The sequence below is a fragment of the Malania oleifera genome, chromosome 13 (genome assembly GCF_029873635.1).
Source record: "Malania oleifera isolate guangnan ecotype guangnan chromosome 13, ASM2987363v1, whole genome shotgun sequence".
Classification (NCBI taxonomy): Eukaryota; Viridiplantae; Streptophyta; class Magnoliopsida; order Santalales; family Ximeniaceae; genus Malania; species Malania oleifera.
Window position 1 is genome coordinate 6706539 of NC_080429.1, and position 72089 is coordinate 6778627.

Sequence of the window (72089 nt, forward strand, 5' to 3'; positions counted from 1 at the left end):
CAACAAATTGTCAAGAAAAATTCCAACAGGCACTCAATTACAAGGTTTCAAGGCTTCTGTATACATGGGGAATCCCCATCTATGTGGGCTTCCACTTCTGAAAAGGTGTGTCGAGGACCAATTAACTTCAAATCAACCACATGTCAATGGTCATGAAGACAATGAAAGTACTCAAGGAGATAAAACTGGACTAATAGTATTCCCATGGTTTTATGAAGGTTTGGGTCTTGGATTTGTTGTAGGATTTTGGGGAGTCTGTGGCACTCTAGTGCTCAATACTTCATGGAGAATTGCCTATTTCCGGTTCTTAAACAATATGAAAGACAAACTCTTTGTGATGGTTGCAATATATTCGACTCGATTTGGAAGGAGGATTCAAGCTTTAAATGGTAAAAAATGTTGTTTACCATTCCATTTTGATTGTGAAATGAAATAGTTTTTGAAATTAATGTCATCTTATGCAGGTCATGCTTGAGATCACTTATCATACTGGACTCATCAAAAGCCTAGAGGTATTAATTCTATTACACTATGCATAATCTCCTATCGATCATGATGTGTATTTAATTCTGCAGTAATATTATAACTTCTTAATCACCATTCTCCACTTTTGCAGACTAGCCATCCACTTGCTTTAGTTTATAATTGTTGAATTGTCTCGACCATATCATGTGTTGTCTTGAGAGCATCCACTTGCTTTTCAAGATAAGGATATGCATTGTGCAATGCAAAGTTTTAGGTATTCTGTAATTTTGGCTTGGGGTATGTGTTGGTCCGTTAACAATTTATGTAAAATAAATCAATGGCCGGTGTGTATAAGGTTGTCTTCTGATTTCTACATTAATGGTTATTGATGTTTTAAAGAAAGTGTGTGACAGTGTCATTTGCACTAAAATAGTCGTTTGTTTGGTAGGTAAGAATGAAATAAAATGGAATTAAATCAATCTTTAGAAAATTTGTGCACTTTTTATCTTACACTAAAATCATGAGTTTCGTATCTTTGATTTAGACAAAACATATAATAAAATTCTATTGATTTTCTTATAAATGCAAATGAATCAAATTCAAGTCTTGAAACCCATGCTCCCAAACACTACTTTGTTTCTTTAGCTCAATCATTTATTTTATTTATTAATAAGTGGAGAGAGGGAGTCATGCCTGATTTTGGATCTTCTCAAGAATTAGGAAAAAGACAGGTTAATATTTTAAAAGATAGAGAAAAACACTAATTTCACCCATGTTACCTTTATAGTACGTTGACACTAACTACATGTGTAGTATATCAAACTAGAATAAAGTTAAATTCATTGCTCAATTTTCATTATATTCTATTCTCGGCCTATTTCATTTTGCAAACCACAAACATGAGTATTTGGAAAAAAAATAGATAATGTTTGAATCAACTCAAAAACAATAACTTAAATTCATATTAATTACTGTGTTCAAGTTTAAAGGTTTTGGTTCTAATCGTAGAAGGATTAGAAAGATATTTGGGTAAAAGATAAGCCATCCGTATGTATATGTAGCTTCACCCCGGGCTTCTTCGCTAACTAAAACTTGAGAAACAAAAAAAAAACCATTATCACCTATGTAGTCATGGAAGTTTGTTTTTATTTTATTTCTAATTTTAAAAAAATTAAGGCCGCGCCTTCTTTTTCAATTTAACACTTATAAAGAGAATTTGAAAACTAATTAAAAAATGAGTAATGAGATAAAAATATATATTTTCAAGCACTTTTTTTCTTTCTTTTTTTCTCCCCGGGTACATTAACACTAACTACATGTTTAGTATATCAAATTTGAATGAAATTAAATTCATCACTCAATTTTTTCATTATATTTTATTCTCACTTTATTTCTTTTGTAAACACAAGTAAGAGTTTGAAAAAAAAAATGGTAATATTTGAATGAACTCAAAAATAATAAATTAAATCCATATTCAAGATAGAATTAAAGAATAGTTGATAAAAATAATTTTTTTTTATTCAGACCTTAAATTTGGATTTAGATAAATTTCAATATAATTTTACACTACATCTTATTTAATTCCAATATAATCCAAATTTAAAGTCTCTCCAAATAAAGGATAAGAATTCAAACAATGACTCCACTATTTGGAGCATGAGTTTCGGACTTTAGATTTGGATTTGGAGAAATTTGAATTCAAACTTGAATTTGGATTTGTGTATAATTAAATAAAATAAGATATAAATTATATAAAGTTTTCTTTGAATCCACATAAATTAAACTTTAAAATTCACACTCCCAAATATAATTACATTATTGAAAAAGGAGTAAATGACTTTATTGAATCTAAAATGTAAAAAAATAAAAAAAGGGACTCTTACTATGCATGTTTAGGGTATGCAGAAACGGATTGTGTGGATTTCTCATCTGATCAACTTCATAGGTCTCATCATTTCATTGTCTTCATGATCCAATATCTGTATTTAAAGAAATACAAAGAAAATAAACAAAGAATTATAAAGTTACAAAATCAAGTAGTTTTAAAAGCATTTATACTTTATCCTTAGGAGAGGTTTTTAAATGCACCTCTCCAATCCATTAAACGTAATGGGAAAATGATATAGAGTATAAGTGAAAAAGATTTAAGGTAAGATGATCTCATATAATTTTTTTCATTTTTCATCCTCATAAATATAAAATTTTCAAAAATAATAAAAAAATAGATGCTCAAATTTTAATTAGGTGTAAAATTAATTTTTAAATTTATTTATTTATTTATTATATATTTTATTATTTTTCATCCTTTTTCAAATTTGGGACTCGCCATAAAATTTTTGAGAGCGAGGATAAAGTAGTAGTTAGTTACTCACATGGCAATGGTAAACGTAGCCCGGCTCCGCGGTCGCATCAAAGGGGTAAGATGCATTCGAATGTATGTTAGCAAATCTCACATAAATCTTAGTCACGAAACCAGGTCTCATCTTGAACACATTCTTCCACCCCTTCTCGTGCGCCGGCACACCTACTCTTTTGCCGCGTGCATACTTATCTACGTGGCACTTGATCGCGTCGTTCATCTTCGTCATGCATTTGTGGAACTTGTTGACGTTCACCAGCTTCGTCTGAGCCAATACAGCAAACAAACCCAGATGAATGTGCAGCGGGTGATTGTCGTCCGTCAGATTGATCACGTTCCACACCTCACTAGTCCCCACCTTGGGCATCTCCGTCACAGGATCCTCATACGATCTCGCATTCAAGTACAAATGCGTGGGCTCATCTATATCGCTCGTGTACTCGTACATAGTAATGTATCGTGTTCGCGAAGCACCGGATAAATTTGGCATCGGATACTTGATGAGACGCTTAGGCACTCGCGATGTGTCGACCTCAGAGCGTCTCCTGATCACAAACTTCATCACCTTGCCATTGGATTCGTTGGTCGGGTCTCCCGTCGGGTAAGGATACGGTGCATCGTTGGCTAGAATAGTTGTGTTCGATTTTGACTCGGAAAAGTCAACAACCACGTCGGCAATCTCAGATGGGGCCAGAAGAATGTGATCTCTTACAACTGGATGCCCGAGATAGGCGGAATCAGATGCCACGTGGATGAATCTGAGACCGTTGGTGAAGAAGAACCTGAAAAATCTAGCGTTGCTGGCGTTGATGATGCGGAACCTGTACCTTCTCCGCCGCACGATCATGCGGGGCCAGGCCTTGCCGTTGACGATGATCGCCTCACCGAAGTACTCCGGCTGCCACTGTGGATGTATGCTGGGGTTGTTTCCTGTGCAGTTCATATACAAAGAGCCATTTGTGCGGAAGCTCCGATCGAAGACCATCAACGGTCTATCGAACTCCTCGCCGTAGGGCAGCCCGAGCGGGGCCTCGACATCAGGATGGCGGAGGATGTAGGACCCAATCAGGCCGGCGAGAAGGTTGACTCTGGTCAGCCCCATGGCATGATCGTGGTACCATAGATTTCCCGGGTGCTGGAAGTTGTTGTAATGGTATTTCTTCTTGGTCCAGGTGGGTCCCACTTGTTTGAAACCGGCGGTGAACCATGACTGCGCGTGGCCGTCGCTCTGGGGCTCGTGGATGCCGCCGTGGAGATGCACCACCGTGGGGACGCCCTGGCCGGAGGCGGGTGCGGCGGTGGGGATGGTTGGGTCCCAGGGGAGAATGTGGCGTGGAGGGAGGTGATTGCGCCACGTCACGTTTGTTGGGACGCCGTGGAGAGCCTCGATGGTGGGTCCGGGGATGGTTGCGGCATGTTTGGATTCACCGTAGGCGAAGACGGGTGTTGCGGGGATGTCTCTGTGGAATTTCTGAAAAAGAAGAGGAAGTGAGTGACGACCGTTGATTTTAAGTTAAGGATGACTTTTGCTTACAAGTTTTAAAAAGTTTCTTTGAAAAGACTTCTGAGGAGGAAGTAACTTTTAATTAATAAACTTTAAAAATATATATATATATATATATATATATTTATTTATTTTTTTTAAATGTGGAAAGTAAAGATAAAATACTATTATTAATTTACTAGCAAAGTCATGGATTTCCATCTTTTCTCTCATTCCCTGTTCTTTCCTACAAATCAAGTTTACCAAATTTAGTCATACTAAAGCAGAAGAAAAAGGAAAACCAATTACTTACAATTTCTAACATAAATCAATATAAAACAAAATAAATAAATAAATAAAATGTGAAACTTTATACCTTTGATTATTGCTCAATAGTTAGGAGTAGACCCATATATGAAGTGTACATAAATGTAGGATTCACTTTGACGAGATAAAAAGCTCCATACGAAGTAGTTAATTTATCAAAAATTGATATTTAAAAAGTTTTTCAGACACACATAGTTAAGTCAAACTTACTTACAAATTATTCAAACTCGACTTGATTTTACTCGAATTTGAGTTGAGTTCCAACGACTTGACTATTTTAACAAATCAAACTCGATTTTAGTAATAAAACTCAAGTCGAGTTTTGAGTCTAATCGAGTTTTTATTTATTTATTTTTATGTTATATCTATTATATAATATCTATTTTATAAATATATTTAATACTACATGTACATTATATAGACCTAATACTATTTTAAAATTGATTCGTGCTAAAGTTTTATGAACTTGTAATCGAGTCGAGTTTTAGTTTAATAATTTTAAAATTGATCGAATATAAGTCAAATTCGAGTATTTTAACTCGACTCTAAGATAATCCTATATATACATAGGGTTGGAGTGAACCTCACTCGATTAATGGGGTCCACTCTAACCCTATTGTGCTTTTGAGATACTTAAAAAACACATAATTTCAATAATAACATGTTTGATTTGCGGAATCAAATGAGATAGAAAGTAATTAGATGAAAATTTAAATGGAGGGGCTTGATAAAATCAAGAGAGAAATTCAATCTTATTCCTATAAATGTCTTTCTATTTATACATCATAAAAGTAAATATAATAAAGCCTATGTAACAATACTTTTTTACTTGACAGCTAAATAGATAAAACTGATAATAGATACCTTAAAACTTATATCCTAATTTATATACTTATATAATTATATCATATTTGTTTCCCCCTTTGGTATCTCAAATTAAGAAACAATAATTTGACTCTATGCAAATCATTGGCAAATAATTTCCCCAAAATAAACTAATTATATATTTGAGAGAAGTTTTAAATTTAAACTTTTATGAATTTTAACAAAATGTACTATGAACTTATATTAAATTTCTATTTACCTACAAAAGATGATTTCACAAGTAAACTCAAGATTCTTTTTGATTAAAATATCAAGTTCAAGTTTTCAAGAAAAGGCAGAGAGGCGAACCTATTTACCTTGGTTGATTAATTGAGCATCCAATACACTTCAAAAAAATATTAAATTGTACTAAAATCTATACAAATCTAAATTTATAATTTGAAATTAATATTTCCTAACTGAGTGTAAATTAATTATCTGCGATAATATATTGTTCAATAAACAGATGGGATTTAAAATAAAAAAAAAAAAAGATCAAGGCCTCCCAAGAATTTTTCGCAATTTATCTTTAATTTAATTATGTAATTTATTTTGCTTTTAAAATGAAAAAACACCACAAAAAATTATTAAAATATCTTGCAAAGACTTTTTTTCAATAAAATTCGAAAGTTTATATTATTTTATTTATTATGAAATAAACAAAAATTACTATTACAAAGAATATTTAGAATGATTTAAATAATACTAATTCCCAAACTTTTGTATGACAATTCATTCTAAATGATGGCCTCCTTTTTTCAAAATTAATATATTTTTATATAAATAGAAAATTTATTCTTATTACATTTCAGTCCAAGAGACTTAAATATAATCCGGCAATCTTTTTTTTTAAATAATATTATTTTAAAAATAATTATATGAGATGGCTATGAGAGTGAGGTGTCAAGCTTACTCTTGAAGTGCTCAATTCGATTTGTTCGAATTTTATATTTTTGAGTTGAGTGAAATTGGAGTATTTTATTGAGTCAACTCTAATTGTGAATTAAAGAAAAAAAAATGGATTTTTCTATTGATACGAAATTAATTTCCATGGCTTTCTCAGTGTTTAAAAAAAAAAAAAAAAAAGGGAAATGCTTAATTAGCTTGTTGCCCTAATGAATTCATCACTGCAAAGCAGCAAGTACTTCAATCTGTTCAACAGAGGAGATTAGAGCTGCATGGGTGAAGAAATCAATGAAGCAGAAAGAGACCCCTGCATCTGGGGAACCCTACAAATCTAAGGACACCATGCCCTTTACTCCACCGAACCTACTCTCTCTGTTTCTCAGAGACAGACACACAGGCAAACACACACTTAAAGAGAAGATTAAAACAGAGTGAGAAGAATTAAAGCGTACCCATTTCTTGTGATACATGCCGATCTTGAGAGACTTCGAAACGGGGATGCCATTGACGATCTTGTAAGCTTGAATTCTGGGCATATCCGGAAGATTGTCCACAAACATTTTCAGCTTTGACGGGCTTATTAGCCTATCCTCTGCCCCCGCACAGGCCACCAACGCCACCATCCCCACCATAGCTAAAGCCAGGGGATAACACACAGGAGCCCTCTCCATAGTTCAGATTCAGAGAGAGAGAGAGAGAGAGAGAGAGAGAGAGAGAGAGAGAGAGCTTTGATACAGTGTGAACAACTATGGAGAGGTGAAGTACAGCTCACATGTGAATTTGACTAATGGGGAGAGAGAGAAGGCATCCATTGAATGGTAGAATTTTGTTCTTCTTACCTTGGGCAACAATTTAATGGGTGATTTTAAGGGTTGCTTGTCTTCAATTGAATCCTTTTTGCGTCAGTTTTGTCTGAGTTGATTCTTTTTTTTTTTTTTTTTGAGTGATTTTGGATGCTAGCTTTTCCTTCCAGTCCACCCCTCACCATTCACCACTCCTTTTTGGTTTTTGGTTTTTTGTTTTTTTCCTAATTTAATTATGTTGTGGCTTTTATAATTCAGATATGTGTTTGATTGTAATTATAATTTGTGTGGTTTATAATATGTAAATTGTAATAATGACTTTTGCTTTCAAGTTAATTAAGAATATGATTTAATATGGAGAATATTCATTAAAGGATGATATGGCGAGAGGAGAGAGCAAGGCACACGCAAGTTTGTGCCCTACTTCCTCCTCTCTGTGTTCTTACTTTGTCCATTTGTGACAGTCATGTGGATTATTAATTTATTATCATTATTTTTTTTAATAAAAACTATTGTTATAATGATAAAAACTTTTTGTGTTCGATATTGTGTATAAAAAAATATTAGGCAAATTACCACCATTAATTTAGTGTCACATTTTTTTTTTTTTTTGTAGTGGAATCTATAAAAAGTAAAAAATAAATAAATAAATAAAAATGATGATGATGTGTACAACACATGTGTATAAACCTATTAAATAATTTCTTGATTTATGATCATAAAACTATTCATGTTACTTTTGAGTTTTGTGATATATAAAGGGTCTTCTCATCGTAAATAAATGTTAGAAGATTATGTTCGAATTTGACATCATAATATATGTACAAGAAGTTCAAGTGGTAATGCGGGCTACGGGAGTGCCTCTCACGAGACCAAGTATTCAAACTCTATCGGGTTCGTTTTCGCCCCCAGACTCCTGAAATTTACTTCCCTTTGGAGTTGTGGGTCAGCTTTAAGGGGCGCGAGATTAACCACGTGGACCGTAAAACGGACATGTGGAAATCCGGTGTAATCCAAAAAAAGAAGAAAAAGATTAAAAAGGGAAAAAAAAGATACTGATTTTTATTTTTAAGTTTTGATTGGAACATTTCAATTTATTGGCAACTCAAAACGTGTCTCCATGGATGTTCATTTCCCTCGATGATGGACCCAAGTGGGGGGGCATCCCCCTTTCCCAATGCCTAGCTAAGCTCTCTTTTGTAATGATAAAAATAATAATAAGTTGGTCCTCTAACAAGTTTTGAAACTAGTAAAAAGAATTGGTTTATTTCTTCCTTTTTACTTTTTTTTTTTTTTTTTTATAACCCAAAGACTCCAGCCTCGAGCCAATTCTTCGGACCCTCTTGAGCGACACCAACTCTGGAAGCTAGAGGATACCCCCAATCCTCTTTGTCAGGTAAAGACAGAGTTTAATCTCGCATAACTCAGCAGTAGCCATCCAACACAGACTGGGTCCACCATGTCCTCAGCAGTAGGAACTGCATCCATCTATAGCACTCAAACTCTCAACCTGTCAAGAAAAAGCATACCGTCTTGCCACTTGAGCAACCACTGGGTGATTTATTTCTTTTTTACCCATATTTTCTAGTATCCAGAATTGGTTTAGTCAAACAAGCTAGGTATGTTGATTCTATATATTCTTAACATAAATAGAAACAAACGTCAACATGTGTGTACATATTAATAATATTATTAATATTTTGAATCCTTGTCCACACAAGAGGGCATGATATCTTTGAAATAATACTCATACAATTTTTTTACGTACAAATATTAGACTAAAACAGTTAGGCAGCCTTGACCCTCAATTTCACAGAGTTAAATAAATAAATAATGATGATAATAATAACTTTGGCAAATTTGGATGAGGATGAAGGTGGTGGGAGGCCAGTAGGAGGATGACGTCTATATTAACTCTCTCTCTAAATAAATAGGAAAGCTAATGTAGCGACCACTAAGTGGTTGTTGCACTACTACACATAATTTATTATTATTATTATCGTGAGAAATCCTGTTCATCAACGACCTCCATGGGCCCCCTCTACCGATCCCAAACACACGAATCAATGACCTCACCCACTGATGCACCTCCATCGAAAATCCAGATGCAATCACAACTTATACACTACCGAATCAAACTTTCGGTCAACCTACCTCTTAGGACCCTTCACCCATGACACAGCTTCGCTGCATCAACTAGGAGCATCAACTGAGTGCCTCTACCAGGATTCGATCCCCCAATGCTCCTACTTGATTGCCCAATAGTTCTACCACTGTGCCATGCCCGTGGAGGCACATATAATTTATTCTTAGTCATAATGATGGTGGTTAAGGAAATGGAGGAATTGGGACATTTGCCCTAGCTTGGATAAGTTTAATTATTCAAGTTGCCTGTTTTTGTTTTAAAGTTTTCTTTTCAGATTAGTGGACTACTCAAGAAGTTCTTGAACTAAAATATATACTCAACTTGAGAAGTTAGAAATAATATAAAATAATTAAGTGCCCAATGCATATGCCCTATGTTCTCAACACGTTTTGAAAATATTCTTTTTCCCAAGGGTTGTACGAATCAATTTTTCTCTATCACTGTACTAAAATAAGAACAAAAATTATGAAATAAAAACCATCAAACAGCCCTTCCGCACGCCCATAGTCAAAACAAAGTGGAAGACAGGATGCTAGTGGACTGCAGACCAGCATTTATATAACTGCATTTAAATAGTTATATACTAATGAAGTAGCTCTTCAATCATATTAGAGAAATATACACTTTCCATTTTTGTTTGGAAGCTTGTTCCGGTAATTTTTTTACAAAAACGGCTTCGGAGACAGTGAGGAGTCGAAGTAATAATTTTTTGTGGAATGACTGGTTTTGCCATTCTTTATTGTCTAGAAGAATTTCAATGTGTTTATGGAGAGCCTGATTTAGATGTTTAGCTATAGATGATAGAATTTAGATTAAAGGAATATCGATGGCTTCGGCTTATGATTGCTGCGTTCAGAGAAGTTAGGAAAACATTGATCATATTCTTTCTTTAGGAGAGGTGGCTTCGGAAGTTTGGCGTCAGGCTAGTGTGGCATTGGAGATTCCTTTCCAACGATCTCTTCCTTAGAAAAATAAAATTGCAAATTGGTTCCACTATACAAAAAAATCGCCTATTAAAGGTATTTTAATCGGACCGATTTCATGTTTGATTACGTGGTATCTCTGGAATCGAAGATGTAAAGCGAGAATGGAAGGAGTTTACCAAAATGCAGATTAGATGTGAAGAAGTGTTCGATTCTGGGTTAATTTTATTTCTAAGAGCATCATTTCTTTTCAAAAATTAAAGAAGTCGGACATTAAGATTTTGAATGAGTTTTAAATTAAGCATCAGGGAGTTTGCAATAGGTCCGGAAAAATTATTTCATGGGCTAAACCTCTAGTAGGGAGGATAAAACTTAATTGTAATGGAAGTTGTAGGGGCAATTCGGGTACTTCAGGAGGTGGAAGAATTATTCGGGATTGTCATGGCATGATAAAAGCGGCTTTTTCAAGTTACTTTGGCAATGGTACGAATAATATTGCGGAATTGAAAGCAATCAGGGAAGGAATTCTTTTGTGTAAATGTTTGCATTATGTTAATGTGATTATTGAAAGTGACTCGCGAATTGTAGTTGATTAGCTTCGAAAAAGTAGATGTACTTTGTGGTATCTTTGGAAATTTTTGGAAGAGTTTGTGCTAGAGTTAGAAGGAGTGAATGTCATGGTGATGCATCAGTATAGAGAAGGCAATAGTGTGGCTAATTTTCTTGCTAAAGAAGGAAAAATGGGAAATAATGTAATCTACGAAAAACAATATCTTCTACCATGTTATCTGAAAGGTATCCTTCGAATGGATAGGTAGGGTCTTGTTTGCGTTCATCGTTAGTTTATCTCTAGAGTTTCGTTTGGTGTATTTCGTTTTGTTTTTGGTTGTTTTTATGTTTTTATCTCCTATATTAGTTATGTTTATTTTTGTTTGTCCTAATTTGATTGGTTGGTTTTAACTTGTAACCACGGTATTCCTCCGCCAAAAGTGAGAGTTTATTAATAAATAAATTGAGGTGCCACCCTCTTTTAGCGAATATATATATATATATATATATATATATATATATATATATATATATATATATACCCTTGTAATCCTTGTAATATATGAGAATTAATAGAGAAAAATTAAACTTTTCTCCAAATTTAACATGGTATCAGAGCCTAGGTTTTTTTAACCTATTTTTGCCGTCGCCGCTGTCAGCTCAAGTTATCGTCGTTTCCGGCGATATCTCTAGACTCTCCCAGTTCTTGTTGCAGTTCTCCCATCTCTCTTTGTTTTTTTTTTTTTTTTTCAGTGGTATCTTGTCTTCTCTGGCTTGTTATCGTCGCAGCTCTCGCATGCATGTAGTCCTAGGCTGCATCTCTGTTTTCCGGCATCTCTCTCGGCTCTCCGTATCTCAGTCGCCGGCCGTCGTTCAGCCCTTTGAAGGATTTCCATCTCTCTTAGTTTGCGGCGCCCGTTGTCTCTCAATCGCGACCCTCATATACCCAGCTCATCAGTTCGTCTTCTCCAGCCGTCTCTCTCAGCTCTCTAATTTCTCGTCTTCGGCGCTCGCTATTTTTCAGTCTCTATTTTCCGGTTATCTTTTCCAGCTTCTCTGGCTCATTCCATTCTACCGTCGCTCCCTGCTCTCTCTACTCTCTGTCGTGCTTCATGTTTGCCGCATCTTTCAGCCAGTACATCTCCAGTTGGTTCTCCGGCGGCCTTCTTAATTCACTGACAGTAATTGTCTTAGCCTTTTCATTTTTTCCGACGCCTTACATGCAAGCAGTAGGTTCTTGATTTTTCGACAACGTCTCTCTCTCCCTTTGATTGTCGTCCTGGTAGTGTTGTGGGTATTTATATTTATATACAATGGACCTGAGTTCCAAATTTAGCATTTTTATTATTTCATAATTCCATTATATATTGTAGCATACGTAGCAGATTCAACGTTTTTTTTAGTTCATCTAAACTATGTTTGACATCACATCAGTGGAGGCCTCCTCCTCCAAAGCAACATCCTCATCAATTCTGGATGTGTCTTCTCCATATTTTCTCCATTCTACTGATCACCCAAGTGTCATCCTTGTGTCCACTCTTCTCAATGGTGAGAATTATCCTACCTGGAAGAGGGCTATAAAAATGACCTTGAATGCCAAAAATAAATTTGGTTTTGTTAATGGTACCCTTCCCAAACCAACGTCCTCCCCAGCAGAGACTCAATTGTGGGAACATTGCAATGATATGGTCTTATCATGGATCCTCAACTCCATTGATCTATCCATTGTTAACAGTCTGATCTATCATGAACGTCCCCGTGATATATAGCTGGATCTTGAAAATCGTTTCTCTCAAAGTAACAATCCTCGTATTTTCAAGTTGAAGCATGACATTGCTAATCTTACCCAAGGTTCCATGACCAACTCTGTGTATTTTACAACACTTAAAGGTTATTGGGATGAACTCGCCATGCTTGCCTCCACACCACAATGCACTTGTGGTGTCTTAACCGAATTAATCCAAAATGTAAGATACTGAGCGAGTTTTTCAATTTTTGATGGGGCTACATGACTCATATGCGTCCATTCGTAGCCAAATTTTGGCCATGGATCATTTACCTTTCGTCACCAAAGTCTATTCAACTTTGCATCAAGAAGAAAAGCAGCGCCTTCTTCATATCTCTAGTGTTCCAACAGAATCTGCTGCCATGGCAGTTCCTCATACTTTTTCTCATTCTTCTGATAGCAAGGGGCGAGGGCGTGGTCGTCCAAAATGTGACCACTGTGGTCGTGATGGTCATTAGAAAGCACAATGTTATAAATTGCACGGTTTTCCCAACAACAAGTCTCAGTCTCGTGGAACACCCGACAAAAAAATTGTTTCTTCAATGGCTACAAATAATGTCACGGTTCCTTCAACTTCTTCTGAGATCGTTGTCCCTGGTCTCACCAGCAAACAATATCGTCAACTCTGGGATCTCTTATTGCCCTCAAACACCAACTCTGCCAACTTTGTTGGTAACCTTACATCTTGTCATTCTACTTTTTTTTTCTAATACTAAATGGATTGTTGATTCAGATACCTCAGATCATATGACTTTCAATTTGTCTTCTCTTGACAATATTCAGCTCCTTAATCCATGCCCCATTAAGCTTCCTAATGGTGACATTGTTCCTATAACTCATACCAACACTATGCGTTTTTCTCCTAATCTCTCTCTTTTTAATGTTCTTTATGTACCTTTTTTTAAATTTAATTTATTTTCCATCTGCAAACTCACCACTGATCTCAATTGTGTTGCTATCTTCTTTCCTACTTTTTGTATTTTTCAAGACCTATCAACGAGGAGGTTGATTGGAACGGATGAAGTACAAGATGGACTTTATCACTACAAACCTCTCTCTGCCTTTATTTTCCACTCTCAGCGTGTTTCTGACACTACTCTTTGGCATCAATGACTTGGTCACCCTTCTATTTCATGTATTGCGAAAAGTTTAAATATTTCTTGTTCTCATATGGGTTGTGATGTTTGTGCTAGAGCAAAGCACACTCGTTTTTCCTTTTTCTTTGAATACACATAAGAGCACATTTTGTTTTAATTGGATTTATTGTGATATATAGGATGGTTATCTTACAGTTTCACTTTCTGGTGCACATTATTTTTTAATAATCGTGGATGACTGCTCGCGTACTACATAGGTCTATCTTACGCGCATGAAATCTGATACTTTCACTTACCTTAAGAATTTTTGCGCTATGATTAAAAATTAATTCAATTGCACTGTTAAGCACATGCACACTAATAATGGTAGAGAATTTCTATTTACTCTACTTCAAATCTTTTTTCCATGATCATGACATTTTTCATGAGTGCACATGTGTCGATACACTTCAACAGAATGGTGTTGACGAGCGTAAACATCGTCATCTTCTTAATGTGACTCAATGTTTACATTTTCAAGTTAATCTTCTCATCTCTTTTTGGGGTGAATGCATCCTCACAGCCACTTATTTAATTAACCGCACTCCTTCTCCCAACCTCAATAATAAGTTCCCTTATGAACTTCTTTTTCAGAAACCACCATCATATATACACTTGCAAGTGTTTTGGTGCTTACCGCTCGCCAACATCGCGATAAATTCTCTCCCCGTGCTCTTCGATGTGTTTTCTTGGGTTATCCGGCTCATCGTGTTTACGATCTTGAAAACAAAAAAAAAAATTCCCTATCTCTTGATATCATTTTTGAAGAAAATATATTTCCCCATCATCTCATATCTCCAAACCCTACACCTTCTCCAATCCTTCCTCTTCCTATTCCTAATATACACTCTTCCTACTATTTACCTACCCAACCAACCACACCTAATCCTAGCCCCTCATCTCTCCCTCATTCCCCCTTGGTCTCCTCATCGACACCCTCACCCTCACCCCCTTCCCTACCTCCTCCTCCACCCATCTCTTCACAGTCCAAACGAGCTGTCACACATCCCTCTTACTTGGATGATTATATTTGTCTTATTTTACCAAAGTCCTCCACGCCTTCACAAGTTTTAAGATCTTCCTCAGGTACGGTTCATTGTCTCTCCTCCTTTTTATCTTATCATCGTTTTTCTCATCAACATTTGGTTTTTCTTTCTGCTATGTCCCAACATCCCGAACCCACCTTATATTCTCAGACTGTGCTACACCCACATTGGCGTGATGTCATGACTTTTGAAATCCAAACTTTAGAAACCAATCATACATGGATTGTTCAACACCTTCCACCTGGAAAAAAATCAATTGGCTATAAATGGGTGTTCAAAATAAAAATTCAGGTTGATGGATCCATAGAGCGACACAAAACTCGCTTAGTGGTCAAGAGCTACACCCAAGTAGAAGGTTTGGATTATCATGACATTTTTGCTCTTATTGCTAAACTCGTTACTATTAGGTATGTTCTTGCAGTGGCTGCAACTCGAAATTGGCATCTCTTTCAATTGGACGTCAACAACGTTTTTCTCCATGGTGACCTCGATGAGAAGGTTTATATGACCACTCCACCGGATTATTGCAAACGGGGGGAGACTCGTGTTTGTTGTTTTTAAAAATTACTTTATGGCCTTCAGCGAGCCTCTCGCAATTGGTTCTCTAAATTATTTTCTGTTTTACTTGCTGAGAGTTTCACCCAATCTCAGCCGCTCACTCTTTCTTCACCCACTCTCGGGATCAGTCTTGTACTCTCATACTTGTTTATGTTGATGACATTCTCATGGCAGGCAATGATATCTCCGATATTAGCACTTTCAAGGTCATATTTGCTCAAAAATTCAAACTGAAAGACTTTAGCAAACTGAAATATTTCCTTAGCCTCGAAGTTGCTTATTCTCTCACTGGCATATTTCTTAATCAACAGAAATATGCTCTTGACATCCTTACTGATAGCGGTCATCTTGGCGCTTGTCTTGCACACTTTCCCATGGAACAAAATCTCAAGCTCAATAATACTAATGGTGACCTTCTCTCCGATCCAAACTTGTTTCAATGACTCGTTGTCACGATATTGTATTTTCAGTCAACATTCTCGGTCAATTTATGCACCAGCCCAGACAACCACATTATGATGTTATACATGTTATTCGATACATTAAGGCATCTCAAGGTCAAAGCTTATTTTTTCCTACTACCAATACTCTTCAAGTCTCAGCCTATTCTAATTCGGATTGGACTAGTTGTCCCCTCACTCGCCACTCCACCACTAACTTTTTCATTTAGTTGGACACTAGTCCAATTTCTTGACGCACTAAGAAACAAACTACAATCCCTCACTCCTCCACCGAAGTTGAGTACTAGACACTTGCTTCCACTACCTGTGAACTTATATGATTCAAAACTCTTTTAAATTATCTTGGCGTACCGTATTCCCAGCCTATGCTCTTATATTGTGACAACCAAGCGGCTCTTCCCATTTCCCAAAATCCTATTTTTCACGAACATACCAAACATATAGAATTGATTGTCATATTACTCATGAAAAGTTACTGGTTAACCTCTTCTTCACTAAGCATATTCCTATCCACAGTCAGCTTGTCGATATCTTCACCAAAATTTTGAGCCGTGAATATTTCCAAGACTTATCATGCAAATTGGGCATTACAGATCTCCATACTCCAACTTGAGGGAAAGTATTAGAGAAATATACACTTTTCATTTTTAGAAATATACACTTTATTTTTCTGAATTCTCTCATGTATATATGTATATATACCCTTATAATCCTTGTAATATATGAGAATTAATAGAAAAAAATTAACTTTTTTACAAATTTAACAAATCAAAATACATACAACTTCCACTTTAAAGAGCTATCCATAGTCCCACCCTAAAAAACAAATAGGCATTGGGAAAGGGGGATGCCCACACTACATTTCTTTCTCTTCTGCGGGAATTGCCCTCGACAAGAAATCAACCGCTCAACCCACACACTGCAACAAGATTTGAATTATAATTGCCAACTAACAAATAGAAAAACAGCAAAAAACAGATTCAAAAAAAAAAAAAAAAAAAAGAATTTAGACTGGTCAATCAGGGATTCTAGTTTCTCTTTGCCCCAGGGAAAAAAAAATCTTGATTAGCTGCTGCTGCTTAAGGCGCGATATTCCCAGATAGTTGTCCAGTGTAGCAGGACTGGCCGAAGTCACTCGGCATTTTTGGAATTGGATTTTGCAACCGAAACTGTAGTTAATATTCTGCACTGTGTCGTCACAATCTAACAGGCAGAGGCTGTAGGATGCATCATAGCAAACTTTTCAACAAGTGCTTCCCCTGTTCTCAAAGACTTATACGATGAATCCCTGCAGTGAATTATCCAATCCCATTAAATTCCAAGCATAGATCACAACTGAGCATATACTCAATACTTCCTTTTTTTTCTTTTCTTTTTTCACTCCAGCAAGTACCTCACATGCAATTGCCATAGCTACAGATTTGAGGCAATTACCCAGGTTCAACAACAATCCAGTTGCAAATTTAACCCATACTTGGCGTTACTTATCAACCACAGAGTTGTGCATTCTAATCAAATTTGGCAACATTCAACATGTTTATGATATTAGCATGACATATAAACAATAAACAACAATACGCAAACCATTTGATCTGCTGAAATATTTATCAGACTAAACCTGCATTGCTGTGGAAATAATTCCATGTTTCACTAGCTATTCAATACTTTTATTTTTCAATCACTCTAGAGAAAAAAAAAAATTTGCCCAGCCATCATCTCAATCTACAGTGAGGAGCCTATAACAAATAAGAACCAGCAAGACCCTATGAAGTGCAACTTCAAAAAGCATTGTTCAACATTTAAACAGGCTCATGCCATCTCTACCACTAATGAAACAAAACCATTGATGGTTTTCCATAATCATCCCAAAATGCCAGTATCATCCAATGTGTCACGGTCCGCCTTTTTCACACCGTTGTGAAGGGCCGTGTGGCGCTAGCTAAAGCACTCTTGCTTAACTAGCCAGCCTATCGTTTACCAACATTCATCCACGAAACACTTTCATTAACATTCAATCAGATAGCAGCGGAAATAATAATCAATTCATGAAAGCCGTGGCAACCAAGCAGTAAATATTGAAGCAAACGTAATTCATTAACAAATTCTCCGTTGACATGTTGTACTTAGCGAGGGAGGCAAGTAGGCTAAGCACGTTGACAATTGCTAGTGAGTTTTACAATGACTGATGAACACTCACCCTCCCCTAAAGAGGTTTTTATGTAATTATCATCCTGCCACTAGGAAACATCAAAGTGACCGAGGAGTCATACTGCCTTATTTGGCTTACAAAGACTCTACTAGCAGAAATTAACCCTACACTAGTATTTACATGATAGAAACCCATCCTAAGCACACGAGATAAGCGGTCATAGGCAAGCATAATGCCCTGAACAAGCTTAACCCGTGACATTCTCCCCCACTTATGCGGTCGACGTCCTCGTAGACTTTTGGCGATAGGTACACTTCAACTTTGTCCACGAATGGCTTCAAATCTTCCGTAGAAATCCAGCTGATTTCTTTGTCATCAAGGCACTTCCACTTCACTAGGAACTTCTGCCGCTTCTTCCTTAAGGGTATGAACTTTTTGTCGGCAAGAATCTCTTCAACATCATGTCTGTCAGGTTGCACTGTCTTCAACTCTGCGCTGTTTGACTGACTTCTGCTCAGGTTGTTGGTGTTGGCGTTGAATGGCTTGAGGCAATTGACATGAAATTGCGGTCTTCTCTCCTGATCTGCCCACTTCTTCATCTGCTTAGAAGCTTTCTCCAGATAGGCTTGGACAAACTCTGCATTCAGTCTCCATTCTCTGGTGAAGATGCACACCTTGGGACTCTTTCTTCTGTACGGCTCGCCCACTGTGTGAGGTAACAGCGGCAGCTGGCCTGTAACAAGCTCAAAAGGGCTCTTGTTGGTTGTTGAGCGCCTTTGGGCGTTGCCACAGAATGGAGCCACATGAAGTAGTTGCACGCCATTCTTCTGGTTGTCGTTGACAAAATGGCAGAAGTACTCATCTAGCAGCTCTCTGAATCTCTTCATCTGTCCGTCTGTCTGTTGATGATAACTCGAAGAGATGTCAAGATGTGACCTGAATATCCTGAAAAACTCTGTTAAGAAGTTGTCAGTGAACATTAAATCTTGGTCACAAATAATAACTTGGGGAACACCCCAGTGTTTCACAATAGTCACAAGGAACAATTGTGTCGTCCCCTCTGCCGAGCAGTACTTTGGTGCAGCCATGAAAGTACCATACTTTTTCCGCTCCCCCTTGTCTTGTTGGCAAATGAGACAAGTTTTGGTATAATCAACCACATCATCCCGCGTGTGTGGCCAATAATACCTCCCCAGTAGTCCTGTCATTGGAGTCATTCTCCGCGAATACCCCTTAACGAACTTCCTACAGAATCCAGTAAGGCCAAGAAAGGAACGCAACTCCTTCACTGTCGTGGGGATCTTCCGTTCTTGAATCATCCTTACCTTCTCCATACCCCTCCGGATACGACCTTATTCAACGACTTGACCAAGGAATTTGTTGCTCCGCCGAGCGAAAGAGAAATTCTCCTTCTTCAAATTTAGACTATTTTCCCTCAGCCTGTCGAACACCTTCCGTAGATGCTCTTCATGTTTCCTCTGAAACAACACCGATGCTCCCAACGGCGTTTTGGAAGGACGAACACATCCTGCTTCCAATTCTTCAAGCTGTTTCCCCAACTCTACTATCTCTCGAGGCGCAATCCAACATGGCCCTTTAGCAGGTGGTTTCACTCCTGATAACAACTCGATCTCTTGCTCTACAGTCCATCGTGAAGGCAAATTTTGAGGCAGCTTATCCGGCAACACCTCCTTATCCTCATCCAACACCGCTTGGATGGTCGTAGGCTCTAGCTCTTGGCCTACTTCTTTGTCTACCACCATCGTGGCTAGACGTGTCTGCTCACCCTGACCCAATCCTTCATTGAGTTGTATGGCTGAAAGGGACTTCCCGTCGTCTCCTTTCGTTGCAACGACTTGCACCATGCACGAGTGATCTCCCATCAGACACAGGGAACCAGCCAAAGGCATCAGCACTGCCCTCGTCCCCATTAGGAACTTCATTCCTAGAATGACTGGATAGTCATCCAATGGCACCGCTGTGAAATTCGCATGACCTTCCCACTATCCAAGCTTTATAGCCACTTGCTTGGCTACTCCCAGAGTAGGCTAGGCTACAGAGTTAACTGCTTTCACGCGTCCTGTATCCTTCTCTAAGGATAAGTTGAGTCTCCTTGCTTCCAACTGCGAAACAAAATTATGAGTAGCTCCCGTATCCACCATAGCGCGAGTACTCTTCCCATTTATCCTCAAGTCCACAAACATTAACCCTTTTGCTCGTGTAACTTTCGGTATTTTTGCCTGCTTTTCCAATGCGTTCACCAACCGCACTAAACCCACCCTTGGGGCATCATCCTCTTCCCCATCGTCTTCCACTGCCTGTTCTACAATGGAAGCCTGTAAGGCATTAAGTGATGCTTTGTGAGGGCACTCAAAAACTCTATGAGGACCTCGACACAAGAAACACTCAATTTTACTCTTCCCCTTTCCATTGAGTGTGTTGAACCCTTGAGACGACGAAACTTCCTGTGAGGTTGATGATTTAGGGTCGGCTCCCTCACCCTTGGGTTTGCCATTCTTGAAAGACTTTCCACTGTTTCCCTCTCCGCCAAACCGTTTGGACGAAGCGGTCTCATCACCAGCGTAGTCTGTCAAGCGTTCTGCAGCCACTTGTGCAGTTGACAAGTCTTGAACCCTTTGCCTATGAAGTTCAGTTCTTGCCCATGGTTTCATCCCCTCAAGAAAATAGAACAACTTGTCCTTCTCCGACATATCCCGAATATCCAACATTAAAGCAGAAAATTGTTTCACATATTCGCTGATTGACCCCGTATGCTTGAGATCTCTCAGTTTTCTCCTTGCATTATACTCAACGTTCTCAGGAAAGAATTGGGCCTTGAGCTCTCTCCTCAAGTCTGCCCAACTATCAATTACACAGTTTCCATTTTCAATTTCTCTGTACTTGGTACGCCACCACAGTTTGGCATCACCAACCAAGTACATGGTTGCAGTATCCACCTTTGCCTGTTCTGAGGCCATCCTCACAACGCGAAAGTACTGCTCCACATCAAATAAGAAGTTCTCTAACTCCTTGGCATCTCGGGCACCCCCATACGTCCTGGGTTCTGGCACCTTGGTCTTGCTAACTCCCGGAGTGTTGGAGTTCCCCATAGCAAGAACCATCACATTTACCTTTGCATCCAGATCTGCCATCCGGGCTTGCAAAGTTTCCACAGTGTGGCGAAAGTCCTCTAACATGTCGCCTATCAAACCTGCTTGATGTTTTTGTGATCCCATCACTTCATCAACAAGTTCTCTCATCTGGGCCACCTCCGCGGCCATACTGTTGGTTGTTTCCTCAACCTATGCTTCCAGCACACTGATCCTCTCAGCATTGTTTGGTGCCATGGTCACTTACCAAAGCTTTCCAAACCCAACAACGAAGGCAATCGAATTCACGTAGCAACTCAACCTTTGGCTCTCACCAAGTGTCACCGACTTGGCTCTGATACCAAATGTCACGGTCCGCCTTTTTCACACCGTTGTGAAGGGCCGTGTGGCGCTAACTAAAGCACTCTTGCTTAACTAGCCAGCCTATCGTTTGCCAACATTCATCCACGAAGCACTTTCATTAACATTCAATCAGATAGCAGCGGAAATAATAATCAATTCATGAAAGCCGTGGCAACCAAGCAGTAAATATTGAAGCAAACGTAATTTATTAACAAATCCTCCGTTGACATGTTGTACTTAGCGAGGGAAGCAAGTAGGCTAAGCACGTTGACAATTGCTAGTGAGTTTTACAATGACTGATGAACACTCACCCTCCCCTAAAGAGGTTTTTATGTAATTATCATCCTGCCACTAGGAAACATCAAAGTGACCGAGGAGTCATAATGCCTTATTTGGCTTACAAAGACTCTACTAGCAAAAATTAACCCTGCACTAGTATTTACATGATGGAAACCCATCCTAAACACACGAGATAAGCGGTCATAGGCAAGCATAATGCCCTGAACAAGTTTAGCCCGTGACACAATGCCACTCACTCTCCTAAACATTATGAGAAATTAACCCACCCACCCACCCCCCAAAAAAAAGGATGAGATAAAAGAAACTCAAATCAATTGATAAATGAAATCCAAAACAACTTGAACTCCATGTTCATTATTTTAGCGTACGCCAATGTTCTCTGTTATGTTTTGACGATTTCATCCCTAGCCCATGTTATGGCCAGTATTTATGAGTAAAAGAGCAGACATGCTATGGCTTTTTCCAAGGTTATTAGCTGCAAATTGAATACTGAGTCAGATTCCTGCAAAGATGGGAACTAGCCACAACAAAGAGGAATTTGAATTGATGGTTTAGACAACTTTTCTATTTAAAGGTTATTTCTCTTTGTTACAAGGGTTTAGTACTAACTCTGCATTCATCAGCAGGGATTTCAAGCATTGAGTTTGGAATTGTGTAGATTTGGACAAAAAGGATACAGAATTCATACAAATCTAAATATACTATTCAAACTCCATAGTCCACAACATAGAGAAAGTGACTTCGAGTCCAATTAATTTAGGAGTCTACAATTTGGATTTCGGAATGAATTAAGTGGAGTTCATTTTTCACTCTTGCTTAAAATCCTAATATTTTCCTAGTTAACTTCTCTTCTCCCACCTACTTTCTATCTCCTATAATCATGAATTTACTCATCCTTTTTCAACCTTATCTGTTTATCTCACTGCTTTCCTTTACAAGACGAGCAGACAACCCAAACCAGTTTCAAGGACCACCCTTCCCCTACCAATTCTATTTAAATTTGTCAACTAATAATCATTGTTTTTTTCAATGATTGCACTTGTACTACACAATTTGAACATATCATTTTTATCATAGGCATAGAGTCACTCTAAAGAAGGTTCTCCCCTTGCAGAATGGGGATTATTAAGGGCCCAGGCTCCCCATCCCATCCAATCCCCTGTTGGATCAAGCCGCACCTAAAAGAGGAGTCTTACCCTGAAGCCTGTGCCTTAAATTTACTTCTCGCCAAAATATCAATTTAAATCTTTGCATACTTTTGATTCTCCAAAATGTGAGCTATAGACAGGTCATGTCCAAGGAATTTAAGACGCTTCACCTCACGGGCAAGAAATTGAACAATAATCAGAATGCAGCGATGCACACAAAAAGGGATATGAAAACCGGCCCCTCATTTGAAATTGTATTATTCTTACTAAAGAAAAAGAAAAGAAAAACCCAGAACATTTTTTTTTTTTTTTTGGAGTTCAAAAACTTTTTAATAAAAATGGAACTTCAAGGAATTTTAGAACTTTTGTTAGTTCTGATGGAAATATTCAAGAAAAAAACATTTTTGAGTATTATTTGCAATTTAGGATAGAATATGAATAAAGACCAAGAAAGCAAGCTTTCAAGCACTTGGAAGATTTTGAAGATGCAAAATGGACTAAATTAAGAAATTTTAATTTGGGGAATTTTTAAATTTAGAACAAAAATAGCTACAGAAAAGGTAAGCAATTTTTTAACAACGAAGAAAATTAACCTTTTAACATGTTGATATTTGAGGATAAAAAGTGTAAAATTAAGAAATTTGATTTTTGAGCTTTTTTATATTTTGAAAATTTGATCCCCTCATGTATTTTTTACTTTGTTGATGAAAAATAAATTTACTATGGTAAAAGAATATGCATACAGGATGAGAAATTCTAAAGACTTGGACCCCTTTTTAAAAACCTTTAATGGAAAAAGAGGGAAGCATGATCATAATAAAATGATTGTTTATTTTTGAATTTGGAGCTTTGATATGTTTTTATTTGTTTATTATTGTTTTAAAATAAAAAGTGGGAGTAAAAGATCCTAGGGATACTGATTAAAAGTTGGGAGCTCAAAGAGGGAAAATGAGAAATACATGTTTTGGTTAGGAGAGCAAGAGTCAAAACTCCATTATTCAAGGCAATCCAAAGTTGACAAGAAAAAAATATGTTATGCAAAGCTAAGAATAAAAAGAAAAGGGAAAAAAAAAAAAGGAGGGGGGTGGGAAGTGCCTTATGTTCCCTGAACAAAATGGGGTTGTCTACAACCCCCTCCTAAGAGAAAGAGTAAAATGAATTCATGAGAAAAGAATAAACCAGAGATTAGAATGAACTCGCAAGATGAGAAAAGAATGAAGAAACAAGTGTGTGCATGCTTGTCATTTTAAAACTATTTGAAATTAATAGTGATGTCAAATGCAGGGTAATCACTTCTCGTAGACAAGCCAAAACTTGTTTAGATCATTCAGCTTCACAAATTCAGCTTACATTTCTCCAAATTCTGAAGAAGATATGCCCAGTAGTAACTACCATCTTAAGAAACTCTACCTTTTCAAAAAAGAAGTTGATGAAAACTTTTCTCTAGAGCAAACAAGTAGGCAAAGAAAAAAGAAAAACCTCTATGATATGGATGTCACTCGGACTGAATTATCAGCAGATCCAGTCAAAAATATAGGCAGGGTTGGGTGCCAATCAACTGTTGTTATAGCTGCACTGTGAGGAAGTGTTCTCATCCCATCCATATAACCTCGAACCTGAAATAAATTAATAATATGGAAACATGCATTAGAATGGGAGCACTGCATGGCAAGCGACATCTCGCAAGCTCACCAAAAATATGTGCTTAGCCACATGTTAACATGCAATGCATGGACCATGATTAAATGATCTAACACAACAGTCGACGCATCAATGAGAATAGCTAGTGTAGTAGGGTGAGAGAGAGAGAGAGAGAGAGAGAGATTCACCTGATATATTGGTGATCTTACTGAACCAGATGTTACCAATAGCCTCCTCCCATTAGCATCTAAAGCCATTTCATGTCTACAATGTTTTGAGCTCTCAGGGTTGCAGAATCTACAGTGTAGAACAAACTCAGACTGCCAAGATTCATTTGATGAACTCAAATTGAAGATGCAACAGAAGTATTACAAAGTTGAAGAGGTGCGCAATGGATTGTCATGATCTTGAAGCAACAGAGTGAAATATAAGTACATCCATTTTCTATGGTTGACAAATGAAAATAACAGAAAAAATATGGCTATTCATTGGCCATTAAAACAATTTCAGATCTATCTCATAACAGCTAAGGACATGGTTCTAAATAAGACAGTGTTATGGCATCAACCACAATAAACACTACGTAATGATACATGATCAGGGAACAATGTTCCCTTGTCTTCACACTGTAATCTGGCATACTAATCAAGGCCATTACCCACTGCTGCTCCCACCAAGCAGGGAGGAAGGAATGATCTAACTAAAGTCTTAACCTTCAGCAATTTTTAATGCAGTGCCACCCTCAAAGCTTCAAGACTCATACCTGCACACTTAGCATGACAATCTAAGACTTTTATCAATGCGCTAAACAACAGCCTCATAGTCCAACAAATTAATTTTTTATCAGCAAAGATAAAATCCATTAAAGGGCACCAAGTGGGTTCCATCCAAATAGAAACAAGAAAAATCACCCGTAATAAAAGGTGTCCAAAAAAAAAATCAAGAATTGTAAGGGTGTCTTTCATGACCAAACCACTAATAACTATGCTAATTAGCTACAGTAGTAGTCCATCTGTCATTTGATAGTATGAAAGTGTCTAGTTGATCCTTCAAAAGCTCTTCTATTTCTTTCCTTCCACACCAAAAAAAAAAAAAAAGCTAAGGGGAATAAGAGTCGAAGCTTTCATTCTTTCCTTACTTCAATAAAGCAGCAAATACTAACTGAAGGTTAAACACTTTGACCAGAATTGACGTTGAGGGGAGCGAGGAGATCTTGGTAGAGGAAGAAGATGTTGGAGGAAGCATTTTTCATTACTATAAGAATCTTTATTCTGAGCCTGTAATTTGGAGATCAACAACTTATGACATCACTTTCAGCACTTTGAATCCTTCCACTGCACAGATGCTTGCAAAGCCTTTCAGCGAGGAGGAAATTTTTCAAGCCTTCAAGTACTGCAATGGAGACAAAGCGCCAGGCCCTGACGTTTTGCTTTAGCTTTCTATCATGCACTGTGGGACCTCCTCAAGCAAGATATAATCAGAATTTTTGATGTTTTTCACAAAACAAGTGGATGTGTAAGCAGCATTAATTCTACATTTACTACCCTTACCCCTAAGAAAGCAGGGGCCTGTAGCATCACGAAGCTCAAGAAAGAGATTCCTGAGGCTATTGGCCAGCAGCAACATGGTTTTGTAGCAGGCAGGCAGATCATGGATGCAGCCCTTAGTGCATCAGAAGTTGTGGATGCCTACTTCAAAGCAAGGAAAGGAGGGTGGTTCACAAGCTTAACATGGAAAAAGCATTTTTATCCATTGAAAAAGCTTTCGACCATGTGAGTTGGGAGTTTTTTCAGCATACTTTAAAGAATGGATTTCAGAGCACTCTGGTGTTGATGGATACAACAATGTTTTACAACTTTTTCAGTGCTCATTACTAGATTACCACTTAAACTGCATTCTAAAAGCTTAAGCTGTTAGGTTAGGGCCAACAATGTATATCAACCTTAACACTTCCCCACATGCAGCACAATTGCACATGAAGAGATGAACAAACCATTAATCACATCCATTACAGGGACTAACATAATTTTTAACCACCACATGAAATCACGAGCAAAATGACCAGAACCTAGGACCTCTGGAAACCATAGCTCTGATACGATGTCAGATTAGCACTTAATTTAAAAGCTTAAGCTGTTAGGTTTTACAATGTATATCAAGCATTAACACTCGTCAATGGCTGCCCATAAGATTTTTTTCACCCCTCTCAAGGGTTGAGGCAAGGTGATGCTCTCACCCCACTTACAGTTTATCATAGCGATTGAGGCTTTGAGTCTCCTGCTGCAAAAAGCCACTGAAGGCAGCCTTTTCAAAGGGCTTAGCATCAGAAGAAATGGTATAGATGTGGAAGTCTCCCACCTTCTCTTCGATGATCACACCATCATTTTCTGCAAATCAGATGCTCAACAATTCCTCAGTAAAATACGCATCCTTCTCAGTTTTGAAGGATTGAATGTTAACTTGGGAAAAGATAAAGATTATTCCAATGAGAGACAGCACAGAGGGAGCTCCCAAGTGGGCATTTTGGACTGCAAATTGGGGGCTTGTCCTATAACCTACTCTGGTCTCCCTCTCACAGCTAAATTCAAAGACAAGGGAATTTCGGAAGTCGTCATTAAAAGATTTGGGAAGAAACTTGCTGGCAGCAAAGGAAATATCTTAGGATAATTTACCCTCATCGAGAGCACTCTCCCAAACCTATTATGTGTCCCTCTTCCCCATCCCTTGCTCAATCCAAAAGATTGGAGGGCATTCAAAATAGATTCCTTAAGGAAGCATTTGTTGTTGGGGGGGAGGGGGGTGGAGGGGGAACCTATCATAGTGGAAGCTTAGGGTTAAAGTCCCTCTCTGGTTTCAAAAAGCCCACTTGGGGAAGTGGTTTTGGAGGTTCAAGAAGGTGAAGAGCCATTTTGGGAGAAAAATGATTGCTTCAAAATATGGTCTTCATCACAATGGTTTGACAGTTGGGGGATCCTTCGGTGTCGGAGAAGGGAGATTTATCAGGAGATTTTGGGAATATTTTTTCTCCTTTATTAATTTCAATGACAGAAATGAGGATAATGATTTCTTTTGGCATGACATTCGGTGTGGCCCTTCTCCCGTTAGGACAAGATTTCCTTCTATATTATGCTTGGCCCATGAAAAAAATAAAAGCTCTAATTAGCAATCATGTCCAATTGTCAGCCAATAGATGTCCAATCTTACTTCTTGCGCAGCCACCAGTAGCAGCTTCCACACTGGAAGCCTATTTGGAAAACTGCTGCCTAACTCTTGGGAAGATTCTTACAATATACAACCTGCAGAAATTAAAGCTTTAAAGCTTGACATACATTGTTGGTCCACCACCTAACAGCTTAAGCTTTTGGGTAAAGTGATAATAACATGGTATCAGAGGCAGGTTACCAGAAGATCTTGGGTTCTAGTCTTGTCGCCCACGTTTATTGTTTGTTGTTTAAAAAATTATTGTATTCCCAGTAATGGGTGTTATCTATCACGTGTTTATCTCTCCACATGTTGTCGGGCTACATGTGCAGGGGAGTGTTAAAGTTTGATATACATGTTGGCCACAACCTAACAGCTTTAAGATTTTAGGTAAAGTGGTAATCTAACGACTTTTTCAATTAACTTTATTCAACCCACAAACAACTGCAACAACAATTATTATTATAACAGTTTAATATTTTTAATTCAATATTGGAAAACAATTAAACACCTTTTTTTTTTCACTTGACTAAAGTAGACAAATTATAAGAATAAAAGAAAAAAAAAAAAACAGTGTGCTCACATAGACACATATGTACATAGATAGATAGTGCAATTATAATTCACATAGTTGAAGCTCTCAAATTAGTGTCTATTGCAACTATTATAAGAAAGAAACAACATACACACATACACATAAATTGATTGTGATTGTAATTTACGAATTCAAAGCTCTCAAATTTGCATCCCAACTGCCACTATCATTTCACGACTGTCAAGCACAATACCTTCCCACCCCGACCTAACCTCTTGTTCCTCTTTTTTTTTTTTTGGCGAAAGATGTCTTAGTCTTGTCATATTCAAACTTCAGGATTGTACTGCACAACTCAACAAGACACGTACATACATAAGGGCAAACCGTAGATTGAACTACAGGGTCTTTCTTTTTCATAATAGCTTTCATTTTCAACTTAAACTTGCCAATCTATTCTTTGATTAGTTTTAAATTTTAGCTTTTAATGGATAGCCAAACATGAAGAATCGTATTGAAACAAAGGAGGAAAATCTGTAACAGCTATAATAGTGGTTAAGGGCCATATATGGCTCATTAAAACCACATAATAGCTATGCACTTTTCCAAAACCATGGCCAAAAAAGATTTATTTTACTTCAACAGTAACGAACTTCTGTATAACTATATAAATCTAATTCAAAGAGACCAAACATTACCAGAGTTGAAATTAACAAACCATGAATGTACCTAGGCAAGGATTTGACCACATGCTTGTTTGAACCTCAAAAACATTCACCTTTCAAAATTTCCAAAAAGGAGTAACCAGTGTCTTGGTAAGTGGTAAGGTAGGGGCAGATGCTAGGGTTTGAATCTCACCATCTATCATTTAACCACCCAAAAAAAAACAAACAAACAAAAAAACAAAATTCCTATTCTGCACCGACAAACCTCAGCTCAATCAAATCTTCAGTATTTCCACAGCTAGCATAGTTAAAATTGCACCATATTGAGTGGCAGAACAACAGAGAAACGAAGAACAACAGTTTAAAAAATGACATATCATTGATGACATGACAAGACCCTACCAGAGAATAATCAGGTCCCGTGGCAAAAAAAGACAATCAAAATTCCAAAACCCTTCAGCATGACACTGGGTGGCATCATAGCATCATAGCCTTGGGTTTTGATGCAATGCCTATGATGCTGTTGTCCATAAAATGACACTAAAGATTTCACCTATTACTCAAAAACATCATTACTCAATCTTGACTCATAAAATTTCAATTTTCAAGAATTATTATCCAAGTTAATTGTTAAAATCAATTCATTCTTCCCATTCCAATGATCACAATTACCATAAGACGAAAGGAACCAGAAATCAAGTACCTGCTACAATTTCTTGACCAAAGAATTTGACCTTGGTTTTGCAAGCTCCATTCAATTATCTGACATCACAGATATTAATTTCTGAGATTACAATTAGATTGAGAGACAACTATAAGAGAAAGTCGTCAAAACGTAGAATTGTTTTGAGTCCAGAAACAGAGAAGCACCCAATGCACTGGACAGTCTTCAATCCTAAATTGATGTACACAACAGAGATACTTGCCTTTCCATCTGCTCCCAGGCTAAAAATACTTGTCTCATCCGGTCCAAAAAGAATAGAGCTAATGGCAGAATCATGAGCAGGCCAGCCAGTAATTTGCAGACCCGCAGACATGTCTTTTGAGAGTTAAGGCACACAAATACAGTATAACAAGTGCATGCAGACTCACCTACAAGGGTGCAAATAGAGCACCCACTCAGTTGGACTAGGAAGTTGACTACTTAAGAAAAGATCTATAGAATTCAACATTGGAACTTTTTGCAACAAAAAGAGGGGAAAATCACTTAGTGGTAGCACAAAACTAGAACAGGTGGTGATTCTAACTCAAATGTCAATACTCAACATAATCATGGTAAACCCTGAATTACATAAAATATAAAAAGGATACCAAACATGTGAATCATTCCATCAGTTGCAGAAGCTGCTAAAATCTTCCCATTGTGGTTGAAGCATAAGGAAGTCACTGCTGGTGGATCTTCACCAAGAGGAAGGACTGACTTCATTAAAGTTAGAAAACGATTAAGACTTGAACAATATCATCTGAGGAAAAAAAAAAGAACTACTTCAAAGCTAAGGGGCAAACAAGTTCATACCATAGCTTTCCAAGTCTTCATGTTCCAGACTGTTAATGAAGCAAACCCCAGTTTATCAGAAGAAGTTGAACCATACCTGCAAAAGTAAGGAGATCCTCAAAATCTCTTGCACATGTATAAAAAACTATATGACAAGATATAATGGATACATGATTGAACCACTTATAGAACAACATTATAGAAGAGAATTGACATGCTTTTAATATCCCCAGAAATAATAGCAGATTTTATTAACGAAACATTTCAATAATTACTTGAGTTGCAAACAAATGAAAATTTATATCATACATTCTCAAGTCAACACTTTAGTCACTGAAAATTTATAACATATTATCTCTAGGAATAAAAATTTCTTGATGAAATAACTTAGCCAACTAGTTCCAGGTGGATACTGGCACATATACATTATTGCCTGAAAGATGCTGCAAGTACACGTACATCAAACATACATGCATGTGACCACACATGTGCATGTGCCTCTGTAATACCAGTAATATAAAAAGTAGACATTTGTAAAAGTAGCTTGATCTTTTTCTTCATAATTATTGAAAACTATATAATCACGATGACACTCCACTATCAACCAAGTGGACCAATCACATCCTAAATGAGCATTGAACAATGTAACGCGTTCAACATTAACAACAACTAAAGGTAGCGTTCATTCTCCAAACACATAATGGTTGGATTGAAGCATGAAGCCACTTATTACTAATGAATGATCTGAAAGGATAGGCTGGCAAACTGCCCTAGAACACTATTCACTGAAGTAGGACACATAAATAGATGAAATTTTCACAATTGTAGAATAGAGCCAGCATCAAACAACTACAAAAACCCCACACAGGACAACTAAGCCAATTTATAGAAATCAGCATCAACTAAAACAGCTGGAAGCTTTTCAGATGAGATTTAATTAGGCTAGACAGCAAACTATAATTCAATCTGGTCAAAATTATGTGTGTGTGTGTGTGTGTATGTGTGTGTGTGTAACAAGAAAAACAGTTCTCACACACTCAAACATGTAATTCAAAAGTCAACCATTGCATAAGAAAATTAATGATTAAAAAAAATTACCCCCTGGATGCTGCAGCAGAAACAAATATTGGCTCCACAGGACTGCATTTCAGATCCAAGACACTGCAGGGCAACAGAAATGTGAAGAGAAGGCAAAAAAAAAAAAATTTGAGATCAAGTTTTTCTAATAAGAACCTCGGAAACGCTTCCGTTGTGTTGAGATCACAAACAACTCTCTTTGCATCAACATTCCATGCTTTAATGCCCCCATCATTGGTGCCAATGAGAAGCTTTTGTCACGCAGAACAGTGAAACATCAGAGCATGAATTTTGTGGCCTTGTATAATCAAAAAATTAATCCTACATGAAAGTGTGAAACAAATATAAATTAACCACAAATGATTATTTATATACCAAGCGATCAGATTTGCAGTCCCAGTCCAGTGACATGATCTCTGCCCCACAATAAATGGTTGCATTTCTAGATGTTGGAGTAGACGAGTCATATGTCCATATCCTTTTGTTAAAATAAATGGAATGCAAAAAGTAGAATGTGAATTGTTGAAAACAACATAATCAAAGCATTAAATAACAATTGTAATAAAGTGCAGTGTTCCAAGTCTCCTCTAGCATGCTCAATAATCAATTTAATTCATCAATATTCTACCTTTCATATCCTCAAAGTTGAACCACATATTTAAAGCAAAACATCGAATAGAACATCAACAAATCTCAAATGGCAATACAGACGAAATTTAACAGCAGGAACCTCCAGAAAAATGAATCTATGAGCATAGGAAGCAAACAAATTCCCATGGAATCTAGCCACCCAAGCTTGCCTACCATCTCCTCAGGCTAGATGACCAATAAGACTATTGAGCCATCACATCATTTCTCTCAGAAGGTACTGTATTCAAGCATGGTACCATCTATCAATAAAAATACCTGACTGTGCCATCGACAGAAGCACTTGCAATGTTTCTTCCAGATGCAGAGAAGCGGCATCGACTGATTGGACTTGTGTGGCCTAAAAAGGTCTCCTATAGACCATGAAAATTAAAACATTACATGCACTCCAGTAAAGAATAAACTAATCATCTACATCCAATTGGTAAAGAGGACATGGCCTTTATGAAGGAACAAGATGCGAAAAAAAAAAAAACTGGACAGCAGTTTAGTATAAAAGGAAAAGTCAAGTACTGCTTTTAAGCAAAATACCTGGAAGTCAACCTTCACTTCGGGAAATTCTTCTTCTCCCTGCATTTCTCTGCCATTCTCTGCCAGGGCACATTAAATAGTTACATAACCAACCATTTTCTTTAGTCTAAGACCTGCATCCCCTTTCCATGTGTGTGTGTGTGTAAAAAGTAAAGAGAATACATATAATTTATTGAGGGAATAAAGAGAAAATAATAATCAGCACCTACTTCACTTTCAATTGAAAATGCATTAACCTCGCTGTTTAGGCTTGGCAATGATAATCTATCTTTTTAAAGCAAAAAGGTCCAGGAGGTGCACCAAAACGGAGGCTTCAACCCATGTACAAGGGATATATACAAAATTTATAAGAGGGAAAAAAAATGAAAAATAAAAATTAAAAATATATTCTAAAAGTTATGCCCATAAACTAATTTCCATAATCAGCCCATATGAAGAAAGAAATCAAGGAAAATCCACCCAATCATCTAAAGCAAAAGGTTAAGAACCTATAATCCAAAAACTCAAAATGTACATCACAATGCTCTTAACCATGACAACAGGGAACTTCCACCATTGAAATCCCTAGTGTCTCTATCCCCCCATGAGCACCATTTGATATAGGGTCCAAATAGCTAGCTTCCCAATCTTACCTCCTTCCTACATCCAAACACAGCATTGTGGCAATTCTACAGTCTCAGGCTTATGTGTAACTCACTCAATCCTGAACAAGCACAAAAATCAACACCATAAATCTTTGTCAGAGTAAGATAAGGTGATTGGCACTCTCAGTGGACTCCTCAAACATAAAGCAGCAACTAAAATGGAATAGTTCCTTTTTTTCCCAAATTGTCACCTGTCAAAGATCATTCCATGTCATTGCCATTAATATCACCTCTTTTTAGAGGCTCCAGCAATCCAGATTTGCTGCCAATGAAGTAGTATATCTTAGTGTCACAAAGGAATCCAGATGACAATGTAATTCATGAATGTCAGCTCAAGAAAAACTTTTCTATTCTCTGCAATGGTCAAGAAATTGTGACTACAATTTCCCACTGAGGCCAAGATTACAGCCTAGTGAGAAGGTCTTTCTCTCATATAGCAGGTTCAAGCTTACCCTTCCCCACCACGAGGTTCAGTACACCTTCCCCCAGAAAAAAATTACTACCCTACGCACAACTTGCTCAAGATACACGTCTTTACTCTCTGCAATTACATACAGATCAAGAAATTATATTATTAAAGCAACCCCAATGTGTCACGAGCCAGCTATTTCACACCTTTGTGAATGGACCATGCGGCGCTAGTTAAATAGTTAAAGCACTCTTGTTTAACTAGCCAGCCTAACGTTTACCACAATTCATCCATGAAACACTTTCATTATCATTCAATTAAACGTAAGCGGAAGAAGTAAGTAATTATGAAAGCAGTGGCAAGTAAGCAGTAAACATTGAAGCAACGCAATGCATTAACAACACCTCCGTTAACTTTGTGTGTCTAGCAAAGAAGGCAAATAGGTTAAACACGTTGACAATATCTAGTGAGTTTTACGAGTTGATGAACACTCACCCTCCCATAAAGAGTTTTTTATGCAATTCTCACTCTAGCACTAGGAAACATCAAAGTGACCAGGGAATCATACTGCCTTTTTTAGCATAGGCAGAAACTACTACTGGAAAATAAACCTACACAAGTATTTACATCATGGAAACTCATCCTAAATGCACGAGACAAGCGGTCATAGACTCACAAACAAGCATAATGCCCTGAACAAGCTCAGCTCATGACGATACCAACTCATGTGGAAATTTAAGCCAAACACCATTCCCAGCAAACAAACTACGATACAGGCAAAAAATCCTTTCTCGCCACATAACTTTCCACAGGCCTGCCATGAGATAGCATAGCCTCTTCTGACCACAATCAGCTTGTCCTTGCCAAATTTCACATCAATTGCCTTTTCCCACAACAGGAATTCCTTTGTGGATATCCACAACCATTTCAAAAAAGAAGCTTGGTTTAAAGGCACAAGTTCCCTCACCCCAGGATACTTCCTGATGAGAGGATACAGCATCGCCCAGTCTACTGAAGTCCCTGAACTCCCTCTCTCCTCCCTCCCCAGCTCAAGAGAACTCTCTTCATCTGCACCAATTTTTTTGACCCCCTGAAACTGGGATAGCAAACAAAGGCTTAAAAAAAAAAACCCCTTTTTTGAGACAACCTCTGTTGCCACCATTCATCAAGTGCATGGCCTAAGGTTAACCATGGATGCATGAACCCACCCACAGAATCAGTGCATTACATAATTCAGGGGATGTTGTGCAGATGAATTGAACCAAGGCATATCAATCTAGAGGTTCTTAAACCTAGCCAGCTTGCTTTCTCCTGCAATGTGGCTTGACAACAAATGGTGCAACTTGCAAGGCAGTTCCAGCCTATAAACTCCAGGATATTCATAAGTTTGCACTAGTCATAGGCAAATACATTTCCGTCTGATCTCCCCAGTTTTATTCATTTCTCACATTTAAATATCCATTCAGCATCATCATAACAAATCAGTAGAATTCTTGCAAAATAAGAATAATCTAAAGTTAAAAATATAGGAGCCTAAACAGAAGAATCATAATCAGTTTATGGATTAGAAAATAATGAGTACTTCATGTGTTTCCCAATACTTACTATTATATTAGCAACTTTTAGAATTAAATGAAGTGAAAGTAGAATCAGTAGATACTTCCCTGAACCTCAATAAACCTCCATGGTTTTATGTTATATATGGAGTTTGACTTGACCATAGCCATCATAATGGAGTTCTTTTGCTTGATCATGTGATTGATTATTGATATTAATTTGCAACTTTTACACCCCTCTGGTTCCAACTCCCTATCAAATTTTAAAGACATTAATAATCCAATCTAGAATTCAAGTTCACAAAAGCTTGATTAAAGCTACAAATATTAAACTCCTCATGACTTCCATCTATGTTGTTCAACATCCCACCCCACCCCCTCCCCCCCCCCCCCCCCGCCCCAAAACTAACATCCCTTCTTTGCTGAAGATGACAAAAGCATATCCTCACATGCTTCACCCAGTATATGAAATGGAACAGCCCTGAATTTTCCACACATCGCACATCTGATAATGTCTTCCTAGTCTCTGCACTAATAGACCTGAACATCCTCATAGCCGCTGCAACATAAACATATTAGTTCTTGATTGCCTTATGTTATGGCCCTTGAAGCTGACAGTCTTATAATGTTAATAGAATATTTTCTCTGGCTTGCTTAGAAAATAGTGATCAAATAGCTAAATTACGATACTTAAGGAAGAAAAAGAAATAATGTGAATTAAAATCTACCAATATAAATTCCATCTTGGAATGTTTGAAAGGTATCACTTGTTCCACCATATCCAATATGAGATTTCATGGAAGAGCTCGAACCATGATCAGACTTGGAGGAAGTCAATTCTGAACTCTTGGCAGATCCAGTAACATCCAAATCCTGAGGCAACTCCGTTTCACCCAAATGTGACGTTGAAGGAGCACAAGTTTCATCATAATCCCTGGAGGGAAGAATACTTTCTTCATGAGCACCACTCAGTGGAGCCCCATTTGCAGAGTATGATGAGCCACTTCCACCAAGACTTCTTTCCACTGCTGATGGAATATAACTGAATGCCAATTAAAGACACAAACATCTATTAAATGACTGCAGCAGGTAAAATATCATAAACCACATTTTCAATCAAAAAAAGACTCCCATTACAAAACAAATTTACCTCCTGGATCGGCATATCTGAGCCTCTTTTTCTTCCAATAGAGCCTGCAGTTGAGACAACTTAAGATTCAGTTGCTTAATGTCTTTCTTGAGGCGATTTATTGTATTTTTTTCAGAACTGATCTTCAATAGGGCAGGAATGCGTGGATTAGTTAAGGACAACATCTTCAGAATCCTATCATTAAATTTGTTAATTTAATAAATTTTATTATTATAATTTATTGCTGGAAACCAGGAAAGGCGGGGAAAGGTACCCCACAAAAGGCCATAAAATACATTTGAAAAGCTTGCTGTGATAATAATTGCAGAGATGGCGACCTCCAAGATGTCCTGATAAAAATCATAATAATAATATGAAAATAGAATTTTTTTCATGGGAGCCATTAACTAATAATGCATCAGTAAGAAAGAGTGATTTGATCAAGGTTAGACACATTGGAGGGAAACAGGTGGATGGTGGATCTAAAAAAATAGTGGATAAGGATTAAATAGCCTCCAACTTTCAAAATATGTTGCCTAGTATCCAAATAGTGGGCAGAAGGGTCGATCTTCATATAGTGAACCACATCTTAAGGCTATGTTGCAACTATTGCTGTTGTTATTATTTTTGTTGTACCAATTTAAGATTTGGTACACTCCTGAACACATTTTTTCAATAGTCCAAGGAACATTGACTCATGGGATTCTAGTCTTTTCTGGATTTCTTCTCTGGACAGAAGACTTCAAAATTTCATTTGCAGGTTGCCTAGAGGTGCAATAATCTACCACATTTTGAGATCAAGGAATTGTTGTATCTTTAATAAACCTCCTTTAATAGCTAATCATATAGCCAAATGTATTCTTTTTTATGTTAGGGGCAGCTTTTTTGGTTCTAGGAAGTTAGATGTCTTCCTCTCCCATAGGTCTGTCACTAAGGCTTCTTGCCTCCCCTTTGTGTTTGACTCATGAGTTAATATCTTCTTCTGACCACTTTTAAAAAATAATTTAAGATTTGGATTCCAAAAGATATAATTTACAAATAATAAAATTTAAGTAAAATAACCTCGAATAAACATAATAAACGATCAGCAGAAAATAATATACCATCAAAAGATCACCAATATAACAACAATTGCCAAAACATCTGTGTTTGCAATTGCATATAAAAATGTAATATATGGCAAGTGACAAAAAAAATGTCAAACTCTAGCAGAGCATTTGTATGAAAAATAAAACATAAGAATTTACTATAAAGGATATGAGTGCCATTAAAAATTTCACTTAAGAAATTTCTAATTGACAGATGTAAGGCATCAAACCATTCCCTTGAAAAGTAAAGGCGGAACTGGGGATCAACACTTGGGTTCTTTAAATATGGAATCACTGCATGAAATTTTTAAAAATAAAAACTTAGAAAAATCAATAAATAAATGAGTTTACAGGACACACGTAGAAAGGAGAAAGAAGAGAAAACCCACCAAACCATGGAGTCCAATCCTGGCCTCTTTGCAGCAAGTCAGTACCATACATTCGAAAAAACTCAGCAATCTCATCCTTTCTTCCTGATTGAACAGCATGGACAATATAATAACGTAGAATAGATACCTCCAATTTTGATAGTGTAGCAATAAGTACAGTCTCAGATGATGAAGAAAAGCACTGCTTGAAAAAACTCAGCAAGCCAACCAATTTTTCTGCCTGAAATTTGGGAATGTATACTGAGAAAATTAAGTCTAATATTTTGTCCACTTGAAATCCTTTACCAATATCAGTGGATAACTCCATCTCAAAGGCTTGTAAAGTATTTGTAAACCCTCTGAAGACAAGAAACTCCCTCACAAGCTCCTCTGCATACTGCATATTTTCCATATTGCCCTAAGGCCCTACAAAGAAAAATATATCTTGAAACCCAATAAACACTTTATACTATCATGCACCAATAGAACACATCTCTTCAGGTAAATGAATAATAATGAAGATAACAACAACAGTGATGAGAAGTTCATTTCTACAACAGTCCAAAACAAAAATTATTCAACCGGAGTATCTATCCCAAATTTTGAAGTTTTCAACATACTGTTGCAAAAAAGTTATTGTTGATGTCTCAAATAAACAACTTGATTATTGCCATTCTATAAGCACAAAAGGTGCAGAGAACCAAGAGAGTCTTGGGACATATAAAATCAGATTTTTCATTAAGGTGTGATTGTGGCACAAACTGCTCACAACCTCAGGGAATGGTGAGATTAGTATAGTACTATGAATGAAAGCAATGCCTTAAAGCCTAAGTGAAAGAGCCTAAAGATCAATATTGACCACGAGGCTCATACTAGAATAAAACAGTTTAAAAACAGTTAAAAAAAATGATAAGGCTCACTTGGGAAGTTTATTAATTATTTTGTGATATAAACTTCTAAAAATCTTTTTTTTTTCATTCAGCTACGCATTTTTCAGTCTTATTCATCTGCAACTTGAAATTTGAAAGCAAAAAAACAAATTGATACAATATACCAATGTTACAGCTTGATATACATTGTTGGCCCACAACCTAATAGCTTAAGCTTTTAGATAAAGTGGTAATCTAACAACTAATTTACAGACACAACCACTACTACCTCTAAAAATAAAAAAATAAAAACTATGTAGGCCCGCTATGAATCCTGTCCACCATCCACTTGATCCAACAACATCCACCAAAAGTTTCATGCATGGAATGCTGAGAGAGGCATAGCGCAACGAACAAAGCCGTGCCCTAAGACTCTTGTGATAAAATCTGAAGGCTAAAGATCTCGACTGTGAGTTTCATATTAGAGCATGGCAGTATCAAAATGGTGGGGCTTGCTTGGAAGGTTTATTCTATTACCAACATAAAATTTTCGAAAATCTTAACCTGCATCCATTTACTCATTGTTTAATCCTTATTCATTTCCATATTTAAATATTGAACCAAAAATAATTTAGAAAAATTAGGCATTGCTGTTACAAGTACTATTTTATATCACAAACTCTTCCCATTAATTCAATAAACAGTTTGCCTGACACAACAGCAACCATAACATCAATGACTATGATGAAAATGAAGTCCCACAGCATGGCTCTGGTATATCAATCCTTTTCACCATTCCACTCAATCCAAGGCAGCACACTCAAAAATTGGAGCATCAAACAGGCTTCAACAGATTGAAAATAATACGAATAAATAAATAAACAGATGCAATAAAAATCTCAATGTAATTGAGCACAATGTGGTATTAAATATGGTTTTGCAGGAAGTGGAATCAATTAAATGGAGATTAAACATATGTTTAATTATGATATTGTAACAAAGAAAAAACGATCTATGGTTTTGCAGGAAGTAGAATCAATTAAAGGGGATATTAAACACGTGTTTAATTATGATATTGTAACAAAGAGAAACCGATACTGGGAAATTACGTACTCCAATAAAATCAAGTTGATTCAAGTTATAAATAGGTAGCACCCTCCGGTAAATCAAATCCATAATTAGTTCCAATGTAATTTTTGTTACATTTCTCCAACCCTTTCAAAGAGCATTTCATTTTGCACGAACCCATCAATAAAAATTGAAACGAACTAATACACTAATTATTAACTTCACTCGCCCATTAGATTTTCTGGCTCTCCTGGTATTCTTACGCAATTAAGATACTGTTTGTTTATCATTCTAAAGTGATTTTATTAATTTTGGAAGTAAAACTTGCCTTTGTTTTGGGGGCGTAAGAGCAAGCAAAGTACTTCCAAATTGGTAACCCGGAATGCATGAATTAAATTTAGGGCAACAAAATCAGAAAAATGGATCAAACAGAACAGAAGCCAGTTTTCTGGGTGCAAATGAACGGATTTGAACAACTAACAATAACAATTGTGAACAGATCTAGGGCTTAGCAGGGACGCAAATTTCAGGAATACAAGAGAATGCTACTGTAAATAGAATTGCAAGCACTGTACCTCGAAATTTGAAATATATGCGGAGAAATCGAACATGAACGGACCGCAAGTCTCGCCCTTGTGTAGGGAGGAAGCTTCTGGCACAGGATGATGGCGAAAGTGAAACTGAGCTTCGCGCTTAAACCTTCGCGGTGGTTGTGGCTAACGTGCGCCGGGGTAAGTACGCCAGCGAGTGGTGGAGTGATGATCAACAACAATCAAGTTGGTAATCTGGGGTTGCAATCGCCAGGTGACAACCAATCATTTTGCGCCACGATATGGGGGTGTGTATTACTAAATTACCCACGACAGGCTGGAGCATGGTGCGACACGGAGACCAGGCCTTTTGCTAATGGCCTAAGGGTACCTAACATTGATTCTTTCTGTTAAACGACGCCGTTTGAAACGATTTCTTCTGACAAAAGTAACTAGGAATTGTTTGTTGCACGGCTATAAAAATTTATATTTTTTATTTTAAATTTTTTATATATATATATATATATATATCTATATCTAAGATGCTCTAAATTATTCTACAAGATAACTAAATCATCTATCCTCCTTGAAAAAGATCGTCTTGAATAGGAATTTTACAAGTGTTGTGTCATATAGAAGTTTTTCCGTGACAATCATAAAGAGAGAGAGAGAGAAAGAGAATGTACTCCAATTCTCCACTAAGCTTTAAAAAAATATATATACAGTTGAGGAGCACCTTCACTCTACTACTCAAGAACACTAATAAGGGGGAGCATAATTCAGTTAAAACCGAATTAATTAAGTAAATTCGATTTGTTCGGTTTTCATTTTCGTTGAATTTTGGTTTTCGATTTTTTATTCGATTTTTGGTTCAGCTAACTGAATAGTGTAAATTAATAATAAATAGTTATATATATCATAGATTGAAATATTTTATATATTATATACATACTAACATTTTATTTATTTTTTATATATTATATATATGAAAAATAATACGTCTATTATATATATTATTTATATTTTACTTATATTGAAAAATATACTTTATATATATTAAAATATTAAGTCAATTTATCGATTTAACTGAAATTTAGTTCGGTCGATTTTGAATTCAATTAAATATAAAATTTCGATAAATTCGATTAATGAAATCTTTTAACCAAATGCTCACCCCTATACACCAAGACGCTATTAAAGTGGTCTAATTTTAATCAATTTGATTTAGCAATGGAAAGAGAGTAGCATGATTTATTAAATCTTGTGTTAAAATTAGACCTCTTAATTATACATATAACTTGTATGAGTATGCATGCCCTCCATAAAATCTTCATACTGAATGTTAGCACCATTTTATTGAGACGTTGTAATAATATTTTTGGTAGTTTTCATGATGTATAGGTAGTCCATACGTTTTTTTTAGTCAGGTGGTGAGACCATGTTTAATTGATAAATAATATGTTATCATATGCACGAATTGATTCAAATAAATTCAAGTAATTCATTTCAGTCAGTAAAAGTAATTTGATTGGCTCAATTTTTATTTTCATGAAAATTCAATGTTTAGATATCGGTTCAGTACGTCAAATCACATTAATAATTATATATAATACTTGTATATTAATAATACATATAAATTGGTTAACCAATTTAGTCGACGTACTAATCAATCGGTTATTGGTTTAGTTAAAAGGCTAATTTGATTTGGTTCGGTTAATCTAATTTCTCAATCAATTTTTTTGTTAATTTGGTTTATTAACCTAATTAACTATGCCTACTAAATGTTCACCCTTAAAAGCTACCTCCATCCAAACACCCAAAAATATAGAAAAGACTGGGATGCTACCTGCCCACATCTATTTGCTGCATGAGAAAGCTAATAAAAAAATATATTAAGGAGACACACTCAAGTGCGCTCTATAAGGAACTATGATTACCCTAATATTCTATCTTGATGTTAATTTGTGTAAATTTATTATAAACTCAATATAATTTATTTTTCAATTTATTTCAATAAAAATCTAAATTTAAAGTTTAAATTTTATATTCCCGAACGAAAGATGCATTTTTCTCTTCTCTACATCTCGGATAAAGAAAAACAAAAGTATTAAGTCATGTTATTTGCCAATGGAGTTTGTAGCTTGACTCTAAATTTGAAAACATAAATTTTGGGTGCTTGATTTGAATATAATCAAAAATTATATTCAATTTCTTTCAAATTCAAATTCAGATCTTGAAAATCTGTAATCCTAAGCACTACCTAAAAATATAATTTCAATACTTTGTAACATATCATGACACACGCACGCACACGCAAACAGTTATTGCATAGCTAAAAAATAAAATTCTATATATGCAATATCTGAAAAGTAAAAAAAAAAAAACCAAATCAATTAATTGAAATCTAATTTTTCATACCATTAATATTTATTTTTAAAAATTTTAATTATATTAAATAAATATTCTCTTTATAGTATTTATTACAGAGAAGAAATGGTAATTTTTTCTTTATTTTTTTTTCAAATAAAATTTAATCTCTAAAAAAATTTCTAGACGTGAAATCAAACATATTCAAAAATGTATGCATCCTAATTTGTATATATACATCATCATCCTCCAAGATAATTTTTTTTTTTTTAGAAAAGGGTAAAGATTTTATTTATTAAAAAAAAAATCAAAGCAAAACAAGGTCAAGCCAAAAACTTGAGAAAAGAAGAACATCAAGACTGCAGCACAACCTAAAATCAGGCATCGCCCAATAAAGATATGTCGGATGCCAAGGAACACCCTCCGACACAAGAAATCTTCTGAATTAACCTCCTAAATCGGTTAAAATGTAATAAAACTCTTCCCAATCCAAATTCGAGAGAGTGGAAAAATCCTCCAAGATAATTATTGAACTAGATTGAGGAGTGTGTACATGTTCCATAAGCAATTATTATAATTTTCAATGACCAAATCATACACTCCAAGTATCTAAAAGAGTTGATCAACTAATGACACAAAATTAAATTCTCAGGTCATCTCGGCATAATCCACGATGATACAAAGTGTTTTTTTTTTTTTTGGACTCTTCTTAAAAGTTATCTTCACTTTTAGGTATGAAAATTTTGAGAACTCACAAGTTGACTTGTAATTAAATGATTTCAATGGTGAGCTCCAACATTTCCGATTCAAGATTATAATTTTTTTCAAAAATTAAGTGTAATTTTAGTTGGGAAAAATATTTTTTTTTAATTTTAAATAATTACAAAATGTCATCATCTTTTTTTTCCCCTTAAAAAAATTTAGACTTATTTAGCAACCCTAGACATATTTCTATTTTTCAAGATTTCTTAAAAATTTTAAAATAGTTTGACATTTTTATACTTTAAAAATAATAAAAAATAAAATTAATAAAAGTTTTGTTCTGCTAGCGCAAATAAATAGCTTCTTCAAGATGAAATAGTTTCATTTTTTATTTTCTAAAAATATAAAAGAATGTCACATAATTTTATATTTTTTCCAACAACTAATAAGAAATTTGAAATTTTATTTTAAATTATTTTACTTATACAAACGTAGCACTGAGTACATAATACTCCAGCACAATCAGGCCAAGGGTTGAGGACATAATTAAAAATTAAAAATATTGATGCATAGATAGGTTATTTCTTCTGCTTTTGGGACTTTCAAGGAGATTGTTTTTGTGATTTGAATCTTTTAATTTAATAGTTGAGTACTTTTTAATCACTAAGTTGAAAATTTAAAGGCTAATTAAATGTATGACATACACTTGTACACCCTCAAAAGATAAATGTATGGTAGAATTCTCTTGCATCGAGTTACATATTTTTTGTCCTTTTTTAGCATGTGCAAACTTTGAGAGAGAGAGAGAGTTATTTTTACAAATATTTAAAAAATAGAAAGTAGGCATGTACCTAGCTAAAGAAAATATTCAAAATAATTAATTAATTGCTCGTAATAGACCTAAGTTTAATCAATTTTTTTAAAGTAAAATTTTAATATGAATCTAATTAATGATGTAAATTTTGCAACATTTTACTTGCCTAAATATTAACATAATATTTTGCTCGCGTGTAATATCGAATTCTCTACAAGTCTACTGAAATAGTTTGTTTTACCCCAATTCGATGATCGGAAGCCACCACGTTACTCCTGGGAAGATTCTCTACAAGTTTGTTGGAATAGTTTGTTGGTTAGGCCAACTTGAGCATCATCCCAAAATTCGGATAAGTTGGTTTGTGATGACCCAAATATATATATATATATATATATATATATATATATATATATGATTAAAGTACAATAATAATAAAATAATAAAAATAGTCATTAAGTTAATATCAATACAGAAGTGTTTTTCTGTAGGATCCTTGATTCCATGTTTGATGCCTAAGAAAGACCTTGTCTTAGCGAGTGCTCAGAGACCATTGCGGCTCAGTCGCTCCATGGAGGTCGACCTGGTCAAAATAGAATTTCATAGGATAAACAGGATAGATACTGTTTGTACACGTAAATAAGTATATATATATAAAATAGTGTTTTGACAGACATAATTTATAGAAATACATAATAAGATGATAATAATATAGGTATCATATGTGGGGCCCACAAGACTATGTGGGGTCCACATGATTCCCGGAGCCACAAGACACTGTTTATATACGTAAATAAGTACATAAAATAATGTTTTAACTGATATAATTTGAAGAAATATATGATAAAATAATAATAATATAGGTATCCTATGCGGGGCCCACAAGACTGTGTGGGGCCCACATGAGTCCCGAAGCCGTATGGAGGTTTATACGAGTCTCGAAACTATGTAGGGCTCATAAAATCATATGAGGATTATTGGAGTTACGTACGATCCATTTGGGTCTCGAAGTTGTGTGGGGCCCATAAGACCATGTGTGGCCCACATGAGTTTTCAAAATTTAAATTTAATTCTTGTTCAAAAATAAATAATAAAATAAAGAAATACTAAAAGTAGTTTAAAATTAATAACAATGATAATAATGATTAGAAAAAAAATAATAAAATAATAAAATAATTAATTAAGTAATTGATTAATTAATTAGATAAGTAATTAATTAAAAAATTATTTAGTGGGAATGGTGGCAAGCACTCCCACATGGCCTCCATCCCTATCCCATACATAACCCATACCTTGCCCATTCTTTAATTTTTAAAAATTATAATTTCACCTATCTCCCCACACTTTTATAAATTTCATTTCTTCCCCAAAATTTTTCTATAAATAGGAAACTCTCAACTTTCACTTTTCACAACAATTTTCCAAGGAAGAGAAGAATTAGTGAGTGAAAGAAATTGTGATGGAGAGAGAATTTTTGAGTAAGTTCTCAATCACCCACTCTTTCCGATCTCATTTCTTAGAGATAGTTACAGTGTTCGTAAGGAAGAAGGTAAGTAAATTTTGATTATGTTAGTTTTTTTTATTTAAAATTCATACCCGAGTTTATTTTATAAGTAAATTTCAATTATGTTAATTAGTTCCACAAAATTTTCATGAGTTTATTTTTACGCGTATTTAATTATACCAGTTCTATTTTTAATATACTTGCATCTATTTTTGGGTTAAGAAATGTTCTAATCCCCTCGGGTAAATTTTCAACATTTATTTCTATTCAAAAATAAAATTATATATATTTTTAACACAAAAATTGTGTGGCATGAGTTTATTTCTACGTTACATTTTTTATGAAAATATGAGTAAAGATGAGATTTTCACGATATTATTTTAAATTGCATAAATTATAATAAGATAATTTTAAAACCTCTTATGACAACGAAAGTTCAAAGTTACAAATACTCGGTACCGCAACTTAAAGTTTATACGGATCAGAGTGCACCTACACTGTTTACAGAGTGGTTATTTATGTTAGTGGATTTCTCCTGAGTGCACCTGATTCCGAATCAGGACTTAATAAGGAAAATTTCACTTAAAGTTTACGTATGTTGATTTAGTTTGGTCGGCCAGCCAGTTAAGTCCAGTCTTCGGACCGCACAACCCAGTCATGGGGGTAAACATGACTTACGGCAAACAAGCCTAAGGGTGGTTTTTATAATATATGTTTATACATATTTAATTACGTGTACAAGTTACTGATGATTTGAAGGAAAAATATAAATTTACGTAAAAATGATCATTCTGGTGCTTAAATGACGATTTAAGGAAAACGTATAAGGAAAAGTATATGTATGTTTATCATTAAATATTTTTACAATTTTAAAGTTAAAAGTTTAATTTAACAGTTATAATATATGATTATAAAAATTTACAGTTGAAATTGATGACAAAAGTTTTATGCAGAAATTTTTAAATAAGTAGTCTTGAAGTTATAGTATTAAATATTGTTTTTCGAAATTCTTTAAAAACTCATTTTAGCCACATACTAATAATAATCTTATTTACTTACTGAGCGTCGTCTCACCCCAATCATATTTTATTTCAGATAACTCTAAAGGACATGTCAGAAATCAGGCTTAACAAGCATGCGGGTGGGGATTAGATAAATAAAGATTGATTAGAAATATTAGTATGGTTTCAGATATTTATGTTTGTGTAATTTTTCTTCTTTTGAAATAAATGATTGTAATATGGAATATTAGTGCTCTGGTTTAATAAAAATTGAGTTTATTTTGCTTCCGCTGTAAATGAGTAGTAAAAAGTTAATATCTCAGGCCCCTCGGGGTCAGGGTGTTACATTTGGTATCAGAACAATAGGTTATAGGTTCTGTAGACTTTAAAGAAATAATTTTACCAGAGCATAGGATATAGGTTCTGTATAATCTAATATATAAATTTTATCAGAGCATAGGTATAAAATATGATTTGGGTAGGATTGGGTAGTTTAGAATATTTATTTTAGTTTGTTATATTATTATACGTTAATAATAGATTTATGATTTTAAAATAACATTTGATCATTATTTAAGAATGGATCCTAAAGATAGTAGCATTGGAGGAAATGAGATTTACGTGAAGGCTCCCAAGGACAGGTAATAATTATAAATTCTCTAAGAAAAATAGTAGTATTATTGAAGACACGTTAATTAATTTAAATATGTTATTTATGTTTGTAGAAACACGTACTCATATTAATGATTTATAATTAATTGTCAAATGCATTAATAATTTAAATTTTTTTTTATATATAAATATAATAATAATATCTGAGATTTAATTATTTTCACTGTTGTTATTTTCACTAAATATATAAGAAATAACCCATTAGACCCTACTGAATTTAAAAGTGCTACACATACAAATAGATATGAACAAACGGTCTATTATGAAATTTGAATTTACCCAAAATTTCTTTGCATGTATAAGTTGGATATGAATATATATTTTTTTTTTACATCACATATTCAGTTATCAACAGAACATTCAAGCTTAATTTAGGAAAATATATTTTAGCAAAATCTTTAATTTTAATTTTGTATTAATTTATAAGGAATTTAATATAATTTAAATATTATATATATTTAAATTCAATATATATATAATCCCTTAGCATGTGCAAGTTAAATATATCTATTTTTTTTTTTCCATTACATATTCAATTTCCATCAAGTATCCAAGTTTAATTTAGGAGTACAAATTTTGATGAAACCTTTAATTTTGTATAAATTTATAAAAGTTAATACAACTTAAAATTTTCTATATAAAAATAAATATATATATATTTTTTAATGAAAGCAATATAAAAATTTACTAATTTCTTTCAAATAACTAACCAATGTCAAATCATCAATTGGCTAAACATGCCCAACATATACTTGATCTAATAATAATAATAATAATACTAATGTTAATGGAATATATATATATATAAAAGGGGTACTCTTGTAGTTATAAAAAAAAAAGGGCCTCATGGGTAGAAATCATCGGCTATAGCTTACTTACCCCCGAAGCAAGGTCAGGGCATAAGACCACTTGGGCATAGTGGGGACTCAAACCCGCAATCACATGGATGCACGGCCGGTTCCTTACCACTAGGCCACCCACCCAAGTGGTGATCTAAGGATGAAATTAATTTTAGTTAAAGCATTAATAAAGATGTAAAAACATAAAAAGAACCTAGAGTTTGCAAATTTTGCAATACGTGTCACTCGCTCAATTTTCGCGACACATGTCGCTATCCCTCGATTTGTGCAAAACGCGTTGCTCAATATCTGTGACATGCGTCGCTCTCTCTCAATTCTCACGACGCACATCGTTATCCCTCGATTTGTGCAAAATGCGTTGATTGATATCCATGACACGCGTCGCCCTCTCTTGATTCTCGTGACACATATCGTTCTCTCTCGATTTGTGCAAAACGCGTTGCTCGATATCAGTGCCCCTGCCATTCTTCCAACCCTCTTCCCTATCGAGAATATTCCGACTGTGAAACTTACAACTAATATCTCACCAATGAGCCATATCCCTTACAATGGCAATATCGCAGTCACCACACTAAGGGTTTCGGATAATGCTGGCCTACTTCACCATTTCAAGGAAATCCGATTCGCAATGAGACTCATATATGGGCCACCAATAACTCGGGAAGAGAGCAGCTCTTCCTCCTTCGCCGAACAAATGGGCGTCCTCTCCCTTTTTCCGACCCAAGCCGGCGACATTATAAGAGGTCAACTCTGCCAAGAAAGAACCCAAGCGGTAGGGGTGGCAAAATGGGTCATAACCCGTTGGGTCACCCGGACCCGTCCATTTTAAACGGGCTCAGGTTTAAGAAAGTCAATCCGTTTAATAAACGGGCGGGTCACGGGTTGACCCGTTTATAAATGGGTCAACCGGGTTCGGGCTGGGTCACCCATTGGGTGACCCGTTTATTTTGCTCATATTCCTATATATATTATACATTAACTTTACTCCATGAAACCCTAAATTTCCTTGTGGCCGAAGCTGCCTCCCGCTGGCTTTCACTACCTTCGTTCCTTCTGCTTCGTCGCGTGGGAGATTGGCGGCCATCTTCATCAATCATCCCAGTTGCAGAGTTGCAGTATCCTTCCCTCTCCCACAAAATCCCAACCCCGACTCCACGGCTCCGCCTCTCTCTCGCAGATAACCTCCTCTCCTGCGGCATATCCTCTCGCCTCTTAAGCCCTCGACTCTCGCAATTTCAACCTCGTAGCCTCGCAGGTCAATTTGAACTTTGACTTCGCAGTTCTCCACTCATGTTTGGTCTGAGCTGCCATAACAAATCTGGTCATTCTTGGGGCTCGTTGCCGTCTTCGTCCCAGTTTCCGTCTCCGTCTCCAGCTGACTCGTGGTCATTCAGGCTTACTGGCTTATTGGTATACTGATTTTGTTTGAATCTGATAAGTGAGGAAGCCAACAGAGAGAGAGAGAGAGAGAGAGAGAGATGCGACAGGTGAGGAAGTTTAATTCCCCTTCAACCATGAGAGAGACTGAGAGAGAGAGAGATCTGCTGTAATTTGGGGCTGTAATTTTTTAAATAAATAAGAGAGAGATGTGCTGTAATTTGGGGTTTTAAAATTTTAAAATAATATATTTTTTTAAATGGGTAACCCGCGATCCGCCCGTTTATTAAACGGGCGGGTTAGGGTTTATATGATTGGCACCCGTTTAACCTCGACCCGTTAAAGACCCGATCCGTTTACGACCCAGCCCGTTGGCGACCCGCCCAAACCCGGCCCACCCGCCCGTTTTGCCACCCCTACCAAGCGGTTAGCAGTGACACCGCTAGTACTGCGATAGATGTTGACGTTGATCTAAGGCTCTAAAGGCCAGATCTCGTATATTTTTTATTTATTTATAGGACATGTATAATATATATACATATATATAATTATCCTTTTCCACATCTTCTGAATTTCTTTTCCATTTCAACCACTATAAGACCGACGATTCACACTTCAATTCCCAAAATAAAATACTTCGTCAAATTGACCCTCAATCTATTCTAAGACTTAGTTAAATCATTAATCAATTTACTCTTTCTAATAGCGCAAACCAATTATACAGTACTCATTTTAAATTAGTAAATTTCGAGGACGAAATTTTTATAAGGAGGGGAAATTGTGATGACCCAAAAATATATATATATGATTAAAGTACAATAATAATAAAATAATAAAAATAGTCATTAAGTTAATATCAATACAGAAGTGTTTTTCTGTAGGATCCTTGATTCCATATTTGATGCCTAAGAAAGACCTTATCTTAGCGAGTGCTCAGAGACCATTGCGGCTCAGTCGCTCCCTAGAGGTCGGCCTGGTCAAAATGGAATTTCATAAGATAAACAGGATAGACACTATTTGTACACGTAAATAAGTACATAAAATAATATTTTGACTAACATAATTTGCAGAAATATATGATAAAATAAAAATAATATAGGTATCCTATGCGGGGCCCACAAGACTATGTGGGGTTCACATGAGTCCCGAAACTGTATGGAGGTTTACACGAGTCTCGAAACTATGTAGGGCTCATAAAAAGTTAATATCCCAAGCCCCTCGGGGTTGGGATGTTACATTTGGTATCAGAGCAATAGGTTATAGGTTCTGTAGACTAAAAAAATATATATATTTTACCAGAGCATAGGATATAAGTTCTGCATATTCTAATATATAAATTTTACCAAAACTTAGATATAAAATATGATTTGGGTAGGATTTGGTAGTTTAGAATATTTATTTTAGTTTATGATATTATTATACATTAATAATAGATTTATGATTTTAAAATAACATTTGATCATTATTTAAGAATGGATCCTAAACATAGTAGCATTGGAGGAAATGAGATTTACGTGAAGGCTCCCAAGGATAGGTAATAATTATAAATTCTCTAAGAAAAATAGTAGTATTGTTGAAGACATGTTAATTAATTTAAATATGTTATTTATGTTTGTAGAAACACGTACCCATATTGATGATTCATAATTAATTGTCAAATGCATTAATAATTTAAATTTTATATATATATAAATATAATAATAATATCTGAGATTTAATTATTTTCACTATTGTTATTTTCACTATATATATAAGAAATAACCCATTAGATTCTACTAAATTTAGAAGTGCTACACATACAAATAGATATAAACAAACGGTCTATTATGAAATTTGAATTTACCTAAAATTTATTTGCATGTATAAGTTGGATATGAATATGTATTTTTTTTTACATCACATATTCAGTTATCAACAGAACATTCAAGCTTAATTTAGGAAAATATATTTTGGCAAAATCTTTAATTTTAATTTTGTATTAATTTATAAGGAATTAAATATAATTTAAATATTATATATATTTAAATTCAATATATATATAATCCCTTAGTATGTGCAAGTTAAATATGTATATCTATTTTTTTTCCCATTACATATTCAATTTCCATCAAGTATCCAAGTTTAATTTAGGAGTACAAATTTTGATGAAATCTTTAATTTTGTATAAATTTATAAAAGTTAATACAACTTAAAATTTTCTATATAAAAAAAAAAATTTTTTTAATGAAAGCAATATAAAAATTTACTAATTTCCTTCAAATAACTAACCAATGTCAAATCATCAATCGGCTAAACATGCCCAACATATATTTGATATAATAATAATAATAATAATAATACTAATGTTAATGGAATATATATATATATATATATATATATATATATATATATATATATAAAAGGGGTACTCTTGTAGTTATAAAAAAAAAAAAAAAAAAGGGGCCTCATGGGTAGAAATCATCGGCTATAGCTCACTTACCCTTGAAGCAAGGTCAAGGCGTGAGACCACTTGGGCGTAGTGGGGGCTCGAACCCGCAATCACATGGATGCACGGCCGGTTCCTTACCACTAGGCCACCCACCCAAGTGGTGATCTAAGGATGAAATTAATTATAGTTAAAGCATTAATAAAGATGTAAAAACATAAAAAGAACCTAAAGTCCACAAATTTTGCAATACATGTCGCTCGCTCGATTTTCGCGACACATATCGCTCTCCCTTGATTTTTGAAAAATGCGTCACTCGAGGCACGCGTAGCTCTCTCTCGATTTTTGCAACACACATTAATCTCCCTCGATTTTTGCAAAACGCGTGCTCGATATCCGTGACATACGTTGCTCTCTCTCGATTCTCGTGGCACACGTCATTCTCCCTCGATTTGTGCAAAATGCGTTGATCGATATCCGTGACACGCGTCGCCCTCTTTTGATTCTCGTGACACATATCGTTCTCTTTCAATTTGTGCAAAACGCGTTGCTCGATATCCATGACACACGTCACTCTCTCTCGATTTTCACAACACGCGGCCATTCCCTTATAAAAAGGGTACACCCTCCTCGAACTCTAAGCATCACAGTTTTCTATCATCTTGAACAATCACATTTCGGTTTGTAGTGATTAGCTCTTCCCAACTTGTCTCTTAGTTGTCTCATTACTCAAAAATGTTGTCAAATCACCCAACTCCCTAAGTTGCTGAGAGCAGTACTAGATCGTCGATTCAAAGATGGAAACCCAGTAAGGCACAACTGGAGATTCTAGAGGAGGCCTTCCACAGCAGTCAAAGGGAACTCCCTTCAGTGGAGCAGACTATCTTGCTTGCAGCACAACTCCGACGGTATGGTCCAATCGAGCCGAAAAATATACGCTTTTGGTTTGAGAACCGTAGGCGTAGGTGGGGATCAGTTGGAGAAGCCACTATCTCAACTACTGCCCCAACAATTCTCCATATTACCTCCTCCTCCACTACCGACCTGAGCAGTGCTCCTGCCATTCTTCCAACCCTCTTCCCTATCGAGAATATTCTGACTGTGAAACTTACCTAATATCTCACCAATGAGCCATATCCTTTACAATGGCAATATCGCAGTCACCACACTAAGGGTTTCGGATAATGCTGGCCTACTTCACCATTTCAAGGAAATCCGATTCGCAATGAGACTCATATACGGGCCACCAATAACTTGGAAAGAGAGTAGCTCTTCCTCCTTCGCCGAACAAACGGGCGTCCTCTCCCTTTTTCCGACCCAAGCCGGCGACATTATAAGAGGTCAACTCTGCCAAGAAAGAACCCAGGCGGTTAGCAATGACACCGCTAGTACTGCGATAAATGTTGACGTTGATCTAAGGCTCTAAAGGCCAGATCTCGTATATATATTTTTTTATTTATAGGACATGTATAATATATATACATATATATAATTATCCTTTTCCACATCTTCTGAATTTCTTTTCCATTTCAACCTCTATTAGACCTACGATTCACACTTCAATTCCCAAAATAAAATACTTCGTCAAATTGACCCTCAATCTATTCTAAGATTTAGTTAAATCGTTAATCAATTTACTCTTTCTAATAGTGCAAACCAATTATACAGTACTCATTTTAAATTAGCAAATTTCGAGGACGAAATTTTTATAAGGAGGGGAGATTGTGATGACCCAAATATATATATATATATATATATATATGATTAAAGTACAATAATAATAAAATAATAAAAATAGTCATTAAGTTAATATCAATACAAAAGTGTTTTTCTGTAGGATCATTGATTCCATATTTGATGCCTAAGAAAGACCTTGTCTTAGCGAGTGCTCAGAGACCATTACAGCTCAGTCGCTCCCTGGAGGTCAGCCTGGTCAAAATGGAATTTCATAGGACAAACAGGATAGACACTATTTGTACACGTAAATAAGTACATAAAATAATATTTTGACTAACATAATTTGCAGAAATATATGATAAAATAAAAATAATATAGGTATCCTATGCGGGGCCCACAAGACTATGTGGGGCTCACATGAGTCCCGAAACTGTATGGAGGTTTATACGAGTCTCGAAACTATGTAGGGCTCATAAAATCGTATGAGGATTATTGGAGTTACGTACGATCCATTTGGGTCTCGAAGTTGTGTGGGGCCCACAAGACCATGTGGGGCCCACATGAGTTTTCAAAATTTAAATTTAATTCTTGTTTAAAAGTAAATTATAAAATAAATAAATACTAAAAGTAGTTTAAAATTAATAACAATGATAATAATAATGATAATAATGATTAGAAAAAAATAATAAAATAATAAAATAATTAATTAAGTAATTGATTAATTAATTAGGTAAGTAATTAATTAAAAAATTATTTAGTGGGAATGGTGACAAGCACTCCCACATGACCTCCATCCCTATCCCATACTCAACCCATACCTTGCCCATTCTTTAATTTTTAAAAATTATAATTTCACCCATCTCCCCACACTTTTATAAATTTCATTTCTTCCCCAAAATTTTCCTATAAATAGGGAGCTCTCAACCTTCATTTTTCACAACAATTTTTCAAGGAAGAGAAGAATTAGTGAGTGAAAGAAATTGTTGTGGAGAGAGAATTTTTGAGTAAATTCTCAATCACCCACTCTTTCCGATCTCATTTCTTAGAGATAGTTACAGTGTTCGTAAGGAAGAAGGTAAGTAAATTTTGATTATGTTAGTTTTTTTTATTTAAAATTCATACCCAAGTTTATTTTATGAGTAAATTTCAATTATGTTAATTAGTTCCACAAAATTTTCATGAGTTTATTTTTACGCGTATTTAATTATACCCGTTCTATCTTTAATATACTTTCATCTATTTTTGGGTTAAGAAATGTTCTAATCCCCTCGGATAAATTTTCAGCATTTATTTCTATTCAAAAATAAAATTATATATTTTTAACACAAAAAATTGTGTGGCATGAGTTTATTTTTACGTTACATTTTTTTTATGAAAATATGAGTAAAGACGAGATTTTCATGATATTATTTTAAATTGTATAAATTATAATAAGATGATTTTAAAACCCCTTATGGCAACGAAAGTTCAAAGTTACAGATGCTCGGTACCGCAGCTTAAAGTTTATACGGATCAGAGTGCACCCACACTGTTTACAGAGTGGTTATTTATGTTAGTGGATTTCTCCTGAGTGCACACCTGGTTCCGGACCAGGACTTAATAAGGAAAATCTCACTTAAAGTTTACATATGTTGATTTAGTTTGATCAGTCAGCCAGCTAAGTCCAGTCTTCGGACCGCACAACCCAGTCATGGGGGTAAATATGACTTACGGCAAACAGGCCTAAGGGTGGTTTTTACAATATATGTGTATATATATTTAATTACGTATACAAAGTTACTGATGATTTGAAGGAAAAGTATAAGTTTACATGAAAATGATCATTTTAGTAAGTTTACATGAAAATGATCATTTTAGTGCTTAAATGACGATCTAAAGAAAACGTATAAGGAAAAATATATGTATATTTATCATTAAATATTTATATAGTTTTAAAATTAAAAGTTTAATTTAACAGTTATAGTACATGATTATAAAATTTTACTGTTATAGTTGATGGTAAAAGTTTTATGTAAAAATTTTTAAATTTATATTTATTCTAGAGACAGTTTTGAAGTTATAATGTTAAACATTGGTTTACGAAATTTTTAAAAAGCTCATTTTTGCCACACACTAATAATAATCTTATTTACTTACTGAGCGTCGTCTCACTCCAATCATATTTTTATTTCAGATAACTCTGAAGAACATGTCGAAAATCAGGCTTAGCAAGCATGCAGGTGGGGATAGAAAAATAAAGATTGTTTACAAATATTAGTATGATACCAGATATTTATGCTTATGTAATTTTTATTCTTTTAAAATAAATGATTGTAATATGGATAATTAGTGCTCTGGTTTAATAATAATTGAGTTTATTTTGCTTCCGCTGTAAATCACTAATAAAAAGTTAATATCCCAGGCCCCTCGGGGTTGGGGTGTTACAGTATAAATGCTGTGATTTTTACGTTATGATTTATGCCGGCGTGGACGCTCATGATTATGCATATTATGTCAGAATTATGAAAATATGATTATATCAAATATTACTCTGAAATACGAAACAGTTATGTTTTAATATAGAATGTATTATATGTTATCAGAACCCGAATAGTTTTGTTTAGTTTTATGAAACACGGTACCGTAGCTATATGTTCACATTTATGTTTATGTTAGTGATACCACACATCTTATGTAGAGTGTGGGAGATGACAGTCGATGTGACTTTATGAGAGTGTCGTAGTTCCTCTAATAGTCCAGCACAAGTGGAACAGGCTCAACGTACTTACAAACCTATGTTTGACTTAGCTTGGTCGGCCGGCCATTGCTAGGTCCCACCTTCAGATCGCACAACCCTATCATGTGGGGGGTAAGACACGACAACAACTAACTATCTATCTTGGGTAATAATTCAAGTATGATATGGTTATATAAGATGAATTTTCAATACAGAAATTTAGTACATTAAATTATGTTATGTTAAATCATGTTCTATTCAGATATGATACAACTGTTTATACCAGATATGAATTATGTACTGTTTATATGTATATCACGAAGAATACTCAAATTGCCACACACTTATATTAGTTTATCTCCCTTACTGAGAGGTGTCTCACCCCAACCATACAAACATTTCAGGAAATTCAGGTAGAAGGGCAGATAAACCTCCGCAGCGGTAGGAGTTGGCCGTACTACCCCGTCAGAAGGCTAAATAGGTGAGATAGGGTCAGATGAGTTTTTGTGTCATTGTGACCCTAGGATACTTTTTGGGTATTTTTTGTGGATGATTGTATATATATATATATATGACAGATTCAGTAGAACTCTGGTATGGTTTCTAGTGTTGTATGACATGTATGTAATTTTATGTTTTTCGCTGCTTAGATATCAGAGTTGTATGACAGGTATATTCCTAGTACCCATGGGTCCAGGTTGATCATGATTATGACAATTTAGCAGGTTGTTAGAATTATTAATATTATTATTACATGGGAATAATAATAATAATAATATGGAAAATAGGCAGGTTGTTACAATTTCAGTCAAGGCATTTAAGGTACTAGTGAAAAGACTTTCGGAATAGTCCTAAGATCCGATTGTAGTGCATACGAATAAGAAAAAAAAATAATCAGATCATGCAATCTCTAATTACATGGTTAGGATTATACCTGCAGGATCTGTCTGGTTTGATCCCGAATCTGCCAGTATGAAAACAAGTGCTTGAAGACGACCAAAAATCTTCTACTGTATTCCTTGAACATGCCTTGCTCCTGAGAGAGTGGGCTCGTAAGCAGCTACTAGGGTTTTTTTCTCTTATGAAAACGTCTGTCTCTATGAGAATTTGCTCGTCTTTTTTAGCTGTTGAATGGAGCGCGTGTATATAGGCTACAACAGGGGTCTCTGGGCAAATATGACTAAGGCTTAAGAATTCCTAATTCGACCCGAATTCATCCTTAATTACGTTAATTATAATTCATACCACTAAATAATTATAATTGCACTCCCTGTCATATTCAAAATTAAATTTCGAGCTCCTATTATTAAATGCTTATTTATCTTCCCGCGTAAAGATTACAGAGACCCGTCTATAAAATTAATTTACTGACAATTTAATTAATTGACAGATTAATTCCCTGAGACCTTCCCCTTAACTTATTTGATGTGCCAGATTCAAAATACACTTGCAAGGTTTGACACAATCAAAACTTGTAAAATATTTTGCACACGAAAATTATTGCTTAAGGAATCTTGCAATAATAATGCTAAGATTCTCAAGCTAATGAGTTTTCCCAACACTGGATTTATCAAGTTAAATACATGGGAAAACTCTTGCTTAACTCTCCAAAATCAATAACAATCAACAAGCAATATAATGAGAGTATTAAGCAATTTGAAATGGAGTAATAGCATAATAGAAACTCGCACCATACTTGGATTGATCAAAGGAAGGAGTGTATGAGAGTATTTAAAGTAGTATAAGCAAAATAGGCTATTTAAGTTTGAGAGGATTTTTCACTAATGATCTTACTAATCTATTATTAATTTTCACAAATGAGCCCTTATATATAAAAGTAGGACAAATTATAGCCGCTGAGGACATGTAGGGTAATATTAAAATTATTCTAAAATTATTTAACAAAATTAACCCTATTTAACTGTGCTTAACCGTGGCGAAAATAAAACAACCTGAGAGTTTTCGAGTGCCCAATCCACAATTCGGTCGCCCGAACAGATAAAGTTGAACAATTATTTTTGAACGTTCGGGTGCCCGAGTGTATGTTCGATTTGCGGAACTGAGGCAATTTCCAAAAGTTCCGCGATTCGGTCGCCTGTCCCTAAGTTCGGTAGCCCGAACTTGTCAATTCAATCGTCCAAGGGTATTTTTAACGTAGGAGTTCGGGCGCCAAGTTATTGGGAAAAGTCAGAATGGACGCTCGGTTGACCGAGGAAGATACAATCATTTGTGTTCGGTTTGTCAAACTCGGATCAACTTTTTGATTGATCCAACATTCGGTCGCCCGAAGTCACAAGATTTTGCATATTAAGCCCAATTTCAAAATATAAGATTCCCTAGATAATATATGTGATAATAGGGACTTCCCTAAGTGTTGTGCAAGGACCTAGGGTCTTTCTAAAGTCTTTTGAGGACACCGAAAAAATTCGGCATCGGTCGACCAAATCGCTAAGGTCTTTTTAAGGTCTGGAACTTATCAATTCCTACATGCATGATATGCAGATTATTATAGACCTTGGATGATTATTATTACAGACCCAAATAAGGCATAATATAAATTACAATACAAGTAAACATTTTGGGTCTTTAGTCTTCAAGTCTTTACATGACACCGTGTGATTTCGTCAATATGAACCTACACACAAACTTGACATAAATTAAATAGCAAAGTATTTGTCATGATCAAAACAGGATATGACCTATAAGGTCAACAACAATTTAATTAATTGACATATTAATTCTCTAAGACCTTCCACTTAACTTATTTGATGTGTCAGATTCAAAATCCACATGTAGGGTTTGACACAATCAAAACTTATAAGCTTTCTCAATGGGGTATCATCAATCCCAATACCGGGACGTGGATTCCATCAATAATTAATGTTCACCATACACATAATGTTATCACCCAACTCACTAATTATTTTGACCCATAAAGAATCTCACTTTTCAATGAATCAAAGTAATAAACACTATATGCACGTGTCCAATAATCATATCAAGATTAAGAGTATAAGCACTCATAATAACCATGATGTATTAATTGTTTTATATAGTCAATGTAAAAACAATTACCCCAAGAAGTCATGTTCAATACACACAAAGTGCACTAGCATAAGAAGTTAGAACTATACCATTTTCAATAGTTAAGACAAACCTATTAAAACTTTATGCTACTGTCCTACCAATGGTATGTTCAATTTCATTTAAGACTGTGAACAATAAACTTATATTCTATAAGAACTAATGATCCAATCTTCTGTGTGTAGACACCCCATTTTTACCCAGGCCCAATATATGTATTACTATTATTATTATTATTGTTATTTTATTATTATTATTATTTTATTTATTCTTATTATTATTATTATTATTATTATTATTTTTCATTAGTATTATTAATATTACTTTTATTTTTATTTTTATTTATATTGTTTATTATTATTATTATTATTATTTATTATTTTCATTATTATTGATATTATTTTTAATTATTATTATTATTAGTATGTTTACCTTTATTATTGCTATTATTATTATTATTTTATTTATTTATTTATCTTTGTTATTACTATTATTATTGTTATTATTTATTATTATTATTGTTATTATTTTGTTGTCACCATTATTTTTAGTATCTTTATTATCATTATTATTATTACTATTATTTATTTATCTTATTATTATTATTATTATTATTATTTTCTGTATTATTATTATTATTATTAGTTATTTTTGTCATTACTATTATATATATTATTACCATAAAATATGAAGGGAATAAAAATGAAAAAGGAAAGGAGAAGAAGGAATTTTTAGGGTTGAGATTTTATAAAAGGGGGGAGCTGGGGGCGCTACACAGACGGCCGGCAGCAAGCCAAGGAAAAAAAAAAAAAAAAGACCTAAACCTCTCTCTCTCTCGCTGCAACAGCAGCACCGCCACCCTCCATCCATTCCCACACCCTCATCTCTCAGCACCTCCGTCCCTCTCTCCCATTCCGTCACAACAGTCGAGCCAGCATCAGACAACCTCACCTCGCCCCACTGCCAAGCCTCCGGCCACCCTCCCACTCGACGGCACAGCAACCCAGCGGCCTCAGGCTCCTGCTCTTGATCCCCTGCCGCACCACACCTCAGCCCCGTCGCTCACTCACGTCGTCTCCGGCCACCAGCAGAAAAATGCAGCAGCCGCTCCATCCTCCAGCCACCGCACCATTCCCAGATCCAGTCCGGCGGCCCCTTGTGTCCCTGCAACTCCGATGAACCTGCAATTCCAGTCACCTTCTCCAGCAACAGCCGAGCACCATCCTAGAATTTCCACCGTCATCTTAGGCTCCTAAGCTCTCCGGTCACCTTCTCCAGCAACAGCCACTCCTCCGGTATCCCCCTCTGCAACTACTACTGCTGCTGCTCCTTCCACACTGAACTCCAGCTCCCAGCACCGCCAGCCCTGCAGACCCGAGAAGCCACCACCGAGCCAAGCCATCATCTCCGGCAACCCCTCGGTGACTCTCTCAAACACACGCACCTTGTAAACACCCACACACACGCACAGAACACACACACACAGAACACGCACACACTCACACCCTGCACACACACACTCTGCTGCTCACTGTAATACAGCACACACAACACTCACATACACACACACACACACACACATATATATATATATATATATTTTTTTATTGTTAGTGTTAATATATATATACATGTATATACCTATATACTTTTACATTTATTGCTATTCCTATATTATTAGCAGTGTTAATATTATTATTTACATATTATCATTAGTAATATTGTTACATTACTTGTATCTTATTATTAATAACATTATTGTAATATTTTTATATTATTCCGTTCGTATTTCATTATTAGTAAAATTACTATATATATATATATATTTTTTGGATATTATTATTAGTATTGTTATTATGTTGATTATCATATTGATTTTATTTGTATTGATATTCTATTGTTGTATTATTATCGCCATGATTATTGTTGTATATTATTGTTAAAACATTTGTTATCGTCATATTTATATGTATATGAATTTTTTATGTTTTCATTGTCATTATTAATTTTAATGTATACATGTCTATATTTAGGGTTTATATTGTTTATATCGTTACGAATAATTGTTGATTATGTTAAGCAGTTTATATATGTATTTAGCTATGCGTGTTTCATGATTTAACATTATTATTCCAGGCTACATATCCTTGTCGTGGTAATCGTCTAATTTCTTTGGTGAATATTAATTGATTTGTTCCCATTGTTGTAGGGTTCGTAAAATTTGTTAGTTGATGTTCTTGTTGGTATTTTGGTGGTGCATATTATTTAATGAACATTATTATTGTTGTAGAAGTGTTACAATTAAAATTTGTTTTAACCTTCAAGCTTATACTTTTGTTGTATTTAGGGTATGTATTAAATTTCATATTCATTTTTAGGGTTTCCTTATTTGGATTTGCAGAGTTTCCATTTTATCACGTATTGATTTCCATAGTTTGACTATTTCTATATTATCATATATATGTATTTATTGTTTTCATATTGTTACACATTGATTTCCTTTTTAGGGTTTGATTTTTTCCTATTATTGGATATTATTGTTTATGATCAAATTAAAGTTATATAGAGCCTATATTGTTATTAATATTATGATGTATACACCTTTTTATTCTAGTAGCATTTATCATTGGTAATTATGTGCTATGATATATATACATATATACATATTGGTTGTGTTATTTTTATAGTAGTATTATTGGTACAAGTAGTGTATTATTATTATAATATATTAGGGCTTCGGTTACTTCATGTTAATATGGTATGTTTTGAACTATTATTATGATTTTGTTAATATGGTATCTTTTGGATTATTAGTATTGTTGCATTACTACCGTATACCTTGGGTTCTTCCCTATTGCTATGTTAATTACGTATATATCTTAGGGTTTTGATTAATTCATACTGTTTATGGTATTTTTAGAATTTTTAGGATCTAAGCATATATGGTATTTTTTTTTTTTTTTAGTATTTTGATATATATAGTGATAGTATTATAGTATTGCTATTATGTTTGCATGTGATGAGATGTATTTATGGTATCTAATTACTTATTTTGACATTCATGATATTTTAGTAAGTGTGAGTTGCTTATGACTCTATCACCATATATTAAAACCTCCCATACTAGTATTTTTCCTATAAAAATTTTATATACAATTTCAAAATTTGGGAGCGTATTTTTTTTTATAGATATTTTATTGATTTTTATTATCCCTATGATTTTATTGCGAGGGTATGAGCCTTCGGGCATCACGTACCCTAAGCTCTGAGGGAATATCTATATATATATATATTATCTTTATTTATTTATTATTTTATTTATTTATTTATTTATTACATGTACTTATAAATTCATAAAAAAAGGAGTAATTTAAAGAATTATTAGATTAACTTAGGGATAATTTTAAATTAATTAGGTACCGTTCGTAAGAACGGGCGCGTAGGGGGTGCTCGTACCTTCCCCTCGCGTAATCGAACTCCCGAGCCTAACTCTGGTAATGTAGACCGATTCTACCCCTAACGGGGTAGTAATCATGTGTTCTAACCGCACTAAAGGTTAGTGGCGACTCTTACACCATATTTTTCTATGAAAATATTAAACTGATTTTAATTTCGCCGCCCGGGGCACACGCGCTCCTGGGACGTCGCGACACTGTGTATAAGTTGTAGTCTACATACTAAATCACCTACCATATAGAATAAAAGACACACATGCATAATCATTAAATAAATAATGTCAAACAAATATTACTCACAAAGATTCTCATTAAAATGGAATAACTGGAGTTATTAATAAATACTAAAATCAATTACATAAAGTATGTCTTTCAGTATAAATCCCTAACAATTAGGATTGAGCATAATGCAGTCAAAATCAAATTAGTTGACCAAACTGAATAAATTCGATTAAGTTAATATAAGTAATTTATTTGATTATGTTTTATTTTTGTGAAGAACCAGTTTTTGGATATTAATTTCGTAGGTCAAATCTATAACGACCCAAAATTTTTTGCTATTTAAAATAATAACGAAGATAATAAAAGGAAAAAGAAAAATAGAAGAAAGGGGAAAAGATATTGTAAAGGGTAATAAGTAGGCGCTTGTCGACGAACTGGATTTTCTCATTGATGAGCAATCTTCCAAGCCTCATTGTCGAGTATGCATGTCTCGTCAACGAGAGTTTACCAAGAGAGGGTTTCGAATATCTGAATTCGTCGACGAGCTCCGGGTTCATCCACGAGCGGTGTTCTTGGGCTCATCGACGAGGCCACGTGGCAAGTTGCCTATAAATAGGCAAAAATCATATTTTAGCGGAGGAATTTTATTTTTCTTCAGTTTCTCTTTTTACCCACGGCTCCTTTACCTTCTCTTTTTGATTCCGGGCCGAATTTAGCTCGGTTCGATGATCAGAAGCTACCACAAGACTCCTGAGAAGGTTCTCTACAATATAGGCGGAATGAATTTTCGATTTGAGAAGTTTGGGAAACATCCCAAAACAAGGGTAAGTGAGATAATTTAAGGTTTTATTAATATTTTGAGGTATTTGGAGCTTAGGAAGTATTAAATGAGTATTTTTTTTAGATTTGAGAATGTAGGGATTTTCGGAATACAGGATCTCATTTTGTTGATTTTTTAGGTAGGAATCTAAAGGAGCAGGTAAGGGGAAATATTTTATAACAATATTTTTATTAATTTTAAACTGACTAATTTTAGGTATAATTTCTACAAATTCAGGTATAATTTTCTAAACCATGATGGTATTGAAAATAATGTTTCTAAATATATAATATATTGAGAAAAATTGTGTGGTATGAAAATAGCTTTGAAAATTAAATGATTGCGAGTACTGTGGAATGATAATTTATGGGGATTGTGAATACTGTTTGGCTGTGAATTCTGCTTGGTTAAATATACTGGTTGGTTGCGGATACTGATGTTGTATATACTGTGGTAGAGCTGTGGATGTGTTGAGTGATTGATTTTGCTATTGATTTATGTTGTGGTTCATGTAAATTGAGATATAGCGTTGGCAGTGGTATGAGGAAGTCGTTATATCGTACCTGGTATAACCGTCATATAGCGTTGTTAATGGTATGAGAAGGTTGTTATATCGTACTTGGTATAACCGTCATATAACGTTGGTAGTGGTATGAAGATGTCATTATATGGGTGTTTATATTGGGAGGTAAACACTGGCAGTGGTATGAGGAGGTTGTTTACTTATTTACCATGAATAAAGTGATTTGTGCTGTAATCTGTGGGATGGTTTGTCCTCCGTGGACCGTTGTTTTCTTCTTTCTTTGTTGCAATTTTTGAATCTTTATCCTCCGAAGTTTCCGTTTGGGCTATCAATAAACTAAATATCATTTTTCGTTATCACTTGCATCCCATGCATCCGTTTGTCCAAAGTTTGTTACCTTTTTCTTTGCTACGATAAGGAAAATAATACCAGTATTCAGAACCAAAGCAGTTTAGTTATTAACATTCCAAAGCTACGATACGAAAATAAATCAAGATAACAATTGTCGTCACCCTTAGTTCGATACTGCGAAAAGTTCTGAAAGCCTCATAATATGGGTTTGGTTCCATGTCTCATGTCAGTCCGCTAATTCAGTTTTGATGATGATAGATGCCTTCTATTGGCCGATCCCAAATTTAATCCCTAGAAAAGAACCCATATGATTTATTACATTTGTTAACCCACTTGAGCTTGATTATTAAACTAATTTTTCTTAAAAGTCAGTTCACCAGAAATTTAACTCGGGTTTGGGTGCCTTAGCATTTGACAAGTCATTTGAGACAATAATCATTATCAAAAGGATGGCAGGCTATTTTTTCTGCTACCCAAAAGAAAGGCAAAAGAGAAAACCCCTTGCAAAGCCCTTTTGAGCCTGAAAAATTTCATTCTTAACCCGTCAAAGGATCACACCCCATACTGGGGCAGTTTTAAGAAAATGATCAGTCCCAAATGGAATTCAAATGAAAATGAAGTTAAGGTTCCTTCATAAAAGGAAAAGCAAAAGTTGCGATAAAAGGAAGAAGAAAAGGAAGAAGAAAGAAAAATAAGGGACGTACTACATATGTGATCTTTGACCAAATTACCCTTGATAAATCAACGATTTTGAGCCTTATTTAACTTTTTCCTTCTTTAACCCAAACCCTAGCCTGCATTACAGTCCAAATGAAGTCCTGACCAGATTGGTATACATTGTTGTGTCAAATGATTTGTCAGACGCAATATTGTGTCTGAGCTACGTAATGACCTGATCCTGAAAGGGTACGTAGGCAACTTGTCCAAATGACAAGTTCGGTCAATATCTTGCAAGTGCCTCAATTCAAACTGGGAGCATAAAACATCATTATGGGATGGGATTTTTGAGCCTTAGTTTTCCTTTTATTCTGAAAACCTGTATCCCTCATCCAACGTTTCGTCCCAAGTCTTAAAGACCATCTTGAGATCAAAACATTAGTCGGACTTGACTGAACTAGGGGCAACCATTAAACAAAAGGTTCTTAATGGTTTCGCAGCAGAACAAGGTGGAAGAATAGTCCCCCAATAAAACTGGGGCAATCGGTTAAAAAAGAAAATCAGTTATTCAGTTCGAAAAGTTAGCACCATCATCATTAGGGCTCTCGAATACTGGTATGAATTTTTTCCATTGAAATAGCAAGCGAACTCAGTAAAACATCTATTTTGTGCATATGACCTTTTGATTTAGCAAGTTGATGTCCTAAATGCATGATCATTCATCATTCATTCCCCCATCCAAAAAAAAATAAAAATCCATTCTTCAAAAGCTCTAAAAGGAGGACGGATGGTCAAATGGGCTTAATCACTGACACATTCGCCAAAAGAGGATCCTTGTGAAAGACAGGTAAAATTGTCAAGAATAGTTACAGATGCACTCAAATGATCCAAACTTCGTGTTGAGTTCTAGTGACGCTGATTTGGGGTGCCTTCGTGTCAAAGTCAAATTTGAAGCCAATATCAGTAACAAACGATGGTAAATGGGGCAGATTTTGGGTTGAGTTTTGTTTGGACTAATTCCGATGCCGTCATATCAGAGTGCATGATGAAAACATAGCCAATATCAGTGGATGAGGATCGAAACTAGGCAATTTTTGAGTTCATTGGAGCAAATTCAAGAGCTTTCAGGACAGAATCAAAGTCAAAAACAGGGTCATGACCAGTGGCATGTAAACACTAGGGCAGATTTTGAGTGCCTTTTGGAATTTGAAACATGGCCAGAATCAGCAGGCACACCCAAGATCAGAGATTGGGTCGTTGATTACAAGCATGTTGGAGGAGAAAAGATTTATGCATTACCATGCATTTCATTCATTACCATGCATTTCATTCATTACCATACATTTTATGCATTGCATAAGAAAGAAAATATAAAGGGCATCTCATTCAATATGCATACTTCTTTGCATTCACGCATCACTGTGCACACAGAACAACATTTCACTGCATTCTAGCATCTTAGGTAGCAACATGCATACATATAGCAATAGAGCACTATTCAATCACACTTGCCTGGTTGAATAAACTTTTGAATAATTCTTTTGCCTTATTGACTGAGCCATTCTGGTCTAGACGTATTTTGAAATTGGGGCAGCTGGCCCCAATGCACAGATTAACATACTTTGAAACTGTGGCAGTTGACCCCTTGGTTGTTGAGTCTCAAAGAGGGTAATCTAAAGACAGCCAAAGAAACTCATGTTTTCATTCCCGATTGATAATCCCCAATGGAATAATTCTGAGCCCTATGCTTGAGGACACTTTCCAAAAAATCTCAAGACTTCGTACCCGATTCATCATCCCCCATACAAAGTAGCCATTTCCTGGTCCAAATTGAGTCATCTACCTTAAAATTAGGGCATCGACCCTCACATCCAAGATTGGTGTTGTTCACGACGAAATCGAGGTGTTGGATCACCTCAAAGCTTTCTTGATTACCTCATTCATGATAGCAGTTTCATCCAAATTATTCTGATTATCTTATCCACTTTTATTTGACCCATCGCGGTCCACTCTTATTGACCCATCGCGGTCCACTTTTATTGACCCATCGCGGTCCATTCTTATTAACCCTTCGTGGTCCCATCTTATTGACCCTTCGTGGTCCCACCTTATTGGCCTATCACGGTCCTATTCTTATTGACCCATCGCGGTCCCATCTTATTGACCCTTCGCGGTCCCACCTTATTGACCTATCACGGTCCTATTCTTATTAACCCATTGCGGTCCCCCACCTATTGACCTATCACGGTCTCATTCTTGTGACTCATTGTGTCCCACGCCCTTATTGACCTATCCGTCCCATTCTTAATTAACCCTCGCGTCCATTCTTATTAACCCTTCGTGTCCCACTTATCTACCCTTTGCGTCCCCTTAATTGGCCTAATATCACGGTCCTTTCGCATTGACCCATGCGCGGTCCTATCTTATTTGACCCTGTCGCGGTCCCACTTAATTGACCTATCACGGTCCTATTCTTATTGAACCCTTGCGTCCCACCTTATTGCCTCTCTATCCTACTTATTGACCCCTATTGTCGGTCCCCATCCACCTTATTGCCTATCCGGTACTATCTTTTGACCCTATTGGCGGGTCCCACCTTATTGACCTATCACGGTCCCATTCTTATTGACCCATTGCGTCCCCCTTATTGAGCTATCACTGTCCCACATCTATTGACCCATCGTATCATTCGTATTGACCATTGGTCCACCTTATTGACCTATCACGGTCCCCTATTGACTCCCCTTGCGGTCCATTATTGACCTTATCCGGGCCTCAATTCTATGACACCATTTGCGGCTCCCAACCTCTGATCGATCACGGTCCCATTCTTATCCCATCTTATCTCGCAGTCCAATTATTGATTGGGACCACTAAGTCCGTGGGTCCCCACCACTTATTGACCGATGCTGGTCCATCTCCCACGTTGTTCACCACTTTATTGACCTATTACGGTCCATTCTTATTCACTGAAACCATTGGGCTTATCCTTATTGAACCCATTGCCGGTATAACATTATTGACCTATAACGTCACCATCTTATTTGTCCCATTGTCTTATTTAACCCCTCCCACCCGGACCCAAATTTGCCATATCACCGGGTCCCTTTCTTCTTTCCCTTTTTGCGCCCTCGCGGTCACCATCAGTATTGACCACTATTACCAATTGGGTCCCCACCCTTATATCGACCAACTCGCTGTCCCATCTTATTGACCATTCGCGGTCCAACTCTTATTGACCCTTCACAGTCCCACTTTATTGACCCTTGGCGGTCCCATTCTTATTGACCCATCGCGGTCCCACCTTATTGACCCTTCGTGGTCCCACCTTATTAACCTATCATGGTCCCACTTTATTGACCCTTTGCGGTCCCACCTTATTGACCCATCGAGGTCCCATCTTATTGACCATTCATGGTCCCACCTTATTGACCCTTCATGAACTATAGCTCGGGTTCCTACACCCGGTGCAAGTCACCCTTCGTGAACTATAGCTCGGGTTCCTACGCCCGGTGCAAGTCACCATTCGTGAACTATAGCTCGGGTTCCTACACCTGACGCGAGTCTCTTTCCATGAGCTATAGCTCGGGATCCTACACCCGGTGCGAGTCTCCCTCTGTGAACTACAGCTCGGGTTCCTGCACTCGACGCAAATCATTTTCATGCGCTCTCAAGCATACATGCAAATCGATTTTCACAAATCATTGTGGTCTCCTTTGTTACAATGGACCTGGTCCAAAATCAGCGTCTTTTATCTTTGCAGGCTTGTTGCCACAAATAACGTAGGAGAGATCTTATTTTTACTTTGAAGCAACGAATCCTACAAAGAGGGGCAGCTGTAGACACCCCATTTTTACCCAGGCCCAACATATGTATTATTATTATTATTATTTTCTGTATTATTATTATTTTTCATTAGTATTATTAATAGTACTTTATTATTATTATTATTATTATTTATTATTTTCATTATTATTATTATTATCATTAGTATTTTTTTTACTATTTTTACTATTATCTTATTCATTATTATTATTTTTCATTAGTATTATTATTATTACTTTTATTTTTATTTCTATTTATATTGTTTATTATTATTATTATTTATTATTTTCATTGTTATTGACATTATTTTTAATTATTATTATTATTAGTATGTTTACCTTTATTATTACTATTATTATTATTGTTTTATTTATTTATTTATCTTTGTTATTACTATTATTATTGTTATTATTTATTTCGGTTATTATTATTATTATTATTATTATTATTGTTATTATTTTGTTGTCACTATTATTTTTAGTATCTTTATTATCATTATTATTATTACTATTATTTATTTATCTTATTATTATTATTATTGTTATTATTTTGTTGTCACTATTATTTTTAGTATCTTTATTATCATTATTATTATTACTATTATTTATTTATCTTATTATTATTATTATTATTATTATTATTATTTTCTGTATTATTATTATTATTATTAGTTATTTTTGTCATTACTATTATATATATTATTACCATAAAATATGAAGGGAATAAAAATGAAAAAGGGAAGGAGAAGAAGGAATTACTATTATATATATTATTACCATAAAATATGAAGGGAATAAAAATGAAAAAGGAAAGGAGAAGAAGGAATTTTTAGGGTTGAAATTTTATAAAAAGGGGGGGCGCACAGCGCAGTAGGGGAGACACACTCGGCGCTGCACCGCCACAGCCACAGCCGGAGAAATAAAAAAATCCCTGCTTCTTCTTCTTCTGCTCCCCAACCTCCAGAGCTCCAGCCCACCTGCCCTCTCTCTGATTCCGAGGGTGCCCCACGACCAACCTCACTCAACAGCCGCCTCCCCGCAAGCCTTCCAGCTCCATCCGCTTCCATCACAGCAGCCGCAACCCCCTCTGCATCATCCCGGCTGTCTCCGCTGCTGCTCCAACAAAACTAGCATAGCCGAGAGCTGCTGCCACCCTCCAGCCATCCGTCTGTAGCTGAGCACCACAGCTCCATCACAGCTGCAGCCGAGGACCTCCAACCGCTGCAACACTCCGGCCACTTGCTAGGCCCAGCACAGCCACCAGCCAAAGACCTCCAGTCAGCCACGGCCATCACCACTGTGCCAAACGAACCCAGTCGCCGTCACGTCTCCCACCGTACCCCCCCCTCTGGTGAGTTCCCTGGGCTCACATGCACACACGACCCGCGAGAGGCCTCCTGGCGAGCGCCTCTGCATGCTAACCCTATACACACGCACACACAAAGATATATATTTATATATATAGACTGGTTTGTTTTGTTTTCAATATATAAAGTTTAGGTTTTATGATATTTTTCTGTATGTATTGCTGTTTATTATTACTTTGTTAAGTTTTTTTTATCTATTCACTTATTTATTTGTTTATTTTTCTTATTGTTAATATACTTGCTAGATAATTAGAGAAGAGTTTTAATGTGTTTTATGTAATATTCATGTTTAAGCTATTGTATATGTATATTTAGATTTATTATTGTTTTTTTATCATGATTCCAGGCTATTATTTTGTATATATGCAGTGGCTTGGTTTACTATTTTCATTATGTTATATTATTATGTAATATTATATTTTGTTTGTTTCCTTTATTTATTAGGTGCATATTTTATCATCAATATATGTTTGTTTTTGTCTTATGGTATTGATTTTTGTAGGTTTATTGTATGTTTATTATCTATGTGTTTTTGCAGGGGGTATATTTAAGGGTTTTATTTACGTATAAATTTATTGTATATATTAAATAATATTATTATTGTTGGATTTTATTATTATGTAATATTGTGTATTCACATTATTGTTGTTATATTGTGGCTGTAGTTGAGTGGCGAGAATTCTAGGCTATTGCCGGTAAGTGATTTTGTATTATTTAGCATGTATTTTTAATTGGTGTTGTATTATTTAACGATTTGTATTGTTTTAGTATTATTTTACATTCTGTTTTATATGTTAGTATTTATGTTTTTTTAAAGGTTAGGTTTATCATGTTAATATGGTTTAATTTTTCTTATAGTTTATTCGTGTTATTTAAATTCGTTCACGATTTTGGTTATGGTTGTTTATTATTTAAATCATTTCACATTTTATATCTAGGTTTGTTTAGGATTTTGGTAGTTTTCATGTTTTTAGAAGGTTGATAATTTTATGTTTAGGTATTGTTTTAGGGTTTGAGTTATTTTCCTATTACTATTGGTCTTATTATTGTACATTGATTTCTGTCTACCTCATTGCATATCAATTTCTAGTATTTCTATATTATTGAACACTCTTTGATAAAATTAAATTTATTTCCATATTTATTTTTAGGGTTCCCCTCTTGTGGCATATTGATTTCTCTAGAGTTTGTGTATATTTCCTGTTAGATTCATGACTTGAATTGTTTCCATAATTTATTTCTTTCTCTTTACGTGTTTATATATGGTATATGATTTCTTGGGTTTAATTATTGGGCTATATTATTAGGGATGGATTGTTAATACTTGAGCTTTATCATGGAGATTTTGACTGTTATGATATT

At 35.4% G+C, this 72089-nt stretch overlaps 3 protein-coding genes across 10 annotated transcripts in view; 1 reads left to right on the top strand and 2 right to left on the bottom strand.

Annotated features, from left to right (window-relative positions):
• The window catches only part of LOC131145965 (receptor-like protein EIX2), a 3657-nt gene extending 2790 nt beyond the window's left edge, over positions 1-867 (top strand). Inside the window, exons 1-3 of one of the 5 annotated variants that reach the window (XR_009134197.1) lie at positions 1-389; positions 465-512; positions 617-867. The exon at positions 1-389 is cut by the window's left edge and continues 2789 nt beyond it. Coding sequence is in view for 3 of the 5 variants with exons in the window: in XM_058095154.1 (XP_057951137.1) it covers positions 243-436 (194 nt within the window). In the remaining 2 variants the exon portion in view is untranslated. The other 4 variants (XM_058095155.1, XM_058095156.1, XR_009134196.1 and 1 more) reach the window with 4 other exon arrangements.
• A 1345-nt stretch (positions 868-2212) lies between these two features.
• On the bottom strand, positions 2213-7420 carry LOC131145964 (multicopper oxidase LPR2-like). The gene is made up of 3 exons (XM_058095153.1): positions 6857-7420; positions 2838-4295; positions 2213-2444 (listed from the first exon to the last, which is right to left on the bottom strand). Exons 1-3 carry the CDS (start codon positions 7073-7075, stop codon positions 2391-2393), a joined length of 1731 nt encoding a protein of 576 aa, XP_057951136.1. The 5' UTR covers positions 7076-7420; the 3' UTR covers positions 2213-2390.
• A 9121-nt stretch (positions 7421-16541) lies between these two features.
• On the bottom strand, positions 16542-40534 carry LOC131145967 (uncharacterized). Of its 4 annotated transcripts, none has more exons than XM_058095161.1 (18): positions 40358-40534; positions 38152-38271; positions 37867-37950; positions 37649-37771; positions 36411-36552; positions 36073-36302; positions 32652-32710; positions 32379-32473; positions 31848-31950; positions 31629-31723; positions 31494-31556; positions 30417-30492; positions 30212-30320; positions 29827-29939; positions 29604-29662; positions 24691-24799; positions 24341-24477; positions 16542-17100 (listed from the first exon to the last, which is right to left on the bottom strand). In XM_058095161.1, the coding sequence occupies exons 2-17, from the start codon at positions 38255-38257 to the stop codon at positions 24343-24345; spliced, it is 1701 nt and encodes a 566-aa protein (XP_057951144.1). In that variant the 5' UTR covers positions 38258-38271; positions 40358-40534; the 3' UTR covers positions 16542-17100; positions 24341-24342. The 4 variants fall into 4 exon arrangements, with proteins under 4 accessions (XP_057951144.1, XP_057951143.1, XP_057951142.1 ...); XM_058095160.1 differs by having other exon boundaries at positions 35989-36302; positions 40358-40524; XM_058095159.1 differs by having other exon boundaries at positions 37867-38271.
• Positions 40535-72089: the final 31555 nt, after the last annotated feature.

Coding starts and splice junctions, on each gene's coding strand:
- LOC131145964 (XM_058095153.1), bottom strand. CDS start 7,075: ATGGAGAGGGCTCCTGTGTGTTATCCCCTGGCTTTAGCTATGGTGGGG. Junction 4,296..6,856: donor GCATGTATCACAAGAAATGG/GTACGCTTTAAT, acceptor CTTCTTTTTCAG/AAATTCCACAGAGACATCCC. Junction 2,445..2,837: donor GCTACGTTTACCATTGCCAT/GTGAGTAACTAA, acceptor CTTTAAATACAG/ATATTGGATCATGAAGACAA.
- LOC131145967 (XM_058095158.1), bottom strand. CDS start 38,257: ATGGAAAATATGCAGTATGCAGAGGAGCTTGTGAGGGAGTTTCTTGTC. Junction 36,553..37,648: donor TGAAATTTTTAATGGCACTC/ATATCCTTTATA, acceptor TAACTAATCCAC/GCATTCCTGCCCTATTGAAG. Junction 30,321..30,416: donor TGAAGACTTGGAAAGCTATG/GTATGAACTTGT, acceptor ACTTTAATGAAG/TCAGTCCTTCCTCTTGGTGA.